The 72,089-nt window shown below is 36.6% G+C and overlaps 4 protein-coding genes across 6 annotated transcripts in view; 1 reads left to right on the forward strand and 3 right to left on the reverse strand.

Annotated features, from left to right (window-relative positions):
* Window positions 1-343, reverse strand: part of nampt1 (nicotinamide phosphoribosyltransferase 1) — a 22,051-nt gene extending 21,708 nt beyond the window's left edge. The window contains exon 1 of the mRNA XM_067391426.1: window positions 204-343. Coding sequence (XP_067247527.1) covers window positions 204-263 — 60 coding nt within the window. The 5' untranslated portion in view covers window positions 264-343. The remainder of the gene's footprint in view (window positions 1-203) is intronic.
* Window positions 344-2,935: 2,592 nt separating this feature from the next.
* Window positions 2,936-13,336, forward strand: pik3cg (phosphatidylinositol-4,5-bisphosphate 3-kinase, catalytic subunit gamma). Of its 2 annotated transcripts, XM_067391428.1 has the most exons (12): window positions 2,936-3,163; window positions 4,658-4,773; window positions 5,381-7,374; window positions 7,562-7,627; window positions 7,710-7,935; window positions 8,023-8,126; window positions 8,657-8,803; window positions 8,884-8,974; window positions 9,065-9,195; window positions 9,540-9,651; window positions 11,684-11,841; window positions 11,973-13,336. In XM_067391428.1, the coding sequence occupies exons 3-12, from the start codon at window positions 5,389-5,391 to the stop codon at window positions 12,252-12,254; spliced, it is 3,303 nt and encodes a 1,100-aa protein (XP_067247529.1). In that variant the 5' UTR covers window positions 2,936-3,163; window positions 4,658-4,773; window positions 5,381-5,388; the 3' UTR covers window positions 12,255-13,336. The 2 variants fall into 2 exon arrangements, with proteins under 2 accessions (XP_067247529.1, XP_067247528.1); XM_067391427.1 differs by lacking the exon at window positions 4,658-4,773 and having other exon boundaries at window positions 2,937-3,163; window positions 11,973-13,333.
* Window positions 13,337-15,193: 1,857 nt separating this feature from the next.
* On the reverse strand, window positions 15,194-35,398 carry fgd4b (FYVE, RhoGEF and PH domain containing 4b). Of its 2 annotated transcripts, none has more exons than XM_067391431.1 (17): window positions 35,297-35,398; window positions 31,455-31,559; window positions 29,416-29,551; window positions 28,719-29,049; window positions 27,152-27,244; window positions 26,859-27,004; window positions 26,627-26,783; window positions 24,936-25,074; window positions 24,690-24,748; window positions 24,170-24,316; window positions 23,673-23,845; window positions 23,554-23,584; window positions 23,375-23,458; window positions 23,121-23,246; window positions 17,459-17,608; window positions 17,238-17,378; window positions 15,194-15,910 (listed from the first exon to the last, which is right to left on the reverse strand). In XM_067391431.1, the coding sequence occupies exons 2-17, from the start codon at window positions 31,468-31,470 to the stop codon at window positions 15,650-15,652; spliced, it is 2,190 nt and encodes a 729-aa protein (XP_067247532.1). In that variant the 5' UTR covers window positions 31,471-31,559; window positions 35,297-35,398; the 3' UTR covers window positions 15,194-15,649. The 2 variants fall into 2 exon arrangements, with proteins under 2 accessions (XP_067247532.1, XP_067247530.1); XM_067391429.1 differs by having other exon boundaries at window positions 31,455-31,556; window positions 35,297-35,368.
* Window positions 35,399-48,540: 13,142 nt separating this feature from the next.
* On the reverse strand, window positions 48,541-69,108 carry LOC137023758 (protein bicaudal D homolog 1-like). Its single transcript, XM_067390814.1, has 7 exons — window positions 68,884-69,108; window positions 57,581-57,793; window positions 57,275-57,427; window positions 55,989-56,462; window positions 52,961-54,079; window positions 50,647-50,798; window positions 48,541-49,252 (listed from the first exon to the last, which is right to left on the reverse strand). The coding sequence occupies exons 1-7, from the start codon at window positions 69,106-69,108 to the stop codon at window positions 48,541-48,543; spliced, it is 3,048 nt and encodes a 1,015-aa protein (XP_067246915.1).
* Window positions 69,109-72,089: the final 2,981 nt, after the last annotated feature.

Genomic DNA, 72,089 nt, shown 5'->3' on the forward strand with positions numbered 1-72,089 from the left:
ATATTCTCCTTGGAGAAATAAAGATGCGGATGTACCTGTCGTCTCTCCTCACACACATTCGGCCTACCGACCTGACTGACACTGACTCAACCGTTAACGGCCTGAAGGATGAAACCACCTTCATTTCCCTCATTTTCCTCTCAGTCACGGGTTCACCGGTGTGTAATACACCGGGCCAGATTCGGTTTGGGAGCTCTGCTCACCTTGTAGGAGTCAGTGGCTAACAAGATGTTGAAGTCCTCGGCGCCTGTGTGCTGCTCCATCTTCCCCTTGACGTGACTGGAGTCGCGCGCTGCTGCCTGTCAGTTCTGTTGTTCCCTCTCCGCCGCGCGGACTCTCAACCAACCCCCGTCGTTGAGGAGGGTGGATGACGGAATCAGAATGGGCGGGGCAGAATAGGGTGGACTGGCCAATCAGTGGATGAGAAGAACGAGACGTCATTGCAGGGGGCGAGGCGTCGTACTTACGGGAAAGTGAATGGATGAAACAGAAAAACGATTTATTAAATTATATTGATCATTTCTTTTAATTAGAAAGCCGTTAACTTTATATTTTGCTTTAATTTTTACTATGATTGTCCTAAAATATTATTTTATATTATATAATTATTAATGAACCCTTTATTTCATTGTTAAAGTTTAAATTTTAATAAAATGATTTATGTATATTATGGAAGTGCTAATCATCATGATTGTATTTGCACAGAATTTTATTGGTGTAAGAATTTATTTTCAATAGACCAAGTGGAAGATTAAAAAAAATACAGACATTTATTTCATTCTTTTAATTTAATTTAATTTTAATTTCTGTTTGAGACACGTCTGTGGGATTATCTATCTAACAAGATATCTATGAAGCTATAAAGATTCGTTATAAACCTTATTATGAACTTTCATGTTATTTTTAGCCAATTTTATTTAGTCAATAAAATGATTTATCAAGGTTTATGTGTTGGCATGGTCTGTCCAATCTCTGGACGAGCTGACAATGACGTCAAGACAGAGCCCACCACCTCAAACTCAGCCAATCACATGGCTGTTAAAGCCGCTGTCTGATTGGCTGAGAGAAAGACTCTGTTCATGACGTCTTTTGACTGCAGTTTTATATAAAGGACAGAGGGGGAACCAGAGGAGTCATTATATAGTGATATTATATTTCTAATATAATTTAAATACCCATTTGCCTCAGAGGGAAATTAGTAAAATCTACATTTTGTTGATTCTTTTTTTAAACAAACATAAAGTAATAATAAATTTAGTAGATAATGTCCTGTTGAGTAACAGTAAGGAAATGCATATGACATGAAGTGTTATGTAATGATTTTGAAATCTTACAATGTCATGCTTATATGGCAAAATAGTTGCTGAGGCAACCAACCAACTTGATATACTTATATATATATATATATATATACAGTACAGTCCAAAAGTTTGGAACCACTAAGATTTTTAATGTTTTTAAAAGAAGTTTCGTCTGCTCACCAAGGCTACATTTATTTAATTAAAAATACAGTAAAAAAAAAAAACAGTAATATTGTGAAATATTATTACAATTTAAAATAACTGTGTACTATTTAAATATATTTGACAGAGTAATTTATTCCTGTGATCAAAGCTGAATTTACTCCAGTCTTCAGTGTCACATGATCCTTCAGAAATCATTCTAATATGCTGATTTGCTGCTCAAGAAACATTTTTTCAATGTTGAAAACAGTTGTGTACTTTTTTTTTCTCAGGATTCCTTGATGAATAGAAAGTTCAAAAGAACAGCATTTATCTGAAATACAAAGCTTCTGTAGCATTATACACTACCGTTCAAAAGTTTGGGGTCAGTAAGAATTTTTATTTTTATTTTTTTTGAAAAGAAATTAAAGAAATGAATACTTTTATTCAGCAAGGATGCATTAAATCAATCAAAAGTGGCAGTAAAGACATTTATAATGTTACAAAAGATTAGATTTCAGATAAACACTGTTCTTTTGAACTTTCTATTCATCAAATAATCCTGAAAATAAATATTGTACACAAATATTTTGTACAATTGTACACATTAAATGTTTCTTGAGAAGCAGATCAGCATATTAGAATGATTTCTGAAGGATCATGTGACACTGAAGACTGGAGTAATGATGATGAAAATTCAGCTTTGATCGCAGAAATAAATTACTTCGTGAAATATATTCAAATAGAAAACAGTTATTTTAAATTGTAATAATATTTCACAATATTACTGTTTTTACTGTATTTTTAATTAAATAAATGTAGCCTTGGTGAGCAGACAAAACTTCTTTTAAAAACATTAAAAATCTTAGTGGTTCCAAACTTTTGGACTGTACTGTATATATATATTATATTATATTATATTATATACACACACACACATAACAATTGATTTAATTGTTTTGAGCATGCATACAAAACATATATAACATATTTATGCTAAATATATGTGTGTATATTTAGCACACACACACACATACATACATGCATGATAAAATAAAATGCTGTATTGAGGGAGGATAGTTACATATGTGTAGATGAGATGTTAAAACACTTACAGTGTCAAATAAATTAAAATTATAAATGTGTTCCTGTCATCTAAAACACCACTAGAGGACACCATTGCACAAGTAATATGGTCAAATGCTGCCATACAGGGTTAATGAAATGTCTAATATGGACAGAAACCTTTACTAGATCTTTAGATTTGCTTGCACCATTTTTTTTTTGTTGAGTTGTTGACATGTAAACAACAAAAATAAATAGTCTAATAAGCAGTGCTTCGATACTTCAGAGATTGAACTCGATTTAAAATGCATTAAAACAACTTTTACATTTTAAATCCTCATCGTTATAAAATCTAAATCCCCTTTTGTCTATGCAAAACATATTTGCATGTTATAAAAAACCCTAGATGTTATTCTAGAGGACAGAATGACCTGAAGTGTCAGTCAGGCCAATGAGAGCAGCAGCTGAAGCCGTGTGATCAGATGGAGAGAGGAGGGGAAACGCGCTTCTGTGACTGATCGAGTTTATTTTGCAGTAATAACTGCTGCAATAAGAGCGGTTGAACTTGTATGTGGTCTGTACTGAGTTTTACTGCATCCATGTATAAGTATTTACTCGACCGCTTTCAGGGTCATCGGCTCTGCGTTTGCTGAACGGTGAGTTTTAATATTTTTCCGCTTTTTTAAGGCAACCTTCCGGCAAAACCGTTACTTCTGAGCTGTCAGTGTTATGATTAGTTTGTCTTAATATTAAGTGTAACAATGATGTTGCACCGTAGACAAAATACTTGTGTTTTTACTCTAAATATTATACTTTTCAGAGTGTTATTAAAGAAACTTCCGCGTTTGAGGTGTGTGTTTCTACAGCATGGAAATTTTCAAAGTTTCCTCTTGCAAATTAGTCAATGTAGGAAACAAATGGTTGATTGCAATGAGTGACATTCGGTTTGCGTTATTCGTGAACTTTTCTGCTTTGTCAACTTTTGTTGTTTGGTTGTTTTTGAAGGGCTTAGCACATTTGTGCTTCCTGCTTTGGTGACTTCCTTTGCATACAGTGAACGATAACTCATATCAGATGGTAGATACTGTAACCCAGTAACAAGAATATGTCTAAAGAAAACAAGGATGTAAATAAAATGAAAACCTGTACTAAAGATTAAAAGCAACATTTGAAGCATGTATTTCACCTGCTATACAGCTGTTTTAAATGCTGTTAAAGGGATAGTTCACCCAAAAATTAAAATTCTGTCATCATTTAACTTACTCACTCTAATGTTGTTTCAAACCTGAATTAATTTATTTCTTCTGTTGAACACAAAAGAAGATATTTTAAAGAATGTTGTTAACCAGACAGTTGATGATAGCCATTGACTTCCATAGTAGGAAAAAAAAAATACTATGGAAGTGGTTACCAACATTCTTTCTTTAAAATATCTTCTTTTGTGTTCAACAAAACTCATACAGGTTTAGAACAGCTTGAGGGCAAGTAAATAATGACAACATTTTCACTTTGGGTGAACTATCCCTTTAAAGGATTAGTTCACTTTCAAATAAAAATCTCCTGATAATTTACTCACCCCCATGTCATCCAAGAAGTTCATGTCTTTCTTTCTTTAGTCGAAAATAAATTAATTTGATGAAAACATTATTCTCCTTAAAGTGGACTTCAATGGGCACCAAACGGTTGAAGGTCAAAATTACAGTTTCAGTGCAGCTTTAAAGGCTTTAAATGATACCAGACGAGGAATAAGGGTCTTATCGAGTGGACATTTTCTTAAAAAATTTAAATGTATATGCGTTATATAAACAAATGTTCACCTTCCAAGTGCTTCCACCAAAACCGCATTTTCGTATTCTTCAAAAAGCTTACGCTGTATGTCCTACGCCTTCCCTATTCTACTTACGGAACAAACGCAGCGCCGGTTCTGTTTTTTTTTTTTTTTTCGTAAGTAGAATAGGGAAGGCTTAGGACATACAGCATGAGATTTTTGAAGAATACGGAAAGCGGAAGCACTTACAAAGGCGATCATTTGTGTTTATAAAGTGTATTTTTTTTCAAAAATGAACGATCGTTTCGCTAGATAAGACTCTTATTCCTCGTCTGGTATCGTTTAAAAGCTGCACTGAAACTGTAATTTTGTCCTTCAACAGTTTGGAGGCCATTGAAGTCCACTATAAGGAGAATAATCCTGGAATGTTTTCATCAAAAACCTTAATTTCTTTTCGACTGAAGAAAGAAACACATGAACATCTTGGATGACATGGGGGTGAGTAAATTATCAGGAAAATTTTATTTGAAAGTGAACTAATCCTTTAATGGAGTCCCATGAGTTTTTGAAGCTCCAATAAGTGCATCCATCCATCATAACAGTAATCCACATGAGTCCAATGCCTTCTGAAGTGAAGCGATGGGATTTTGTAAGAAAAATATCCATATTTATAACGTCTATTCTGACCTAAGCTTACGCTACGCATATGTCATATGTTGGGTCAGAGTTCACCCTTCCACCGAACTCGACTCCTGTGAACGCGCATACGGACGTTGCCGGAAGCCAGTAATTATAGTTTTAAATATGGATATTTTTCACTTTGCTTCAGAAGGCATTTATTAATCATATGTATTACTTTTATGATGGATAGATGCGCTTTTTGGAGCTTCAAAAACTTGGGAACTATTCAATGCCATTACAAAGCTGGGAAGAGCCAGGATATTATTTAACATAACTCTGATTGTGTTTGGCTGAAAGAAGAAAGTCATATACACCTTGGATGGCTTGAGTAAATTATGAGATCATTTAAGTTTTGGCTGAACAATTCCTTTAAGCAGCCCTAGTCCTGTTTGTAAGAATATTGCTCTTTCTTTTACTAATTTAGCATTGGTTATGGAACAGCTAGCCAGTGATGATGAACCGCCAGTAGTTCGTAGAGAGGAAAACAAGAGGAGAAGAAGGAAGATGAAAGCTTTTACGTCTAACTCTGCTGTATCGATGGATCATATACCTGTTGAGTTTATACTTCCTACCACCAACAAAAACACCAAGACCCAAGACACGCTACAACTGGAAGTGACTGGAAATTGGACGGTAGAGCAGGTGAAGGTCCAGCTTTGGCACAGAGCAGTGACCACTAAGGTATGCCCTGAGTTTTACCAAAAATACTCTCCGGACCACTGCATCCTGCTCTACCAGAAGAAGGGCAACTGGTATGAGATCTACGACAAGCAGCAGGTATTCCAAACCCTTGACTGTATCAGATATTGGAAAGCATTGAGAAAAGAGGTTGGGAAGATTCATCTGGTTGTAAGACCACAACCTACTGAGCATTCGCTTCAGTACCAACGGTTTCTGAACCACCTAATCGGATACGATGTTACAGATGTAAGCAACGTCCATGACGATGAACTGGAGTTCACACGAAGAAAGCTACTGACCCCTCGCAAAATCGAACTGTCTGATCGAGATCCCAAACTTTACTCGATGGATCCCTGGATGACTTCGAAGCCTCTCCCTGAGTACTTGCTCAGCAAAATAAGTAACAATCACATTCTGGTGGTGATACACAAGGACACAACAAGCCAGACCATTAAGGTGTCTATAGATGACACACCTGTTGGAGTTCTTCAAAGCTTCTTCACCAAGATCACTAACAAGAGAGCACTTTTAGGCATATCAGAAGACGTCAGTGTATCCGATTTTGTCTTGAGGGTTTGTGGACGAGAGGAATACCTATATGGCAACTGTGCCATCAAAGATTTCCACTGGATCAGACAGTGTCTTAAAAATGGTGAAGAGATCCATCTGGTTTTAGAGCATCCCCCAAACCCAGAGCAAGATGTGGTCCAAAAAGATGACTGGTCTCAGGTTGATGACTGCACCGGTGTCGCTGGTACTCATGAACAACTGACCATCACTGAGAAAGACCACGAGAAGGTGTTCACCATCTCCCTATGGGACTGCAATCGTAAATTCAGGGTGAAGATCTTGGGGATTGACATACCAGTGCTGCCGCGTAATTCCGAGTTGATTGTGTTTGTCGAGGCCAGTATTTTCCACGGACAACAGCTGCTGGCCCAAGAAAGGACAAACTCCAAACCCTTCACAGAGGAGGTGCTTTGGAACACCTGGTTGGAGTTCAACATAAAGATCAAGGACTTACCGAAAGGTGCCCGACTTAGCCTGCAGGTGTCGTGTGGAAAAGCGCAGACTCAAACATCCAAGGAAAACGAGTGCAAAAACAAGAGCCGCTTGCTCTACTATGTCAACCTGTTACTGGTGGACCACCGCTCCCTGCTCAGACAGGGGGAGTTCATCTTGCACATGTGGAAGATGCCCGAGAAGAATGAAGACAACAGCAGCGTTAATGCAGACAAACTTACATCCGCAACCAACCCGGACAAGAACAGCTCCATGGCTGTTGCTATTCTCCTGGACAAGTACTGCTACCCTGTGGCTCTTCCCAAGAGCAAGGATTCTCCGGACTCGGAAATGGAAGGCGAGAGAGGGCAGAGAGAGATGCCCAATCATCTACGCAAACAGTTCGAGCAGATTATTGCTACTGACCCCTTGCATCCACTCACCTCCGAAGATAAAGAATTGCTCTGGCACTTCCGGCAGGAGTGCATGAGGGATCCCAAAGCATATCCGAAGTTTCTTTCCTCCGTAAAGTGGGGCAAACAAGAGGCTGTGGCGATTACACACTGTCTTCTGGAGAGGAGCACCGTATGGGACCGAAGCATCCTTGATGTGGGTTTGGCTTTACAGTTACTGGATTGCCACTTCTCTGATGAAAATGTGCGCAGTATAGCCGTCCGGAAGTTGGAGACTCTGGGAGATGATGATGTCCTGCGGTACCTCCTGCAGCTTGTGCAGGTGAGCCTCGGGTGATGACTTGCAACATGTTATGGTTGGTTTTGCATAACTGCTCAGATATGATAACTCAACATGAACAAAGAAACTTGAGCTGGCTATTAAAATCAGTAAGGACATATTTACATAAAATGAACTACATGATGTTAACAGTATGTTTCATCTTTGTTGTTTATTATTTGTTTCATAGGCTGTAAAATTTGAACCGTACCATGACAGCGCGCTTGCCAGGTTCCTTCTCAAACGTGCACTTAGAGTAAGTCTGAACCTCATCCTTCTGCATTTTTCAAAATGTTTTTTTTTAGTTTAATTTGCCAACCCTTTTCACTCCTTCGCAGAGCAAACGGATCGGCCATTTCTTGTTCTGGTTCCTGCGTAGTGAGATCGCTCAATCCATGCACTATCAGCAGAGGTATGCCGTAATACTGGAAGCTTACCTCCGTGGCTGTGGTGAAGCAATGCTGCAGGACTTCAAGAAGCAGGTGGAGATCACAGAGGCCTTGCAAAAAGTCACTCGCGAGATTAAGCAAATGTCTGCTGAAAAGTATGACGTTTCACCACAAGGTGATGACTACAGCCAGTATTTGTCCCTAGTGTTTTGCAATAGGCCAACTCTGTACATTGATATCTAATGTGGTGGGAACACTGTAGTTGTTATTCAGCTGCGCCAGAAACTGGAAGGTCTGCAGATGTCAGGGTTGCCGGACAGCTTTAAAGTGCCTTACGACCCGGGCCTACGGGCAGGGGCACTTGTGGTACGTAAAACTTTACAGTACTCTTCCATTTTAGTTGCTACTGAGCTAAAGTGCTTCTAGTTTTAAAGGAATATCTCAGGTTCAATACACGTTCAGCTCAATCGACAGAATTTGATCTATTGAGACCTATTTTTGGAGGATGTTTCTGATGTTATTAAAAAACAACATTAGTTCTCTGTTAAAACTTGAGCTGTAAAGCTGTTTTTTTTTACTCTAATATCATGTTAACAGGCATATTCCCTTGTGGGTATACCTTTGAAACAGTGAATATTTTAACATTTACTTTAATTGGCCCCATTGACTTCCATTGTAAGTGTTTATGATGGATGTAAGTATGGATGATTGTAAATTAATTTTTGTGGCGCAAGTGTTGTTTTGGTGCAAATGTTGTCAATTGAGCTTGACTTGTATTGAACATGGAACATTCCATTAATGTCCTGTAAAAGCTGTAATAATGTAGTAAGACCCAGTTTTTAAATGTATAATCTTAGATAATGCACCCATTAAACAATGCACCATATTCATTGTAGATTGAACAATGCAAAGTGATGGCATCCAAGAAGAAACCCTTGTGGCTGCAGTTCAAACGAGCCGACCCCACCACCTTGTCAAGTGACACAATTGGGATCATCTTTAAAGACGGGGATGACCTTCGCCAGGACATGCTGATATTACAGGTACACATGATCATTTAAATGCATGCTAGCAGTCATCACCCACATTACCAATGCTGCCATTTTTTCTTTCTTTCTTTCAGATTTTACTAATAATGGAGTCTATCTGGGAGCTGGAATCCTTGGATCTTTCATTGTTACCATACGGCTGCATTTCCACTGGAAATAAAATTGGTAATGGTGGTTTAAAATTTTTGCGAACACACTGCTTTGAGTCAAAAATCATAACATTCTTGAACAATGTAAGGACTGTTCCTCTTCTAGGAATGATTGAAATAGTGAAGGATGCCACTACTATTGCTAACATTCAACAAAGTACCGTTGGGAACACTGGAGCTTTTAAAGATGAAATCCTCAGCCAATGGCTTCGTGAAAAGTGTGTCAGTGAGGACAAGGTATGTTATTTCCATTCAAACTGTTGTATTTGTTAAAGAGGAAGGAAGCGCCTCACTTCCTGGAGTCTTGGTTTGAAGGCGTTTGCCTTTGTGGAGACTAGACATAGCACCTACACACATCCAGTGTGCTATTTTTAAACAGGCTCTCTTGACTCATATATGAACACCTGCGGGTTTGGTCAAGTTCAGGTTCTGATAAGGAGGTTAGGTCATACGTCAGACCTTTGCCTCGCTTGTTTGCATGTTTGTGCTTGCGTGATGCAAATGTGAAATAGGTCAGGCATTGGTGATATGTCATGTTTGTGCTTTTTTTTTTTTTTCCCATCCCCACACCACCTCTTCAGCACCAGCAGGCTGTAGAACGCTTTGTGTTCTCCTGTGGAGGGTATTGTGTGGCTACTTATGTCCTGGGCATTGGTGATCGTCACAATGATAACATAATGATCACAGAGTCAGGTAATTATTGTCATTACAGTAACCTCTCTACTAAAATACAGCTGTTTAAAAGAATATTCCAGGTTCAGTACAAGTTAAGCTCAATCGACAGCATTTGTGGCATAATGTTGATTACAACTAAAAATTATGTCTACTCGCCCCTTTACAGCTCAAATTATACACAGGTTGTAAAATGCAAAAGCTTTTATAAAATTGTAAGCTCCACATTTTAAAACCTCCAAAAATTGGCCCAATTCGCGTGCATTCTAAGTGCTTCACAGTAACCATGCTTTTTAAAAGAAAACAAGTCTAAAATATAGCTGCAAGCAGCTATTAAAGGGATAGTTCACCCAAAAATGAAAATTTGATGTTTATCTGCTTACCCCCAGTGCATCCAAGATGTAGAGGACTTTTTTTCTTCAGTCGAACACAAATTATGATTTTTAACTGCAACCGCTGCCGTCTGTCAGTCAAATAATAGCAGTAGATGGGAACTTCAACTATAACAGTAAATAAAACTTGCTTAGACAAATCCAAATTAAACCCTGCGGCTCGTGACGGCACATTGATGTCCTAAGACACTAAACGATCGGTTTGTGTGAGAAACCGAACATTATTTATATCATTTTTTACCTCTAATACACCATATGTCCAACTGCGTTCAGCTTCCTGTTAGTGAGGTCTGATCGCGCTCTGACAACGGAAGTGATGTCTCGCGCTCATTGAAGTATATGGGCGAGACATCACTTCCGTCATCACAACGCGTTTTTTTGACCTCACTAACAGGAAGCTGAACGAAGTTGGACATAGTGGTGTATTAGAGGTAAAAATTATATAAATAATGTTCGGTTTCTCGCACAAACCGATCGTTTCGTGTCTTAGGACATCAATGTGCCGTCACGAGCCGCAGGTTTTAATTTGGATTTGTCTAAGCAAGTTTTTTTTACTGTTATAGTTGAAGTTCCCATCTACTGCTATTATTTGACTGACAGACGGCAGCGGTTGAAGTTAAAAATCATAATTTGCGTTCGACTGAAGAAAAAAAGTCACCTACATCTTGGATGCACTGGGTGTAAGCAGATAAACATCAAATTTTCATTTTTGGGTGAACTATCCCTTTAAGGGGCCAAGCAGACACAAAGAAGGCACAATAAGTCATGCCAGCAGGGTTGGGAGAATCAGACCATCTGCAACAATGAGCATTTAAAGACATATTAAGATTTTTTTAGGCAAAATGGCTGAAAAATCATAAATACAATCACTAGTAATATGAATTAATGGTTTATCACTTTCAACCAATAGGTTGTGCTGTGATCAGAGTAAGATGACAATGACATGTGCAAAGTTTGGTGTCAATATGTCAAAGCATTGCAGAGATACAGCTTCAGAGTTGTTTTGGCATCATGCCATTAAATTTGTTGATGTAGTATACAAAAATGGTTTCGTGTATCGACACAAAATCTCCAACTTTTTGCCGTCATGGTCTGAAGATGATCCGACTCGAATTTTGTGAAAATCGGTCAAATGATTTCGGAGGAGTTTGAAAAAGTGGGTTTTAAAAGAAAAACAAAATGGCGGACAGGAAGATCGACCGACTATGGCAAAGTTGCCATTTTCATGATGCAATCGGATTGCCTTAAGCCAAGGAATCAAAGGAAAAAATAATTTTGTTTCTAGCCCTTACGGTTCAAAAGTTAACATAATTGAAAGTGCAAATTTGGACAGTTGGTGGCACTAGAGAGATTGAGTTAGAGACTCCAAAATTGGCGTGGTTAATGTTCAGACTGTCCTCTATCAGTGTGCCAAATTTCATAACTTTCCCGCAAGCGGTTCTATGGGTTGCCATAATCTTCCAGAGTGGAAGAATAATATGAAGAACACTAACGATTACAAAAGGTGCCTACGCACCTAAATACCAATTATATTTTTTGTGCTAATTAAAATAATGCTGCAAACACTTGTGTTTGAGTTTAACTTGTATTGAAGCCTGAATATTCCTTTAGTCAATAATCACTTCAGGGAACAATAACAAAATGCATGTTTTTTCCACTAGGTAACCTCTTTCACATTGACTTCGGACACATACTTGGAAACTACAAGAGTTTCTTGGGGATAAGCAAGGAGCGAGTTCCCTTTGTGCTTACTCCCGATTTCCTCTACTTGATGGGCACAACAGGAAAAAAGAGCAGCCCTCATTTCCTCCAATTTCAGGTAGACACATACACTCTTAATATTTCACCTTTAAAGACAATTGGTTACACTTTATTCAGATGATCCACTTTAGACTAAGTAACTTTGCACTACATGTCAACATGCAAACATAATCTTCCTCATAAATGCAGGACGTTTGCCTGAGGGCCTACCTGGCTCTGAGACACCACACCAACCTGCTGATCATCCTGTTCTCCATGATGCTGATGACCGGCATGCCTCAGCTGACCAGCAAGGAGGACATCGAGTACATACGGGAAGCGCTGACGGTCGGACGCTCGGAGGACGAGGCCAAACAACACTTCTTGGACCAAATCGAGATCTGTCGAGACAAGGGTTGGACGGTGCAGTTCAACTGGTTCCTACATTTGGTGCTAGGCATTAAACAAGGTGTGGAGAAGCGTTCAGCTTGAAGACATACAGTACTGCTACTTCACGAAGTAAATCTGTGTCTTCATTTAAAAAAAAAAAGACTTTTTCAAGTGTTCAATTACTGTATTTTTTTATTTTTCTTTTTATAAACCTAAATTATATTCTTATTTAATGCATGCACATCGTGCATTGCTTTGTTTTTAATGGTTCTTGCAGTCTTGATTTTATCTTGCAATTTTTTTTTTGTTTTGTTTTAGAGATTTGGTCATTTTGGATGCCAATAATAAGGCTTTAAATCAGAGAAGCGCTGGCATTCTGTTAGTCTTGCATATGTTATCTGCATACATTTCAAGATGGCTTTTTTTTACCACTGGTCAATATGAAAATGGTATATTGACATCATACAAAAGTTTATTTATTTTTGTTATTTTTTAAATCAACATCATGGTTGAAATGCCCTAATCACATTATTTGTCTCCCTCGATTAATTTATTCTGGCTGAGTACTTGTCTGGTCATGTGATGTCAAATATTAAAAAGGCAGTGTAAACTATATTGATGATAATCATTGTTATTAACTGTAATCTTTAGTTTAAAATCTAACCCACTATGTATGGACTACCAACATGTCAACATTAATTTTTTTAAACATATATTTAACTTTATAATAAAATGCTTTGTAAATAAACAATGTCATTATAATTCTACATCTTAATTGATGCTTCTTTATGCAGTGGAGCACAAAAGAAGATATTTTGACAAAATATCTCCTTTTTCCCCCTCCATATGATTAAAGTCAATGGGATTCAAAAATTTCGATCCCATGGACTTTTAATATCTAAAACAGGTAAAATGTTTTTCAAAAACTATTCTTTTGTGTTTCAAAGAACAAAGGAAGTAATAGAAGTTGGGAATCACACAAGAGTGAGTAAATAATCATCAACTATTACTTTGTCGCGTTGCCAATTACTTCTATATCACTGACCATGGACAACTGTTGACAGAGGCGAGGTTATTCTTTGTTCCTTGTTGTAATTCCAGTTTTTCTCCATTCATTCCTAAGAGGAAGAATTTACTTTCTACTTGTATTTTCCTACCAGAGAGAGCTGGAAGTTTCTATCTGCCCAAGAGGACTATTTGAAAATATCAAGTGTTTAGAATTAAATTCTTACATTAATGTATAAACCTCTACATCCTCCTCATGTTGTCAACCTTGAAGTGAACAGCTTTCCTGTTTGTCTGTTGATAAGGATCACGTGATGGTCCCAGTATGGAAATCATGAAGAGGAACATCTCCAACGACGAACAGACCTTATTCAGAGACTTGTTTAATGGCATCCGCTGTAAAAAGTTGTTCAGCTCAGTTTTTTTGTCTATTGAAATTTCTTGGAAACATATTTTTTGGAGAAAAATCCAAAAACACATTACATAAATAGTACATTTACAACCCACGGAAGAGATGTATGTCTAGCCCAATGTTGCCAAGTCTGTGGTTTTCCCGCGGAATTGGGCTACTTTTACACTGTTGCCGCGGGGTTTTTTTTTCATGTCAGCGGGTTGAATCGACCCAAATTAACATGACATTTAGACCCTGGAATGTGATTTTACCAGGGGATTTTACCGACATTTGATAGAAAACACTTATTTAAAAATAAAAAAGACAATAATTACCACTTTAACCAGCAGGTGGCGGCAAAGTAGCATTTTTTTTTCGCATATATCAGCCATTTCCTCTAATCGTTTTTCATTTAGTTTTCGACTAAATATTAAACATGATAAAATAAATAGGTTTTAAAATACATTTTGTCAATATGAAGTACTCACAATCTCATGAAAAACAAAAACTTTTCCTGTGAAGTGAATGAATTAAATCAATGATTTCAGCACATTTGTAAAAACACACATTTTATTAAATTAACTAAAGTGCGTAATAAATATTACATTTTTGAAGCTTTTTTTCACAAGTGTGAAAACTGATGGTCGAATTGAATTTAGCTGAGGAGGAACACTGAGGTACATCTTTATTGATTTATTTTTACACTGTCTTACGTTTGAATAACTAAATTAATGCTATGCCTGTCTATTCAAGTGTCTATATTCTGATTATTACACTACTGATGCTCAACACACCAGCAGATGACTCTCACCGGAAGTTTTCGAGCTGACTTATATCTATGCAGAAGTTCTAAAGAAAACGCTCTGCATAGGCTATAGTCTGCTGGGCGGGTTTTGTTGTGAAAACCTGGCAACCCTGGTCTAGCCCTCTCAGCCTCGCTTTCATTCCCGTTAATCAATCAAAGATGCCGCTGCTGTGAATAAGGTCTACAGGGAACGTTCTGGCAAAGGTGTCTAAACACGACAAAACGTTAGCACAAAAAAATTATCTCATGGAACTTTTTTGTCGTGAAACGTTTGTCAAACATTTTTAAATGTTATTAGTTTCAAAATGTTCAGGGAACATTCAAAAGTATAAATCCCGAAGTTTTTGCAAAATGGAATGTTCTCTTAATGTTCACATAACCAAGAAAAAAACATTAAGAAATAACATTTTCAAAGAATGTTAGCAACATGTTCTTAAAACAAATTTTTGTTAGCTAGGAAGAGTCTTATAATGACAGATTCTTTGCAGTGTTTTTGTGAGGTTATTGTCTTCTCTGTTTCCGTCAACTCTGGACTTCCTGTGTTTGTTGGTTTCACACATGTCTTCACACCTTGATTACAAAAAAGCCAAGTCAAAGTGGGCCACTTCCCCTAATTAGTACAGTCTTAATATTATTATTAGATTGGAAATTGTGTAGTTATTTTTACCATTGTTCATTTGACTAAACAATAGTGTTCTGTTGCCTGGTGTTGAATGAGCGTCAAGTCTTCCTTGACTTGTGTGTGAATGTGAAGCAACTGTTAAATCACATTTCACGCCAAAAGTGAATTCAAAATAACAAAAATATTAATTTGTATAAATGAAAAGCATAGTTTTTTTATTGTATTTAGAAGATCCACAACTGACAGGTCTAAGGATCAAGGCGATGGAGCTTTTATTCATTTTAATGTCAACATCCTGGTTTACAAAAAGCAATAAAGTGCATAAATCTTAAGGACAGTGACAATGACAAACAGCACATTAACATTAAAAAATAAAAATATACATAAAAGATGTTGGCACAAAGAGACTAATAAATCTTGGCAGTGATTGGTCTGCAAACAAATACAAAGACAGTAAAATCATTTAAATAATCACTGAATGCTTTACCACTATGATTGAGGTCGACATTATAGTGCATTAAAATATCTGATATTGATTTGCCATCTATTTATACACTCCCAAACAAATCCAATCTGTTCCCTAAGTGTTTTTTTACCAACACATATTCTAATCTGCTGGGATTTTAAGGGTTGCACACCTAACAGTGCAAAAGGTGGAAAACCATCTGTCTTTTTCAGGTACCATCAGGCACTCCTTCATGGCAACCGTTGGCAAGGTCGACAACATCTGGCGTCTGGCATTCCGGCATCTCCCCGATCACGGCTTTGCGTATCACCCTCAGCCAGCGCAGTTTCACTTCCTCTGTGTCGGCAGTGAAGCAGTGGACCGATTTAGACTGGCACAGACGGAAGCTGGTGGGAGGATGATCCACAGATCGTTGGACATCCTCAACCTGGTAACCCAGGAGCGGGATTGTACACTGGGCTTTGACATCCTGGGGAAAGAAATCCCAGAGAAACTGGACTGATTCGAGGTCTATATTAACATTTAAATCTAGAAAAGATAAGTTACTAAAGCTAAAGGATTGTTAAGGTTTACCGAGTGGTTACTAAGGCGTTGCTAAGGTGGTTTTAAGGATTTCTGGTAATAGCAATGACATTGCTGAGTCGCTACTAGGGAATTGACAAGTAGCTGCTAAGTTGTATAGAGAGAGATGTTACTTGGGCATTGAAAAGTGGTTGCTAAGGTGTTCTGAGTGGTTGCCAAGGTTTCAAATGGTAGCTAGAATGCTGCTAAGGTATTCTTAGTTGTCCCTAGGGTTTCTAGTGGTTGCTAGGATGTTACTAATGCTTTCAGAGTAGTTGCTAGGGTTTCAGATTGTAGCTAGGATGTTGCTAAGTGGTTGCTAAGGTGTTCTAAATGGTTGCCAAGGTTACAGATGTTTAGCTAGGATGTTGCTAAGCAGTTGCTAATGCTTTCAGAGTAGTTGCTAGGGTTTCAGATGGTAGCTAGGATGTTGCTAAGGTGTTTTGAGTGGTTGCTATGGTGTTGCTAGGTGTTTAGAGTAGTATATGGGGTTTCAGAGGGTAGCTAGGACGTTGCTAAGATATTTTGAGTGGTTTCCAAAGTTTCAGATGTAGTTGTTAGAGTTTCAGATGGTAGCTATAATGTTCTGAGTTGTTGCTAGGGTTTCTAGTGGTTGCTAGGATGATGCTAAGCAGTTGCTAATGCTTTCAGAGTAGTTGCTAGGGTTTCAGATTGTAGCTAGGATGTTGCTAAGCAGTTGCTAATGCTTTCAGAGTAGTCTCTAGGGTTTTAGAAGGTAGCTAGGATGTTACCAAGTGATTGCTAAGTGATTTTAGTTGATTTCCATTGTTTAAGATGGTAGCTTGGATGTTGCTAAGTGGATGATAAGGTATTCTGAGCAGTTCAGAGTAGTTGCTAGGGTTTCAGATGATAGCTAGGATGTTGCAGAGTGGTTGCTAGGGTGTTGCTAGGTGTTCAGAGTAGTCTCAGGGGTTTCAGAAGGTAGCTAGGATGTTGCCAAGTGGTTGCTAAGGAATTCTGAGTAGTTACCAAGTGGTTGCTAAAGTGTTTTGAGTGGTTGCTAGGGTGTTGCTGAGGTGTTCAGAGTAGTTTCTGGGGTTGTAGATGGTAGCAAGGATGTTGCTAAGTGGTTGCTAAGGTGTTTAAAGTGGTTCCTCAAAAGTTGGTACTAGAGTTTCTAGTGGTTGCTAGGGTGTTGCTAAGCAGATCCTAATGTGGCTGCTTTGTCAATTTTTCAATGATGTCTTCAGCCCGTTACTGTGAGCGTTTCTCACCTGTGGAGCGCCGTACAGGTAAAGCACCAGTGCGTCATGCTGTGGAATCACACACCAGACCCTCTGACACGGTTTAGTTCTGTCACTGTACTGCAGGAAGCCGCATAAGACACTGTTTCCTGAGACCTGAGCTGCTTCAATCTGGTAAAGGTCAGGAGGAGAATAATCAAAAATGGTTCACACAGACAGAAAAAAAACAAAACAACATCAATAACAAGTACCTCAAGAATTCCTCTTTTCTTTCCGGCAACTGGATCCTCTGTGTCGGCTCTGCCGGTGAGAGTTAAGTAACAGTCTTTACAGACCTTATTTAATCTGTTACTGTCGTACCTCAGTGGCGCCTTGTGGTCCGAACATTTATAGCACACAACCTAAAACACATCTCAAAACATTAGCTCATCATTTAAAGCACAAAAAGGTGTACATATGTGTTATGTTTTGTATCATATTTGATAGAAAGTATTTGATCACATACTATGATATAGTGAGAATATGGAGCTCAACATCGATATTATTCAGAGGCCCAAACTGAGCAAAATATTCTTATACTGGTGCAGATGCTGATATTTATAAGTAAATATAAGTTGCTTCAGTCCAGTAAGTGTTCACCTTGAAATATTACTTTTCTTACTTTCACTTTATAAAAAGATTTCACAGCAAAAAGACCGCAAGCTGAAGCGGGGCGTTTGTACAATTATACTAAAAGACTTTATACTTACTAAAAAGTGTAAACTATCAGACAACAGAAGGCATGTAGTAGCTTCTGTACAACAGTTTTTTCAGCAAAGTCTTGATCATGCTGAAAATTTAGAGGCTGTATCAAATATGATACATTAGACATTATAAGGTAAAGGTAGAGTTTGAGTTAAGGCTGGTCTATAATTATACATTGCTAGAAATCAACAGGAAGCCCTCATTTGAATATTTAGTTAAATTTATCTCTGTCATGACAACTCTCTGTGGACCTGTTTCCACCTGGTATTAAGATGCGTTTTGGTCAACTTTCAAACACTTGTGTACTGATTTCTTTGAGGGGAGGGTCCATGGGTGGGTAAATGTATTGTTAGTTTGTTAGTTTTTTTTTTGTTTTTTTCGACCTAATGGTGCATTTTTCGTCTTCAAACCACCTTGGGTCTTCAGCTTTATTGCTTTATCTGTTGATTTTATTGCTGCTGCTGTTGATTAAAACTGTTACTGCTGCTGATTTTATTTCTGCTGCTTTGGATTATAACTGCTGCTGTTTGTATTGTTTCATCTGTTGATTATATCTGCTGCTGCTGCTTTTATTGCTGCTGCTGATTAAAACAGTTACTGCTGCTGATTTTATTTCTGCTGCTTTGGATTATAACTGCTGCTGCTGTTGCTTTTATTGCTGCTGCTGCTGCTGATTAAAACAGTTACTGCTGCTGATTTTATTTCTGCTGCTTTGGATTATAACTGCTGCTGCTTTTATTGCTTCATCTGTTTATTTTATTGCTGCTGCTGTTGATTATAACTGCTGCTGCTGCTGCTGCTTTTATTGCTGCTGCTGCTGTTGATTATAACTGTTGCTGCTGCTGTTGATTATAACTGCTGCTGCTGCTTTTATTGCTGCTGCTGCTGTTGATTATAACTGCTGCTGCTGCTGTTGATTATAACTGCTGCTGCTGCTGTTGATTATAACTGCTGCTGCTGCTTTTATTGCTGCTGCTGCTGTTGATTATAACTGCTGCTGCTGCTGTTGATTATAACTGCTGCTGCTGCTTTTATTGCTGCTGCTGCTGTTGATTATAACTGCTGCTGCTGCTGTTGATTATAACTGCTGTTGCTGCTGTTGATTATAACTGCTGCTGCTGCTGTTGATTATAACTGCTGCTGCTGCTTTTATTGCTGCTGCTGCTGTTGATTATAACTGCTGCTGCTGCTGTTGATTATAACTGCTGCTGCTGCTGTTGATTATAACTGCTGCTGCTGCTGTTGATTATAACTGCTGCTGCTGATTTTATTGCTGCTGCTGTTGATTATAACTGCTGCTGCTGCTGTTGATTATAACTGCTGCTGCTGCTGTTGATTATAACGGCTGCTGCTGCTGTTGATTATAACTGCTGCTGCTGATTTTATTGCTGCTGCTGTTGATTATAACTGCTGCTGCTGATTTTATTGCTGCTGCTGTTGATTATAACTGCTGCTGCTGCTGTTGATTATAACTGCTGCTGCTGCTGTTGATTATAACTGCTGCTGCTGCTGTTGATTATAACTGCTGCTGCTGCTGTTGATTATAACTGCTGCTGCTGCTGTTGATTATAACTGCTGCTGCTGCTGTTGATTATAACTGCTGCTGCTGCTGTTGATTATAACTGCTGCTGCTGCTTTTATTGCTGCTGCTGTTGATTATAACTGCTGCTGCTGGTTTTATTGCTGCTGCTGTTGATTATAACTGCTGCTGCTGCTGTTGATTATAACTGCTGCTGCTGCTGTTGATTATAACTGCTGCTGCTGCTGTTGATTATAACTGCTGCTGCTGCTGTTGATTATAACTGCTGCTGCTGGTTTTATTGCTGCTGCTGCTGTTGATTATAACTGCTGCTGCTGCTGTTGATTATAACTGCTGCTGCTGCTGTTGATTATAACTGCTGCTGCTGCTGTTGATTATAACTGTTGCTGCTGCTGTTGATTATAACTGCTGCTGCTGCTTTTATTGCTGCTGCTGTTGATTATAACTGCTGCTGCTGCTTTTATTGCTGCTGCTGCTGCTGTTGATTATAACTGCTGCTGCTGCTGTTGATTATAACTGCTGCTGCTGCTGTTGATTATAACTGCTGCTGCTGCTGTTGATTATAACTGCTGCTGCTGCTTTTATTGCTGCTGCTGCTGTTGATTATAACTGCTGCTGCTGATTTTATTGCTGCTGCTGTTGATTATAACTGCTGCTGCTGCTGTTGATTATAACTGCTGCTGCTGCTGTTGATTATAACTGCTGCTGCTGCTGTTGATTATAACTGCTGCTGCTGCTGCTGCTTTTATTGCTGCTGCTGCTGTTGATTATAACTGTTGCTGCTGCTGTTGATTATAACTGCTGCTGCTGCTTTTATTGCTGCTGCTGCTGTTGATTATAACTGCTGCTGCTGTTGATTATAACTGCTGCTGCTGCTTTTATTGCTGCTGCTGCTGTTGATTATAACTGCTGCTGCTGCTGTTGATTATAACTGCTGCTGCTGCTGTTGATTATAACTGCTGCTGCTGCTTTTATTGCTGCTGCTGCTGTTGATTATAACTGCTGCTGCTGCTTTTATTGCTGCTGCTGTTGATTATAACTGCTGCTGCTGCTGTTGATTATAACTGCTGCTGCTGCTGTTGATTATAACTGCTGCTGCTGGTTTTATTGCTGCTGCTGTTGATTATAACTGCTGCTGCTGCTGTTGATTATAACTGCTGCTGCTGCTGTTGATTATAACGGCTGCTGCTGCTGTTGATTATAACTGCTGCTGCTGATTTTATTGCTGCTGCTGTTGATTATAACTGCTGCTGCTGCTGTTGATTATAACTGCTGCTGCTGCTGTTGATTATAACTGCTGCTGCTGCTGTTGATTATAACTGTTGCTGCTGCTGTTGATTATAACTGCTGCTGCTGCTTTTATTGCTGCTGCTGTTGATTATAACTGCTGCTGCTGTTGATTATAACTGCTGCTGCTGCTGTTGATTATAACTGCTGCTGCTGCTGTTGATTATAACTGCTGCTGCTGCTGTTGATTATAACTGCTGCTGCTGCTGTTGATTATAACTGCTGCTGCTGCTGTTGATTATAACTGCTGCTGCTGCTGTTGATTATAACTGCTGCTGCTGCTGTTGATTATAACTGCTGCTGCTGCTGTTGATTATAACTGCTGCTGCTGGTTTTATTGCTGCTGCTGCTGTTGATTATAACTGCTGCTGCTGCTGTTGAATATAACTGCTGCTGCTGCTGTTGATTATAACTGCTGCTGCTGCTTTTATTGCTGCTGCTGTTGATTATAACTGCTGCTGCTGCTTTTATTGCTGCTGCTGCTGCTGCTGTTGATTATAACTGCTGCTGCTGCTGTTGATTATAACTGCTGCTGCTGCTGTTGATTATAACTGCTGCTGCTGCTGTTGATTATAACTGCTGCTGCTGCTGTTGATTATAACTGCTGCTGCTGCTGTTGATTATAACTGCTGCTGCTGCTTTTATTGCTGCTGCTGTTGATTATAACTGCTGCTGCTGATTTTATTGCTGCTGCTGCTGTTGATTATAACTGCTGCTGCTGCTGTTGATTATAACTGCTGCTGCTGCTGTTGATTATAACTGCTGCTGCTGCTGTTGATTATAACTGCTGCTGCTGCTTTTATTGCTGCTGCTGCTGTTGATTATAACTGCTGCTGCTGCTGTTGATTATAACTGCTGCTGCTTTTATTGCTGCTGCTGCTGTTGATTATAACTGCTGCTGCTGCTTTTATTGCTGCTGCTGTTGATTATAACTGCTGCTGCTGCTTTTATTGCTGCTGCTGCTGTTGATTATAACTTTTGCTGCTTTTATTGCTGCTGCTGTTGATTATAACTGCTGCTGCTGATTTTATTGCTGCTGCTGTTGATTATAACTGCTGCTGCTGTTGCTTTTATTGCTGCTGCTGTTGATTATAACTGCTGCTGCTGTTGCTTTTATTGCTGCTGCTGATTAAAACTGTTACTGCTGCTGATTTTATTTCTGCTGCTTTGGATTATAACTGCTGCTGCTTTTATTGCTTCATCTGTTTATTTTATTGCTGCTGCTGTTGATTATAACTGCTGCTGCTGCTTTTATTGCTGCTGCTGCTGTTGATTATAACTGTTGCTGCTTTTATTGCTGCTGCTGCTGTTGATTATAACTGTTGCTGCTTTTATTGCTGCTGCTGCTGCTGTTGATTATAACTGCTGCTGCTGCTTTTATTGCTGCTGCTGCTTTTATTGCTGCTGCTGCTTTTATTGCTGCTGCTGCTGTTGATTATAACTGTTGCTGCTGCTTATAACTGTTGCTGCTGCTTTTATTGCTGCTGCTGCTTTTATTGCTGCTGCTGCTGTTGATTATAACTGTTACTGCTTTTATTGCTGCTGCTGCTGTTGATTATAACTGTTGCTGCTGCTTTTATTGCTGCTGCTGCTTTTATTGCTGCTGCTGCTGTTGATTATAACTGTTACTGCTTTTATTGCTGCTGCTGCTGTTGATTATAACTGTTGCTGCTTTTATTGCTGCTGCTGTTGATTATAACTGCTGCTGCTGCTTTTATTGCTGCTGCTGTTGATTATAACTGCTGCTGCTGTTGCTTTTATTGCTGCTGCTGATTAAAACTGTTACTGCTGCTGATTTTATTTCCGCTGCTTTGGATTATAACTGCTGCTGCTTTTATTGCTTCATCTGTTTATTTTATTGCTGCTGCTGTTGATTATAACTGCTGCTGCTGCTTTTATTGCTGCTGCTCTGGATTATAACAGTTTCTGCTGCTGCTTTTCTTTTTGCTGCTTTGGTTTATAACTACTGCTACTCCTTTTACTGTTTCTTCTGTTGATTATAGCTGCTGCTGCTTCAGAGTAAGCACGTAACTTGCCACTGCCAATGCACACAACATGCTGCTATGAGCAAGCAAAGCATGCTGCTGCTGTACAAGCATACATGAATCACCCCCATAGCAGATCTATACAGGTGGAGCTGGGGAAGGTGGAGGCTTTCTGAAAGTATGCTGCAAACTGCTACAGCAAGCAACAGGCAAGAATTTGAATGGCTACCAATACAATGGGAACCAATCAGCTGTGCCCTATAGAGAATTATGTAATTGCAAGCAGATTGGGTTAAGGACTTATGAGCCTGCGCCATCTAGAGTTTCATGACAGAATTTGTATGCATGCAAACTCACATATCCACATGCCCTGCAATGGTGTCTCCTGCGGGTCAGAGCGTTGAAGGGCTCCTTGCATTTCATGCACATGGTCACTTCATTGTCCCGAATCCAGCGCGGGGCTCTCTTCCCCAACTCTTCTTTCTGAAAATCACATGAGGTCAGATAAAGGAAGTGTTTTCAATGAAGAAAAAACAGTAATAGTCTAGGGATATACCCTTGACCTCTGTCAAAGTCACCTTTAGCACACTGTTTTGCACTTTCGTACTTACAGACACCTCATCCGCCACTTCTTTAGAGGCTGACTTGAAAGTTTCATTCTTCTGTTGAAAGATTTCAATGGTCTCCTTGAACGCCTGGAACACAAATGACCCACATTGAAACTTTCATATGGAAGCTTGTTTCCGCCACAGAATATAAAAATTAAAAAGCAACTGAACGACATGGATACCTTAATCCAGTCCTCTTTGTCTTGCTCTGAGCTGTGAACAACAAAAAGCTATAGTCATTATGAGCTAAAAACAGATGCTATTCTTTACATACACATCAAATGAGTGGATTCTGCCTCACCTGGCCTGCAGCTCCAGCGTTCGCTCTTTACCCGATACCTGGAAAGTGTGAGGATAGTCATCATTGGAGGTTTCAAGCACCTTCATGCCCGCAACTCCGACCCGCGTGCGCACGGTGAACCGCTGACCCACAAGACTGAACTTGGGCACGCAGTACAGCAACATGTTGTTAAACTGTAAAGAGACGGATGCCATGGTTTCAACTCTCAAAATGACAGCACTTGCTGAAAAAAAACATTATTAAATCAAGATACATTTACTTGAGATGCAAAATTACATGATATAACGTCTTCATCTTTGATGAATAAAATGATGAATAATAGTGAACAATAGGCTTTAAAATGACTTAAAATGCATATATAATAACAAAGAGGCAATAATAATTGATTCAAATAAAATATTAAAAGCAAGTAATCATTTGGTTTTATTGAAACAAGTCAAAAATACTTAGTAAGAAAATAATTTTTTGCATGCTTGACCGTCTTTGATTCAACTAACCAGGAAGAGATATCTCTCCATGGACGAGGTGTTTCTGGCGGCCAGCTTTAGGATCTGTCCTTCTTTAATGAGCTCGTTGGACGGATTAACGATGTCCTCCTCGCATCCCAGCATCTCATAGATCTCCATGAGCTTCTTCAGGTTCTCCTGGAAAACATGCAGAGAACTTTTGGTATAAAACAAATTAAGGCTTTATATAGAGCATAACATGAACAGCTTATCAGACACTTGTTGTAAAGTGTTACTAAAGTTTTCAAAGTTTGCTTTGAATAAAAACTCTAAAATGGATTAATATTTAATGCTGTAAAAAATTCTTCAAAAGTGCTAGACTATTTGTCTAAATTAAAAATAATTATAATAAATAAAATAAAAATATGTAATATATTTAATAATATTAATATATATATAGGGTCGTATTTACAACTATAATCACATATAACCATCAGAATCAGAGTCAGGAAAAGGCCATTTTATTGTGACTAATCCAGGTAACTAGCAGGTTAGTGAAAGTGCGTCTCACCATCTTGCGGATGGCCGTGTTGGAGTGTGCGGCAGCCATTGAGATGATGTTCAGAGACTCTGGAAAACGAGAAGGAGAAGTGATATCTGAGCTGACTCATCCAGTCATGGAACTGAAAGTAGCTGGGAGCTAAACAACACTTTCACTTTTTCCTGCATGTTCACGTTCAGTTGCTCATGGAAACAGGCAATTTATGCGCCCTGTAGGACACACATGCTGTGCTTAAAAAACAAAAATATCTCTCACTCTCTGCCTGGCTGCGGTCGTTGTCGTTCTCCGGGAGTTTCTTCAGATAGTCTCTGAGCAGCATCTCGTAGCGAGGAACCCGCTGCACCGGCTCCAGCATGTGATGCTGCAGAGTCAGATTCCCACACACGTCCTGACTCTACAAAACATACATCACAACAATTTTCAGTTTTTTTAGGGCATGTCACTTTGTAAAGTCTCTGGTAATCAAACACGTTTGTGCTGCATACTGTGCCAGATGTACTGTGTTGCCTACCGTTTTTAAACTAGCATGTGTGCATTAATAACCATTTCAAACAGTTGAATTAATCCAATCAAAAAATTTGTCAAAAAATGTTGATATAATAGATTAAATTTTATTAAAGTGAAGTGTTGCTTCTCAAATAAATTGGTGTGAAAGAATACACATTTTTGTATTTTATATTATTTAATTTGATATTTTTTTAGACATTTAACTTGAAAATCAAACCAAATTATTTCTTTATTTCTATATTTTTATTTTTATTTATAGCTATTTAACTGGAAAATCATACCCATTCATTTTATTTTATTTTATTTTATTTTATTTTATTTTATTTTATTTTACTGGAAAATCAGACCAAATTATTTTATATTATTTTTATGTACATTTTAGATATTTAACTGGAAAATCTAAACAAATTATTTTATATCATTTTATTTTAGATATTTAACTGGAAAATCAGGCTAAATTATTTTATATTATTTTATTTTATTATTTTATTTTACACATTTTATATATTTGACTGGAAAATCTGACCAAATGATTTTATATTATTTAATATATATTTTAGCTATTTAACCCAGAAAATCCGACCAAATTATTTCATATTATTTTTATATATATTTTATATATTTAACTGGAAAATCTGACCAAATTATTTTTTATTTATATATATATATATATATATATATATATATATATATATATATATATATATATATATATATATATATATATATATATATATATATATATAAATAAATATATATTTTATATTATATATTTATTAGCTATTTAACCGGAAAATCAGACTAAATTATTTTATATTATTTTATTTTATAGATTTTAGATATTTAACTGGAAAATCAAACCAAATTATTTTATATCATATTTTTAAATATATATTTGAGCTATTTAACCAAAAAATCGGACCAAATTATTTCATATTATTTTTATATATATTTTATATATTTAACTGGAAAATCTGACCAAATTATTTTTTATTTTATATATATATATATATATATATATATATATATATATATATATATATATATATATATATATATATATATATATATATATATATATATATATATATATATATATAAATAAATATATATTTTATATTATATATTTATTAGCTATTTAACCGGAAAATCAGACTAAATTATTTTATATTATTTTATTTTATAGATTTTAGATATTTAACTGGAAAATCAAACCAAATTATTTTATATCATATTTTTAAATATATATTTGAGCTATTTAACCAAAAAATCGGACCAAATTATTTCATATTATTTTTAAATATCTTTTTAGATACTTAACTGGAAAATCAAACCAAATTATTGAACTTATTTTATTTTATATATATTTTATCTATTTAACTGCAGAATCAGAGCAACTTGTATCATATATATCTAAATAATTATTCAGGTAAAAGCACCTGTATGTCCTGAATGATGGCACTAAACTGTGCCGATCGCTCCGTCCACTGTTTGAGCAGATCCATGGCGCTGTCAAAGTTTATCACATACTCGGCGTACATCCTCAGAAAGGGCGCGAGCTGTGCCAAGATGTCCCCGATGCGGGGCGTGGAGTCCCTGCAGGAGGACAGACATGTGAGCAGGTGTGAGATCTGGGAAGAAGAAGAAGTGTGAAGATGAATCGCCACTCACCACTGGCTCATCCGCGTCTCCAGATCCGGCAGGAGGAACTTGCTGTGGAAGGTGTAAATGGATCCCACATTCGAGAAGATGCTCTTCACCACCTCGACGGGAAACGCCCCCTTCCCAGCCTCCTCTGTGAGTTTGGCACAGAACACCTGCAGAAACAGTGCAGACTTGGTTGCAGCGATGCCATAGAAGAACCATTTTCGGTTCCCCAAAGAACCTTTCAGCTCTTTAAAGAACCTTTATTTTGTACGGGATGATTTGAAACGGTTTAAAGTGAGTGAAGAACCTCGACTGACCTGGTCCAGCAGATGCAGACGGGTCACATACGCCCTCTCCGTCTGCAGGAGCTCATTGGCGATCTTATACAGTTTGAGCTCTTTGATCTGCTCCTGTTGAAAACAGCCTGTTATTTCCTCTCTGTTATTAAATCTGAAAGTATGACATCTCATTGCAGTATCTCAATAAGGTAATGTGTAATGCTGAAAAGCCACTAAAACTGCACTCTCAGAGTGGAAAAACACAGCGTCGTGTGGTTGGGTAGATGGGCCACTTCTGATGATAACAAAAATATCTGATTCCAGTCACACAAAGACTGTTTTGCAGCTTTAATTTGACATGCGGTGGATTATAATGACACAAATTAACATTTTAGCAAGTATTTAAGTAGTTTTTTGTAGAAAATGATGTGTAAAACTTGATGCTAGGTTGTTGTAATTGGTTGCCAGGGCGTTGTTTTGTGGTTCCCAAGATGTTGCTTGGGTGTTTTCAGTCAAAAGAGTCTCTAGGATATTTTGGTAGCTTGATATTTTTACATTGCATTTACATTCATTCATTTGGCAGATGCTTTTATCCAAAGCCTTTAGATTTTTTTTTTAAATAATTTTTAAAAGTATTAATTAAAAATGTATAATTTATTATATTTTAAAATTAAATAATTTATATAAATTTACTCATTTAAAAAAAATAATATTTTTTTAAAAATTATTTTGATATCTTTTTTAAAAAGTAATAATTTAAATACTGTTTTTAAATTAAAATTAAAATAATGTATTAAAAATATTTAAAAAAACAATAATACAAATATTTTTAAATAATTTAAGATTTTTAACAAGTAATAATTAAAATATATATTTTTTTGAATAATTTTAACACAAGTCATTTAAATAATTGACTGTTTAAATAGTCATTTTTTAATAATGAAAAATAATAATTTGATCATTTTAATTGCTTGAACAACATTCAAATTAATTATTTAAATAATTTACAAATTTAAAACAAATTGATAATTTTGATAACTTTAAAAAGTAATCATTTAAATACTGTATTTAAATTAAAATTACAATAAATATATATATATATATATATATATATATATATATATATATATATATATATATATATATATATATATATATATATATAATACAAATAGTAATTTTAAAATAATTACAAATTTGTAATAAGTAATAATTATAAATATTTTTAAATATTTAAATTTAATAATTATAATAATAAATAATTTCTTTTTTAAATTATTTTAATTAATAATGATAAATAAATAAATAAATAATTTGATCATTTTAATCACTTGAACAAAATTAATAATTTATATATTGTATGAAATAAAAAAATACAAATAAAAAAATTTGTTTTATTTAAAATAATAATAATAATAATAATAATAACAACAATAACAATTATTATTATTGTTATTATTCATCCATTTTATCGTCCAACAAGTGAACCATTGATTTCCGTACCACAGTTTAAAAATTAGTGTCTGGCATTTATTCAAATTACCAATGAGGACTAGTAATAGTGATGCAAGTCTTTGACGTCCTAAAATGCAGCATAGCAACTCACTTGTTTGTCTTCATCTTTCTCCATGTTCTGCGTCTCTTCATTTAGGACGCTCTCCTGCCATTGAGTCTCGTCCTCGTGGTCCTGTAAAGCACTTTCTCTCCTGCTGGTTTCTGAGAGTGGCAGGAGATGTTCTGCGTTTGTCCCTTGCTCTTCAAACACACCTTCACCTTTGACCTCTTCGGACCACCAACCCGACCAAACGTGCCAGCCGGACTCCTGCGAGGACACCTGAGTGAAGACGCCGTCTCCCTGCGGGACCTCTGAGTCTGAGCGTTCGGGGTTCACAGGAGCTTCGATGAGCGTTGAACAGTCTGATGTAGTTTTGGTGACACTAGAAGAGAGTATTAGATGACAAATACTGTGTCTAGTGCAGCACTGCAACAGGAAGTGAAAGTCTGAAAGGCGGAGCAGAGTTCTACAGAGAGAAATGAGGGGGTGAGTTTCCCTTCACTGTCCTATTTATGATGCATGAACGTATATGTGGTACCGTACTAGTCAACAGGTTGAATTTATGTTTCTCATCATCTCAAACATTGCTTAAGTTCTCCAAAATACACTGGAAAAGTGTAGGATTTAGAGTAGGAAGGGCGCATGTATATAAACCTTACAATTTTTTTGAGCAATTTCATGAGATGTGTATATATGTGTATATATATATATATATATTAGTATATGTTTCCGATGCACACAAACATACCCCTTGTCCAAGTGTCGGTAATACTTCGAGACGGCTGACGTTCTCCCTCGGGTTATATTTGTCATGGTGTCTTCCCCGTCCATGATGTTTCCTCTTGAAATGTTCCCTGAACACTGGAATTTGGGCTTCGGAAGCACTAGAGCCGAAAATAAAGAGATGAAAGATGCTTTTTGTGAGCACCTGTGACTAGGAAGTATGTTCCAATCAGGCAGCAGGGGTCAGTGTAATCAAACCCACATAAGCCAAAGTACATTATATGTATGATAATAATAACATATCTATAATATTTATTTCTGTCCTTCCTGTTCAAATGTAAGATAGTAGGTTAAATATGGAGAAAAACTTGCATACAAATTTATCACCTATTATACAAACATTTTTAATCAACTTTTAGACTTTTTTGATTTTAATTTTTAAAAGTAATCATCTTCCACTTTAACTCTAAAATAAAAAAAGGGATCATAAAAACAGCAGTGATAATATTTACACAAGGATTAAGTGAAAAATATGAAAGTCCTTTTCTGCCACATAAGGGAAAAAATTAATTAGTAAATCGTAATTATGACATACTAAGTCAGAATCAGACACTCTCGAAATTATGAGATAATTTCAACTTTTAATGAAGAAGAAACTCATAATTATGGCATGCTACATAAAGACGCTGTTGAAATTATGAGATAAAAAGTTGAAAATATGATGTAGAAAGTCATAATTATGACATACTAAGTCAAAGTTATGACATAGAGCTTATGACATGTCATAATTAAGATACTGCTGAAATCATGCAACAATTTCAACTTTGAATAATGTAGAAAGTCATAATTACGGCATATTACATAAAGAAGCTGTTGAAATTATGAGATAAAAAGTTGAAAATATGATGTAGAAAGTCATAATTATGACATACTAAGCTGAAATTATGACATACTAAGTCATAATTATGACTGTCAAAATTGTAATGTAGAAAGTCATAATAATGACATACTGATTAAAAATTGACATATTAAGAATGACTGTCAAAATTACGAGACAAAAAGTTGAAATTGTGATGTAGAAAGTCGAAATTATGACATTCTAAGTTATAATTATGACACTGTCGAAACTGTGATATAAAAAGTTGAAATTATGACGTAGAAAGAAGAAATTATGACATACTATGGCGAAGTTATTAATACCAAGTCAAAATTATGACACTCTCGAAATTATGAGAAAAATTGTGACGTAAGAAGTCATAATTATGACATACTGAGTCAAAATTGACATGCTAAATATGAAAGTTTAAAATGATGACACAGAAAGTCATAATTGGTTGGAATTATGAAAGAAAGTCATAATTATGACTGAAATTATGAGATAAAAGGTTGAAATTATGACGTAGAAAGAATAAATTATGACATACTATGTCGAAGTTATTAAGACCAATTTGAAATTATGACAGGCAAAATTATGAGAAAAAGTTGAAATTATGACATAGAAAGTCATAATTGTGACCATCTCATAATCTTGACCTTCAATCTTAGCATGTCATAATTTCGATCTGTCAATTTTGACTTTATTTTCGACTTTTTGACAGTCAGAATTATGACTTAGTATCAGAATTATGACTTAGTGAATCATAATTTCGACTTTTTATCTCATATTATGTCAGAATTAAGTTTTTTGTTGTGTCAGAATTTGGCTTCCATAGAAAAAAAACTCAAAACTGTTTTAAATGTAAAGCAGGTCACACCTCTCTCGTCATTTGGCATTTGACCTATTACTACCCATAAACACAACAAAAATTACAATTAGTATTTTCGTACAGGAGGTTCAGTTTGTGGGTAATGCCCACGCGCTACCTACATCACCTCAAACATCACTTCCTGTGCTCCTACAGTACTTTAGAAAAGCTTTTCTTAAGAGTGGTAAACACCCCGCCATTTTGGCAAGGTGTGGTTTTAAGCATGTTACAATGTGGTTTCAGGCTGGTCTAAGTGGGAGGAGTCTCTAGATATGACTGCTGGTGGTTTACAGTGAAGGGAGCTGAGATGCGGACGGACCTGGTGGAGGAGGCATTGGTGAGACGGTGTACACCGCTGTCTTCCTCAACACTGAGCTCCTGTCTCTCAGCAAACTCTTGTCCGTATCGTCACATCCAACATCTCCTGAAGACACACAGACACACTCAAACCCACACACAACACATCTTCAAAAACATTTTAAGCAAAAGAAATGTTCATTAGATTTCATTTTTTTTTGCAGTAAGCCTTTTCTTATTATTTTTTCCAATTCATAAACCACCTGAATGAAAATCCAAACTGAAAGCGACATCTGAAGACTCTCACTATTCGTGCATTTAGTGAAAATTGCTGCTTCCTCTATTGTGCGCTTGAACATCCTCTTGGACACAATTGAGCGATTATAGACATTATATGAAACACTTGGGCGTGCATATTCATATATACCATAACAGTTTTTAATGGTGGTTTCAAATATCTAGCACATTGTTAAATGAGGATTTGGGTGAGTTTTGGGTCAGGGCATTTGTTACAATAATTATCAGCCAAAATAATGGTTTATTATTTTTATTGTGTCATAAATAGTTCCGTTTTACAGCTTGCATTTTCATGAAAAACAATTAAATAGCCTCAAATATATTAAATACATGTATGCTGTGAAAGATGACTTGTTTTGTTTTAGGTAGCATTAATATTATAGTATTTATTCATGTTATATATGAATGAAAAATTTAAAGTATAGATATATATATATATATATATATATATATATATATATGCTGTTATTGATATACTTTAAATTTTTCATTTTAATTTTAATTTAAGTTGATTCATGTAATGATTTTGTCATTTTTATTTGTTTTTTAAAATATTATAGTATTTATTAATATTATGCATTAGCATTTAATTATATATATTTCATTTCATTTCCATAGTTTAATTAAAACTTTTATGTGCTTTTTGTTTGTAATATATATATATATATATATATATTAAAAAAAGAAAAAAAAATTATATATATATATATATATATATAATATTTTTTTTTCTTTTTTTAATATATATATATATATATATATATATATATATATATATATATATATATATATATATATATATATATATATATATATATATACACACAGGGAGTGCAGAATTATTAGGCAAGTTGATTTTCTGATCATATTTTTTTTCCAAGCACTTAATAACTACTATTAATATTGTTTTTAATCATTTATAAGTGATATATAATTGTTCATGAAGGCTGTAAATGAAAAATGCCTTATATTCAGGTGTGCAGAATTATTAGGCAGGTTTTCTTTTACAGGCAAAATGAGCCAAAAAAGAGATTTAACTCAGACTGAAAAGTCAGAAATTATTAAATACTCATGAGAAGGACGCAATACTAATTCAATACTAGAAATTGCAAAGTTAAAGCATGACTAATGGACAGAAAAATGCTCATTGGGTCAGCGGGGTCATACAAAAACAGGTGGAAAAGAAAAGACACGTTAACTGCAAAATAATTCAGAATTAAGGTGAAGAATAAAGTGTGAAACAATCAGGAACCCTTTAGTCTCCAGCAACACCATTTTCCAGAACTGTAATCTACCTGGAGTCTTCAGAAGTGTGAGGTGTCAGGATCTCAGAGACTTAGGTTAGCTAAAGAATCCTAAAAAATGACCCGCTCTTAATAAGAATCTCAAGCTGAAGTGTTATAAAATACATGAAAACTGGGTTTTTATAGGCCTTATAGACAGACAGCTTGAGAGTGACTCCTGAAGGACCAGCACCACATCCTCTTGTACCACTGTTTGAAGAATTTATCTTCCAGAATCTGGCAGTAAGTTTTGGAAGATCAGTTTTAGTCCATCTCTGCAAGACGGACATTTCAGGATAAGAGATGGACTAAAAGTGAACTCCCACACCTTACTGCCAGATTCTGGAAGATAAATTCTTCAAACAGTGGTACAAGAGGATGTGGTGCTGGTCCTTCAAGAGTCACTCTCAAGCTGTCTGTCTATAAGGCCTATAAAAACCCAGTTTTCATGTATTTTATAACACTTCAGCTTGTGATTCTTATTAAGAGCGGGTCATTTTTTAGGATTCTTTAGCTAACCTAAGTCTCTGAGATCCTGACACCTCACACTTCTGAAGACTCCAGGTAGATTACAGTTCTGGAAAATGGTGTTGCTGGAGACTAAAGGGTTCCTGATTGTTTCACACTTAATTCTTCACCTTAATTCTTAATTATTTTGCAGTTAACGTGTCTTTTCTTTTCCACCTGTTTTTGTTTGACCCCGCTGACCCAATGAGCATTTTTCTGTCCATTAGTCATGCTTTAACTTTGCCATTTCTAGTATTACATTAGTATTGCGTCCTTCTCATAAGTATTTAATAACTTTTGACTTTTCAGTCTGAGTTAGATCTCTTTTTTGGCTCATTTTGCCTGTAAAAGAAAACCTGCCTAATAATTCTGCACACCTGAATATAAGGCATTTTTCATTTACAGCCTTCATGAACAATTATATATCACTTATAAATGATTAAAAACAATATTAATAGTAGTTATTAAGATTGATGTGGATTGAAATTGGTAAAATGTGCTTGGAAAAAAAATATGATCAGAAAATCAACTTGCCTAATAATTCTGCACTCCCTGTATATATATATATATATATATATATATATATATATATATATATATATATATATATATATATATATATATATATATATATATATATATATATATGCAATATTTATTAGTTTAAATAATTTGTTTAAATTACAAATATATATACATGATTTTTATATATTATAGTATTTATTATTAGCATTTATTATATATTTTTCATTTTCATCATTTCATTAAAAATGTTGTGATTTTTTGTAATTTTTATTGTTTGTAATATATTATTTTTTCTAACATTTTGAACATACACATGTGATTTTTGTAATTTTTATTAGTTTAAATATTTCTATTCAGCTTAAATTTTTTATTTAAGCTGACAATTTTCACCTAATATTTATATTTTATTTCAATAAACAAAAATGCTTTTCAATAGTTTTAGTTAACAATAACAACATAAACAGCAAAATCCACATACAGTGTGACAACATGCCCCGCTATGAGTGTGCATTAAATCATCTGTATTCTTTTTCCTGCAAAATAATCGTAGAAAAGTTTTTATATCATAGCCAAGACTTTTGGAAACTTCTCCTAGTCTTCTAAAAAATATCCAAGGTCTTTATTGGCTCTTTTATCATCACCAGTTTACTCCATTTCCCTTGGTACATAAAAACAGCCGAATTATACAGAAACAAAGGCACGTTTGACTGTTTTGAGGAGGCCTCTGCTGCCGAGCTTCCTCAGTCGAGTTTCTCAGTTCCTCACGCTCTGAATCCATGACAAAGGTTCTCTCACTATGACTCTTTAAATGACAGACCTTCATAAGGAGAAGTCCTGGATCCACAAGCTCTCAGTGTCAAAAGAGAAACCTAAAAACAGCTTGCATATATATAATTTTACAGAGATTTCAATATTGTATAGCATTTTAGAGATAAGCAAAGCCAGAAAGTGTCTATAATGAATATAATTGTCATGACTATGCTTTTCTCTGTAAATAACAGTTTTAAAATGGCCTCATGTTTTTGGGTTTTGCACAAGAGTGGGAATCCTGCGTTATGCCATTTAATCTGCCTGTCAACACTATAGCAAATGTTTCAAGCAACAGTCATTAATAAACAGCGACCAACACAAAATTCCCCATTTTAAAAGCAGGTTTAAAAAAAAAAAAAAAAAAAAAAAAGCAGTGAAGTGAAAAGTATAAATGATAAATTCATATAGAGACACAAACAAACAGAAATGCATAAACACTGACCTGATCTCCGGTCACACACTGCACTCCTAAATCAAGCACATTCACATGACTCCTCAGATCACTGCATATCCTCTCTATCAGCTCACTGCATTTCCCTTTTTTTTCCACATGAATGCATGCGTGTTATTTATTGTGCAAAAAAACCTGCTGACATTCAGAGTCCATCAAGCCTCGTTCAATTAGTTAAAGTTTACTATCTAAGAGTTTACTGTGATTTACCCTTTTAATCATCTTGTGAAATCACATGCTTTTTATGCGACAAATAATAAATATTAAGTTTATTTGCTTGCAGAAGTCTAATATATGTATATACAAGTGTTTATACTGACCTCTACTGGCAAAACGCGGTACTTAAATTATCAAGACTGTCAAATATGATAAAAACCAAATTAAATGTAGGCCTATCTTGCCTTTATCCTGGTTAAATATGATTTTTATGACACAGTTGTACTACAAAATTTAGAAAAGCTGTCATATTAAAAGTAAAAATAAAACTACACCAGATAGAAACAACATAATTAAAGATTAAATCTTCGCTGTATTCGATTATCGGCATAAAAATGCCATTATATCTTGTAAACATGCTTGCATTGGAGAGATGGAGATACATTAACAATGATAAACCAAATGAGGTATTTGATCAAATTTGAGGACAGATTTTAGAACATCTTAAGGTAACTGATGTAGTGCATTCATAGCCAATGACCCCAGTTAATGTCAAAGTTATTAGTAATGGAGTGTAATCTCTTTGTATTTATTGATAATCTGTTTAATGTAGTGCCTAAAGTTTTATTAGACAACTGACAATAATCAGGACTTTATATTTCTTGTTGTATCGTACACATTAATCATAAGGGTAGTAGATATTTTATTTTAATATATTTTAATAGGATTAAGTGACTCTACAACATTTACGAATTTGTATGCAGCTGCATTACCGGTCTATAAAGATAATTTGTCTTTGTATGCATCTGTCCCTCAAATATTCTGTTTGTTTTGTTATAGGTTCTTTTTTCCCTCATTGTTGTCTTTGTTCTGTTTGTTCTGTGAAAAAGAAAAAACAATAAAATAAATGTATAAAAAAAAAAAAACTGTATAAAGACAAACCATAAATCGATTAAAAACAGCACCATTTAAAAAAAACAAACAAAACAAAACAAAAAAAAACATGTATATAACATAAAATATATGTATATATACTAGTTATTCTACTTTGAAATGTGCATTCCGTGTCGGAATGTCTGTTTTTGTTTTGGTCCGTGTGATCCCGCCCACTGCTGATTTACCCAATAGTATTTCGACACCCCTGGGTTGCCAGTTGGCGGTAAACTCAGCTTACTGTTGCCATGGACGCAAGCAAATGAACTGGGTCATAGATTCTAGATTGCAGATTCTAACCAACCTAAAATCCCTCAGCATCATCTGTCCAGTGACATTAAAGGCGGATAAATAAACTCGACCGACCTTTTTCACATTTCCGGGTTTCTCAGAAGCGGAAGTTGCCATAGTTGGGTAAATATATATATATATATTTCCCATTTGCGCAAAGAAAAAAAGGAAAACTCAACAAACAGTGTTTTCACAACTTTCAAAAAGAGGAAAAAATAGAGAGAGATAAGAGAGAAAGATGTCAATTTTACCGTCACTCCCACAGCCGCTTTTTTTTTTTTTTTGGTAATTTGATGCAAAGGTAATATAATACTAAATAAAGTCTTATAAATTTACATACATAAAAAAAAGGAAAATATTAAAAACGTTGCAAGATTTACGATGCTGATGACCGTTAAAACCATGGTTAAAACGCGTCATCACGGTCAACCCGCGAGAGCGTCGAATAGACTGCAGTACCCATTTCAACCACTAGCTGTCAATATTAGGCTACATACTGCATATGTAATCAAACAGCAGTGAAGCCGATTATTTTTTATTCGTCTTTAGACAATAAAAACACTTACGACGCTAATTTTGAAGGAAAATTTGATCTGATACATGTGATGAAAACGACGGCTCACCAGGAACTGATCCACGTCTGACCTTCATCTCTTGATTGTGTCCAGATCTTCTCCTGAAAGCAGTGCGTCTGAACTCCTCCACATCATACGCGCTTCTGACGCTCCTCCTCACCTTCTCAAACATCTCACATCTAAATTATCACTCTTGCAAACTCAATTAAAGATGGGCAGTGGTTCAAAATCCTCGTGTTGTGTTTGCAGCACTTCAAATCTTCAACCAACCCACACCAGACAGAGTTCGGCTATCACTACAACTCCACGCCTCCAAACCCGAAGCAGACATGAAGACGGCACGTAAGTGGACGTAAAAAAGCACAATATAGATTGATTAAATTGCTATTTAATATATTTATGGAACACGTAGCCCGAACAAACGTTTCATATAACATTTAAAAAAAGTAACTACATCGAAGTCACACTTAAACAAGGTCGAAATGCCATCGCATTAAGCCAATTTCTTTTTAAATTCCGTTCTACTTCACTTTTCTCCATTATTTTGCTCAATTTCCTAATGAACTGGCTTTAATTTAAGGTGTAGTAAGCGATTTCTGAGAAACGCTGTTGAAAGTGGATCGGACCGAGCAGTGCAACACACTTGTAGCCAATCAGCAGTAAGGGGCGTGTCCACTCATTAGAGTGGAGGCAAAGAATATACACTAATAAGAAGCGACACTCAATAGTAGGGCTGGGTAAAAAATATAAATTTTTCGATTTTAATCGATTCTCATTTTTACGAACCAATATCGATTCTTAAATCCCAAGAATCGATTAGTCTAGTCTGTTTTCACTTGATGAATAAGCAGAACATGCAGAGCGCCTCCCATCCAATAAATCGCACTAATCTTTGTGCTTTGTTACTTTTGATATGAAGCAAAGTCTCAGATTTCAAATGACGTACATCTTATTGTAAGATTCAAAAAATAAATACCGTTTTGGTGCTGTTTAATGTGGTGTGACAGATCACTTCAGCGCCTCAGTTAATGAGAAGCATGTGATCATCCTTTCCTCCTCTTTAATACCAGTTACAGCGCAAAATAAACATGAATAAACATCTGAAGGTATGTTAAAATATACAGTACAACTTACCGAAATCCGTATCATGTCTCGTGTAATAACTCAATCAGTGTTTCAACCTCAGAAAGACGTCAATAAAATAAAACAGCTTATAAACAATGTCACGTAACGTCACATTTACCTCAGAAAAACATATTCAGTGACCATAAACTCATTAGTCAGCTAGAAAAGTGAACTCTAGAAAGCATTCTGATAAATATAGCTATGCACCGTTACATATTCATTATATTTTTTATTTGTTCATCAATATTTAATGCATGTTTGAATAAATCCGTTATGACAGCCGCAATTTAAATGTTTATATTTAAAAAAAAACAATTGGAGTAGAAATGATTATGTAATTCTGTTGTAATTTAAGTGTTTGTATATAAATAAGTTAATTTAACCTTCAATATTATTATTATAGTAGTACCAACTGACTTACATGTGTGGTTTACAGCATTAGTTGAGAGATTGTTTTCCTCTAGAAAATTTGCCATGTACTATAACTGATATACAACATCCAAAATAATCAATATCGAATCAAATCGAAATTGGGTTCAAATTCTTTAAAAGATCTAGTATTAGCATTATAAACACTGAATTAATACCAACACATGAAATTAAATTAAGGACATGCATCAGAAAAATTGGGAATGTTGGACAATAAATATATGAATATAGCAGATTGATTTAGTCTATTGTCCGTTAAAAGTGTGAATTATGCGATAACGGACACAGCAATGCATCATGTATTATAAGATCATTATGTTTGTAGCGTGATCCGTTAAAACATACAATATTTTTCAATTCAGACCTATTACTATTAGCCTACTCCATTAGGTCTGAAATATATTGTTAGCTGCAAACATGATGATCTTAAATGTATTCATTATTAATTTACTAATAATATATGTGTAAAGTTGCATAAAATGGAAATACTCAATAAAGTAGGCTAACTTACATTACCTCAGATGGATAAATGGTTGCAATTCTGCAACTGGTAAAATAAACATATATAAGACAATACAACATTTACCGTAGGATCATACAATTACTGGTGACTTAATTTAAAAAAAACTGTTCTATTGTGCTCCTGATTTGGCAGTGAAATTCGCCGATTTTAGGTGCGTAAGAAGTGAAGGATTCAATGATCCAGTTAGTATTTTCACCCCATAATGGCGGCCGCGCTACCGGAGCGCCATCTAGTGGCTGTTACCCAAAAAATATCAGAGCGTCGCCTCTTGGGTTCTAAGCTCTTTGGTGGAGGTGTTGCATAGCATGTTCGTGAATTTGCGGGCGGAGCTATATAGATAAGGGTGCGATCCTTTTGGGTCGGGACATGTTTGTTTTTGTGATTTCAAATATCAACAATTTTCCAACAAGAAGGATTTTTTAAAAATATTTTTATGTTACATTTTATTTGCGAAAAAAATAACTGTTTAAATAAAATTATATAAAAACCTACATCCATTACAAAAAGATGTAGGCCTACATTAAAAAAGAAGCTTATTATGTTCTTGTTGCAGAAGAACTGATTCATTGAAACGAACCGTCCGAAAGAACCAATTCGCTAAAATGAATCGTCTTCATGCGAATAGCTTTTCATTGAAGCATCAGATTAGTGAAAACATTGGAAATAAAATATCTTCTAACAGATATTTGACTTGGTTATTTATTCACATGAACATAACTTGTAATAAAGCGCATCCCAGACTTTTGGTTTTATTAAATAAATTTATTTGGATATTCATTAGACAGGAAAATGTTGCACCAGATAATATCGTGTAGTAATAGAGAATTGCAGTAAAGCTGTATTGCTGTTTGCCAGGAAGACTCTAATCGGCTACTTCGGTTGATTATATGAATCTTTTTTTGTTTGTATTTTGTCTTTTATTATTAGGCTATTTATTTAGGCAAACACATGAGATTGAGACTACTGTGCCATAAACAAATGGTTAAGATTGCATTTCAATTAAAATAAAAACTACACCCCAGGGTTAATATTTCAGAGGGTTTTATAGCTGATCAAGTGGGAAGTTCGTCAGTCCACATGAGCAGGATGGGATTGTCTACATCTTTGGATAATCCGTCAGAACATCCAGTGTGAGTGAAACAGCAGGTTAAATGATTCAGTGATCCATCTGTGCAGCATTAGTCGTGGTTAACAGTCATACTGACAGGCTGGAATGCTCTGGTGTGTGTGTATGTGTGCATTTGCATTTGCATGTATGTGTGTTGGTGTGTGTGTGCGTGCCTGAGTGTAAGTGAGTGTGTATGCCTGCGTGTTTGTCTGTGCATGCGTGTTTGTGTGTGTGCGTGTGTCTGTGTGTGCATGTGTGTGTGTGTGTGTGTTTGTGCTTGCAGCTCAGATGGCCGCTGGGTTGCAGAACACTGTAGAAGAACAGATTATACACAGTGCAAATAGAAAGTCGATTAAACAGTGATACCTCAAGAACAAAATCACGCATGCAACATTCACATCAGATGAACTAGTTGATCTGAAACTAATGTACAGAGAGGTAGTTTATGGCATTGAATGAATATGTTTTCGAAGAGTAAGGCTTAATACAGGATACATTTAAGCTTACTGCATCTTCCAGCTCCAGGCTTCAGTAATATTCCCTCTGTTTCAGAGACTTTTAAAAGCTTTGGTAAAATTAGCCAGAATGATCCAGTTTCAATACAAGTCGAACTCTGTCAGCAACATCTGCTGCTGATTATCACAGAAAATCATTTCAACTCGACCCAAAATTGCATTTATAGAAATGCACTTACAGTCATTACATATCTGAAATTAGTATACATAAGAATGAATATAAAATATGATCTGAACATTTCTGAACAAATTTTAATTTACATATATTATCAAAATACAAAATAATTTAAGAATTAATTAGTTATTTTATTATTATTTATATACAATTATTTATTTATTAATATTGTGAATTTTAGCCTTTATTTTAATGTGCTTTTGTATTTATTTTTAATAAAACAATTTATACATATATATATATATATATTATATATATTTGTGTTTAATTTTACAGTTTTAGTACTTCAATTTAAACTTTAAAAAAATAGTTTTTTTGTCTAATATTTATATTTTTTGATATTTTAATATTACACAAATAAAAAAAAACAAAATACTAAATATTACAAAAGCACATGAGAAAATTACTAAAACATACTAAAATAAAATAAAAGATAATTTATATTATTAAATAATATAACAGTATATAAATAATAAAATACTCATTAATTTGTTAATCAATGTTAATTAAAATTTTTAATTAAAGTGTTTTTAAATTTGATATTGATATGTTAATCAAAAATAATTAATTTTAATCATATATATTAAATTAAAAGGTCAGATCATATTTTATATTCTTATAGAACAGTGTTTATTCTAAGGATATCTTGCCTCACAATCATATATATATATATATATATATATATATATATATATATATATATATATATATATATATATATATATATATATATATATATATATATATATATATATAGTTGGAATTATCTCTGTTTTAAGTGGCAGCATGATGTTTTCTATAAATCTTAATTTGTTTTAAACCCTGAACATTCATATTTGGTCTGTCAAACATCATCAAACATCATCAAACATCATAACTTGCCACAAACTACTAGAGCATTTTCAGTGATTATTCCATTTTAATAGTGCTAGTATCAGTGTTAGTATCGGTGACATTTGTAAAAACATTTGCATTCTCTTTTCAGTGATCGTACAACATCCCGTTCAGTCGACAAAACTGTGAAACATGAACTCTTTCAAGTCGGTGTGTGAAAAAAAAAAAAAAAGGGGTCACTGGCAAAAAGCTGCTGGACAAGGATACAAATATACACCCGTGATCACATGACCCATAATGGTGATGTCAGAGCATTGTGTAGGGTGTCTTTAGGTGTGTTTGACTTGAAGCGGCGCTGCAGAACGATCAAAAGCACAAGTATTGCTCTCGCGGTACTCTGATGTCTCCGCTTCAAGTCCAACACATCACTGGGGTTGGTGTGGTAAGGTCGCGGGCGTGAGGCACTCCTGTGGTGTTTAAGCTCCAAGCAGCACCTCGGATCTACACTACGAGAGGCAGGAATCAGGGGGAAAAGCTTCAGGGTCCAGAGACCTGGGCAGTTGAGAGGGAAACGTGATTTGACTCTTTCTGCTGTTGTTGAATCCTGGAGAATCGCCACTACTGTCCATCTGCTGCCAGACACAGATCAGAAGATGATTAATAAAACACACATCCGAGGAAGAGCAAAGATAACTAAAAAAAAAAAATAAAAAATATTTAAAGTTTTAAGAAAAGATAAAAATTAAATGCAACCATTCGTAGTTCTAAAATAGCAACAAACAAAAAAATCGGTAAGGGGTCGGTAAGATTTTTAATGTTTTTGTTCACCAAGACTGCATTTATTTGAGCAAAAATACAGTAAAAACAGTGAAATATTAGAATTTAAAGTAACTATTTTCTATTGTAATATATTGTAAAATATAATTTATTCCAGTGATCAAAGCTGAATTTTCAGCATCATTACTCCAGTCTTCAGTGTCACATGATCCTTCAGAAATCATTGTAAAATGCTGATTTGCTGCTCAAGAAACTTTTCTGATTATCATCAGTGTTGAAAACAGCTGCTTCATATAATAAAGAACAGCGTATATTTGAAATAGAAATCTTTTGTTACATTATAAATGTCTTTAGTGTCACTTTTGATCAATTTAATGCATCCGTGCTTAATAAAAGTATTAATTTATTCAAAAAAATCTTACTGACCACAAATTAATGCATTTAGTTTTAATTCATTTTTAATTAAATTTAATGAATTAAGTCACTCATAAACATACTTTATCACTTGAAAAAAATGTAAATAATCCATTAAACATGAAAATATTATGCAATTATAAGACATGTTTCCTTATATAAAACCTTTTTGGCATTAAAGGTTCTTTAAAAATGTGTCAAGAACAAATAAGACAAGTCATTTCACTCGGCGGCCATCTTTGAAATGCTATTTCAGTCATGGAAGTGCAGCTCCTATCTCTTTGAATAGGGAAACATCAAATTCTCCAAAGCTTTAAATTTCATATTTGAAATCAACAATAAAATCCAACAACAACTGTCTCATAAAAGCCTTTTTTAATGCTCAAATAGCATTAAAAAAGCCTATTTTTCAGGCTGGAGCAGTCAATATGCATGCACAGGCAGTTGCAGTGACGCAATGACTTTACCAATCAGCGACTGGCACTTTTATTTAGAAGGTGGAACTTATTCCACAATGTTGTGCATTGCACATTCTCCCTTTCATAGTAATATGAGTTCACCATCTTTCTATATATAAAGTCTTAAAACCCTAGAGTTTTATAAAGAAGCCCACTGAATCTTTGTTTCTAAGAGTGACTTGTTTACCTGTAGGTCGAGCGTCCCCGGTGTGTTTAGTTCTTTGTAGAGCTGTGGCACTGAGGCAGGAGGAGGCTGCTGACTATCTACAAGAGACTGACAGGTTAGTCCTTCCACAGCTAGAGGGCAGAGTGGAGCAGCGGGACAAGAGTAGCACAGACAATAAACATAAGCCATGTGCCAATTTGTGCATACTTTTGAATATGTAAAAGGACAGTATGGCAGTACTGGGGCATATAATTGTACAAACTGGGATGTAGCCTTTACTTACCTCTTTATTGCAACATAATAGCTTTAGCAGCATCAATGTCAAACAGGTTTCTGAAATAATAGCTGGTTTATAATTGGATGGTCTAACAATCCCTTACTCCTCCACCTAAACCAGCTAGAATCTACCTTAAGCTAGTTTTTAGGTGCATTTTCCAATATCAAAATATAATGTTGCTTGTTAACATTTACAAAAACAGTCCCAACTGTAATAAGGACGAAGACTCAATCGATGCATTTATACCTGTTATTTACAGTATATACGAAGAATATACAACATTACGGTCCAGGTAACAACAGACATATACAGTGTTTTGCCGTATACACATGCATATGACAGCAGACGGGGACATTCAGTGACATGAATAACAGTCTGCTCTCAAAAAGTGTTGCATTTGCACAAAGTGGCTGTTAGTTTTCAGTAACACACAATAGAAAACACATTCATCTAGTACACTCCAGTAGTGCAGATGGTCACAGATGGATGTCATGAATGTGAGAAAACCAAAGAGAAAGTGATGAAGCAGGAAGCATTTGACAGGTTTCAGTCAGAATAAGATGGCGAAACATTGGACTTTTTGATTTTGGAGATGTGCAGCGATGATGTCATGATCATATGATCATGTGCATACGTGTTTGTGCGATTCAGGCCTCAGGTGCGCGGGTGCAACAGAGAGGAGGTCTCACAAGGTTTCTGTCCTGATTTGGAAGACACGCTCCTAAAACTGCTTCATCTGATCACAGATAATTACATAAAGCCCTCGGTACGAACCAAAACAAATGCCAATCAATTTCACCCAATTATCAGTCTCAGATTTGACTTCTTAAATGCAGGAAAATCAGCATAAAACTGCACATTAAAATAAACAAGGATGGAGAAAAAGATACTTTTTAAAGATCGCCCCCTACTTATAGTTCCACTGTTCGATCTACAAAACACAAACAGAGAGCGAAACTAAAATTTACACTCAATTTCATGCAATACTGAGGCCTGTGTGAGCATTTATAAATTAAAAACTGAATTGGATCATTCTACAATCACAGTGACATTTTCATTAAAATAATTACATTTAATTTATTTGTAATTTTTTTTCTCCCAAAAATCAAACTCATGATTTACTAATGCAATGGTGCTGTCAAATCGATTAATCGACTTATGCATTTACAAACTTTTATGTTCGATGTGATTAATCGCGATTAATCAATTTGACAGCACTAATATATATTACTGTTAGACGTTTTATAATATATATATATATATATATATATATATATATATATATATATATATATATATATATATATATGTATATATAAAATTATATTTTTTTACTAATGCAATAGTGCTCAAATCAATTAATTGCGATTAATTGCATCTAACATAAGTTTACGATTAATCGGTTTGACAGCACTATTGCATTAGTTAAAATAAAATTTTTATATATGCACATTTTTTTACAAACTTATGTTAGATGCAATTAATCGATTTGACAGCACATATATATATATATATATATAAATATATATATATATATATATATATATATAAAAGATTTCTTATATACATAAAAATATATTTTTACTAATGCAATAGTGCTGTCAAATATATTAATCACATCTAACAAAAGTTTGTATGTATATGTCTGTGTGTATGTATGTATACAGATATGTATATGTATATATATACATATATATACACACACTCACACACATATTATATTTACAAACTTTTGTTAGATGCGATTAATCAAGATTAATCGATTTGACAGCACTCTATATATATATTATACTAGAAACTGGAATTATATTTTTATATATATTATATAGGAATAATTAAAACGATTGTAGAATGAACCACTTATTTGAAAAAAACAAAAAAAAAAAAAAACTGAAAATGTATTTAGCAGAAACATGCAGTTAAAATGGCATGCAGGGAAATCATGGCAGGGTCGGGTTGAGGGTTCGATACCTGTCAAATGCTTCGAGCGCTGTGTGATGTTTTGTAGGGATGTTTGGGTCTGATTTTGGCTCTAGAAGGCCAGTGCATGGCCCATCAAGTGACTAGATGTGCAGATGTGTAATGGTGGGACACAGGCACCTCTCATTAAATACAGCAATATTTGAACAGAAAATACGTTTAACAGATGTTTGGGCCCATGCATGTCCCTCTCTAAGTGCTTTTTGACACTTCCTGCTCAATTTGGCAGCATCTCATTTGGCTCTAAATTCTGGAGAATGAGGTTTTGCCAAAAATGTGAATGTGTAAGGGGAAAAACAACAGGCAGAGTGTTTAAAAACATCAATGCAACTGCTGTAAATAAACTGTACAATGTTAATGGCCACCTTTAGACAGCTGACAATGAATGAAATTCCCTGAGAATTTAGTCATCTGGACATTTGCATCACTTCATCATTAACATACATTCAATGCAGTGTCACTATTGGTTCCTGTAAGCACTCACAACATTAATGAGTTCATTATCTGGAGCAACTTCACATCTGACCCAGACTGATGCTGACTGTAAATTAAAATGGTGTCTTGTATTTTTATAAACGTGACTCAACAATTTTTGCACATTCACCATTACATGGGCTGGGCTACTTTTATACTGTTTATCCACTGGATGGCACTGTGGCAACATCAACTATGGCTATGTTTGGAATAGCATGCTGCAGTATGCATACTGTGCACAGTATGTAACTAACATAGAAAACCCAGATGAGAAATACTGTATCCCATAATGCACTGCACCCGACTTAACCTTCCAATGTCGGATTAACTGATATGATCCTTAATATGAAAGCATTTTTACACAAACCTGAATAAAAAATGCAGGAAAAAAAAAAAAAAAAAAAAAAAATATATATATATATATATATATATATATATATATATATATATATATATATATATATATATATATATATATATATTTGACATTGAATTAAACACAACCTACTGAGGTCATGTGACAACACTGCAATATTTCTTTTTTGTCAATGCAACATACAACCATTTAAAATATTTCCCGTTGCATTATTTCATAAAAATATTAAGTCAAACAGAATGCATTATGCAACAGGAAATCATTTAAATAGTTGTATATAGTATAGAGTGAATACTGCGCAGTATGCAGTAAGTACAGTAGTACGCTAGTATTCCATTTGGAACACAGCCAGAATTTTTAAAGTAGTTAAGACATTGAAGTGAAATAAGATGAAACAAAATTGGATGCAAACTAACTAAGCTTAAGATAATTAAAAGACTTTTGCTGAAATAAAAGCAACTTAGTGAGAATAACTGATAATGTAGAAGCAGGTTAACTGAAATGTGCATGCATACTATTTTTTTAAAAACAGTAGGCAGCGTACATTATATACTAGGGGTATGACGAGACGGTTAGCTCACGAGACAAGATTGAGTTCACAAAAACAAGATGAGATTTTTACACAGTAATCCTCAATGACAAAAGGTCTCTTCAGACCTTAGAACTGTACATGAATTATGAGCTTCTACAACTTTTGACCTCCTAACTGAACTCCTTTCCACAAATTGATCATAGAAATAAAAACAGTATAAATAAAATTGTATACTCTGCGTATAATTAGTACTCTGTGAATAGGGAGCGACGGTGCTGAGCGTGCATTCTACAAGATAAGACATTTGTCAGATGCTCAGGCTCTGTTGAGCAACGAATCCTCCGCCATGGTCTTGTCAGTCATCTCGTCACTTTCTTCATGTGATTAGTAAACTCCGATTCCTGCTGCTGTACGTACGATGAATGGGATTAAAGTGACCGTTATCCAACTGAATTAAATGTTTTTTATTTCTATAAAAATCAAAACGACAGTGGAGGCATAATGTAAACGTAGCGGTGGTAACTAATTTCACCCTCACACTCCGTCATAGCAATATCACGAGACAGCTTTTCATCTCGACGAAAAATCTTGTCATATTTTAATCTCATGGCACGAGATCTCGTCACAACCCTATTATATACTGCACTAGATGCAGTATGCAGTACACTAGTGTTCCATTCCGAACATAGCCAGTTTTCTCAGATTATACACAACCTTAACTGAAATTGGCATTTCATATAAAATCTTGTTGCTTAATTGACTCTCCGTACAAACAAATAATGACAGACACGCAGCGAAGGTTTTAGTGTTCAGAAACCATCTATCATGTGACAATTACACATTCACCCTGATACACGCTAACAACCCCAAACAAAATCTGATTCTTTCAATGTAATGTCCTGTTGAGTCTGATTTAAAGTCTCTCGGACGTGTACTTGAACAGTCCACGTGCACTCAGATTGGGACAGAACACAGTGTCCTGAGAACTGATCAACAGTCTCTTTTGAAGAAGGCCGGGCCACTTGTGCTCCATTAAATCCCTGAGGTAAAAAAAAAAAAAACGAAAACCGAAACATTCAAAACAGAAACCAGTGTGTCCTCCTCTCTGCGGCACCCGTCAATAGCGGGGATGCTGGGAACTGTAGTTTCTGGGATACAAAGGGGTGTAGGTAGACGAGGGGGGCGTGTAGCGAGACGTGGAGCGCTGGAAGTGGCTGGGAAGGGGGCGAGATTGGGACGAGCTCCACATGGAGCGGCGACTGGCCAAAAGGGGGGAGCGGTAGGGCGAGGAAGGGGCGGAGCCTGGGGAATAGTGCGACTCGCTTGCATAGCGACGGGCCAGGATGGAAGTATGAGTCGGTAGATGGGTGTAAGAGTGCGGCTCGACGACATACGCCCGGACGCCCATGGTCCAGTGGCTGTATGGCGTGGTTGACGGTGTCCAGGAGGACGATGCGGGTGACGACGGGGCCTCCAGCGAGGGCGGGCTGCTTGGGGCAGAAGGCTGGGTGGGCATAAAGGTGGGTGTGGTGGGCGAGGTGATGGCGGCTGCTGCCGTAAGGACCTCGGTAATTGTCAAAGGAGTGTCGGGAAGGGGCGGGACTGGCGTTCCACTTACTTTGGGTGTGCCGCTCCTCAGCCGGGATGGTTTTCCCACACGGGTCCGGTGCGTCTGCTCTTGGTCGAACTCCAGGTCCTCCAGTTTCTGCGTGAGGGCGAGTTTTTGCTGGATGGCCATGCGGAGGAGGGAGTTTAACGTCTTTTTCTCGTCCTCTGCCGCCGCGAGTTGTCTCTGCATCTCGTCCAGCTGAGACACATACTCATCACACCTAATCAGAGAGAAGGGAGAAATTAGTATTTGGGCTGCACGTTAAATAAAGGTACTGTAAAGTATGATTCATTTTGGTGAATCGGTTTGCTCGGATGGTTAATTTAAAGGGGAACTATTTTGCAAAATTCACTTTTATGTTGTTGCAGTTTGTGAACACAACCACCCTATTGTGGTAAAAAAATCCATCCACCTCCATTTGTTATTTTCCCCATAAATCTGAAACAGTGTTTCAAAATGAGCTGTTCAGGAAATGTGCTCCAATGTGACGTCACATTGCACAGGCCCCGCCCATGACCGGTGATTGAATCTGCCCTAGTAGCTTAGCTCCTCCCCTGAGTGAGCTGTACCCAGTCCGCTATGTTTATCTCCATGCCAGAGAAGAGTAAGAAATGTATTCTTATTAAAGCTACTAAAGTTATTCAGTGAAGAGCAGTGAGTGACTTTCTGTTTTTCTTTTGTTGTTTGGTTCATATTAACAGCATATACAGCAGTAGGTGCTGTATATTATGCTGCTGTCACTTTAATACACATGTGATTTCTTTCCCTGCTGTTTATGTTCACAGACCAACTGTGTTTATGTGAACTTTGTGTGTGTTATGTATAACCTTGTATTTATTTGACAGTTTAAGTGCAATAAGACTAGAAAGAGAACTTAGTTCAATACTCACACGACGCACCATCTGACAGACAGCTTTCTGTGTGCGTGCTTCAGATGTGTGCAATCAGAAAACAATATATTTGAAGTTTAGACTGATAAAGCTTTAAAACTTTATGATAATGAAGAACTGCAATGTCACATGAGCATGACCACAATAGAGATGATAATCAAAACCAAACAGATATTTTAGTTTTTGGCAGAGTATCCATTGCACGAGCTGTAAAGGCTCCGTCCTCTTCTGGAAGTGGGGGCGGTGAGCAGCAGCTCATTTGCATTTAAAGACACATGCACGAAAACAGCGTGTTTTTCCTTCCATGCAAAAATGGGCATTTACAACATGATCTTTGGGTATTTTGAGCTGAAACTTCAGACACATTCTGGGAACAACAGAGACTTGTATTAAATCTTGTAAAAAGGGGCATAATAGGTCCCCTTTAAATGAACTGTTTGCGAACAAATGATTCAGTTGAGTTCTTGAAATAATCTCTACATACAGTATGTCCTTTTTGTAGTAAATATTTAGCTTCTACTGTTTATCATTGCATTTTCTATTTTTATAGGCTGTATTTAGTGCAAATCTTACTGTTCAAATGCCGTTTAATGTTCTCATCTTAACTGAGATGATCTGACTGCAAAAAATGATATTATTTAATAGTTATAGTGATATTTCTGCTCACTGTTTAGTAGCTTCATTGTAGTCAGCTTGATTATAGTGTTATGGTGCATTTGCTCACCGTGTGGCGAACATGGCTCTGAGGGAAGAGAAGGTGGCTGCATCCTCTTTTAGCGCCTTCAGCTCGTTCCTCAGCTTCATCATGGTCTCCGTCACCATGGTCTTCTCGTTCTCGTATTTACTCTTCAGGTTGGCCAGGGCCCCCTCAGCCGTCTGTGAAATACCAGCCATACAACCAACTTTGTGTCTAAAAAACTGGTTCTGCCAACAATACGTTAACAAACCACTACTGATAGACAATATAAGAAAGCACTGTTACCATTATAAAATCCTAATATCATGTTAATTTTGATATATGGGATATATTTAACAAGTAATTCCTTTGATAATTGCCCAATTTAAGAATAGTGAGTTCATATTTTCTTGAATTCATAATCTAACTCTACTGAATGTCATTTAACATGAACTGTTCATTCATGTGAATGCTTGTCATTGCAGTAACTAAGAACTCCTGTTTTGCACATAATAATGGTTGTAGTAATTACATTGCTGGCCCATATAGCACAGCACTTTCCCTCTGGTGTGGGATCTATAAATCGTAATGTCCATTAATCATCTCTGGCCTGGAAGGGTCATACAACATGCTTTTATATCACACAGTAGCCAAGAAGGAGAAAGAAATGATTTGTCGGATAGAACAGTCCCTTTTCATCAACATTTTATATTACTAGCTATTAATCAAACAGCTCAGTCGGGGTGCACCGTTCTGCCTGAAACGTCACATTTACAAGGTACTGGAGCTTTTGAGAAAGAACTAATCGCTATATTTGCCGACATTTGCCAGATTAGCAAATTAAATTTTTGAAAGGTATTCAGTTTGGTTTGTGTAAGTGGGAATGAATCAAACCGCAAAGGGTGAGATGGTTGAGTTCGGCTCATTTGTGGGTCCTTTAAGATCATTTGGGGTTTTTGGGGCGAAATTGGACGAACTCCAGATTGAGCGGCAACTGGATAAAAGGGGGGAGCAGTGGGGCGAGGACGGTGCGGAGCATGAGGAATAGCGCGACTTGCTTCATTTGTGTTTGGTTCATTTGTGGGTCCTTTTAGATCATTTGGGGTTTTCACTCATTATATCAGCCCAAGACCGCACTTAGACTTACTTAGACTTAGGCGTGTAGCAAGACGTGGAGTGCAGGAAATGGCTGGGAAGGGGGTGAGATTGGGTTGAGCTCCACATGGAGCGGTGATTGGCCAAAAAGGGGAGTGGTAGGGCAGGGAAGGGGTGGAGCCTGGGGAATAGTGCGACTCACTTCATTTTTGTTCAGTTCATTTGTAGGTCCTTTTAGATCATTTGGGGTTTTTGGGGTAAAATTGGGACGAACTCCAGATGGAGCGGCAACTGGCTAAAGGGGGGAGCAGTAGGGTGAGGAAGGTGCAGAGCATGAGGAATAGCGCAACTTGCTTCATTTGTGCTTGGTTCATTTGTGGGTCCTTTTAGATCATTTGGGGTTTTCACTCGTTATATCAGCCCAAGACCGCACTTAGACTTACTTAGACTTAGGCTTGTAGCAAGACGTGGAGTGCAGGAAATGGCTGGGAAGGGGGTGAGATTGGGTTGAGCTCCACATGGAGCGGTGATTGGCCAAAAAGTGGTATCATTTGTAGTTTTACCCATTATATCAACACAAGACCGTGATTAGACTACTCAAATGCACTAAATTTAAAAAGTGCCCTTAAAAACAAACTCTGATTGGTCATTTAACAATCCACTCAGATGGTCTGTTCCTGTCCAAGTGGACATTTCTTGGCTGGAGTAAGTTGCGAAGTGGACTAGACTGTCGATAGTTTAAAATCTTGGTATACAAGACTAGGCAAAAAAATGGTTACCCATGAGGTAACAGTTGTTACAGAGCAGTGTTAAGAAGCGCAGAAGCTAAAAGCAACATTAATAAGCCGTCAGAATAGGTTGGCTGGTGTAATTTGCTGAGTGGACCAGATTTTATGCCAATAATTACAAATCTTGGTATGCAAGTCTACTGCAGCTGAAGGACAGTGACCCATGTGGAAATATAGCAGTTTAACAAAGAAGCGTAGAACCTACACAGCAACATTGAGACGCTGGCTAGAATAATTTGCTAAATGGACTAGAATTTATGTCAATAATTACAAATCTTGGTATGCAAGACTACTGCGGCCGAAAGACAGCGACCCATGTGGAAATGTAGCAGTTTCACCAAGAAACATGGAAGCTACAGAGCAACGTTAATGAGAAGTCTGAAAATCTCAGTCAATGTAAGGACTCCCATGGTTCAATACTCTCAGGCCTCATGGCAATCAATAGGATGCAGGGTAATAAATAGAGCTGATTAGCCTACCTGCTTGTTGGCTTTTAACACAAGGCGCAAGGTTGCAATCTGCTCCCTCTTTGTGCTCAGGAGGGACTTGAGCTTGAGAATCTCCTCCATGCAGGCCTCTTTGTCCTTGTCCATCAGCGGGGCGAGCTCGCTGGCAGCTGCTCTCTGGCGGGACAGCTGGAGCGAGCGGTCCACCGCCTTCTGCAAGTGCTTGATCTGGTCGCGGATGATGGCATTGAGATGGTGTATGTTGGTGGGTTCGCGGCGGAGTTCTGAACCCGTGGCTGACTCGGGCGCTGGGGATGACGATGATGACGAGGAAGAGGCACTAACGATGGGCGAACCCAGTGGCGTCCTGACCGGGCTCTGCTCAGCAGTGAGAGGTTCTTTGGATGGTGAGTCAGACGGGCTACGCGACTCGGCGGATGTTGCAGCATTAATCGCCGCCAAGCGGCGTGCGAGCCGCGGGGTCAGAAGCACACGGTGGTCATCCTGCCCCTTGAGGCCAGCGGTGGAAATGCGCGTCGGGGTCCTGCCCTGCCGGTAGTAGTCCAGCGTAACGCGGTTCGGTGTCTCATTGTTGCACAGGCAGACATGGTGGTAAAGTTGCGCTAACTCCTCGCTGAATATCGCCAGCTCATCTTGGGCGGTTCCCAGAATTCCATGCGTCTCGAAGGCCGTGTTATTGGCTGCCTGCAGCTCGCGTTCCAGATTTACCGCCTTCTCCCGGCCTTCCCTGCAGCTGCGCTCCAGCTTTACCACTTGCATCTCCAGCGCCTGCAGTTGCGCCTTGCCCTGCTCATCCGCCCGTGCTCTTGCCTCCACGCACTCATTATATCTATCCTTCACCTCCTTCAGCTCCGCCTTCAGTCCAACTACCTCCGTCACGGCCACCCTGTACTTGCACTGCAGCAACTCCAGACTCGGCCCCTCCTGGCCGCCAGGGATGCACGTTGTCTCTTCTTCATCGCCCTCTTCTTCCTCCTTGTTTTCCTTGCTGCGCTGGCGGCGGAGTTTTCTGAACCGCTCGCCCAAGCGACTGGCCCTCTCATGCTGCTCCGTCAGCGCCCCCTGCGTGTGACGGAGCAAAGCCTGTGATTCTTGCAAACTGATGAGCAAAGATGCTTTTTCCCGTTCCACCTGCGACACATAAACAAGCCAAATATTGAATTTACCTGCCGGTTTAAACTGGTTAGTCCTGATGCCGGTCTAAATCAGTGCTTCTCAAACCTGTCCCCCCACCACTGCACATTTGGTCTCCCTTATCTAACACACCTGATTCAACTCACCAGCAGCTCATATTGCTTATTAAAGGGATAGTTCACCCAAAAATGAAAATTTTGTCATCATTTACTCACCCTTATGTTGTTCCAAACCTGTATGAGTTTATTTCTTCTGTTGAACACAAACCAAACAGTTGATGGCACCCATTGACATTCATATCTAAGGATGTTAATGGGTGCCAATGTTACCAACATTCTTTAAAATATCATCTTCTTGATTTTTGTTCAACAGAAGAAAGAAACTCATACAGGTTTGGAACCACTTGAGGATGAGTAAGTAAGGACACAATTTTCATTTTTGGGTGAACTATCCCTTTAAGGCAAGATACTACAGACGAATAGAGTAAAAAATAAATAAATAATAGATATCACCAGACTCCCCAGTTGATTAATCACAGTACATTAAGGCAATTATTTAAGTTTTCTGAAAAGTTATGGTTAAATGTGCAAATAAGGCATTATCTAATTAAATATGCACTAAATTACAGCCATTTCCAGAACAGAAATCTGAACACTGGATAAAGCCAGGTTCAAAATTCTTATTTTAAATTAACCTTTTATTGCTCAAAGACTGATCTTTCTAAGGGGATTTAATGGAGACATTCTTAAAGTAGTCTTTGTCTCGTATGCATTCAATGATATGGCGCATTCAAGTAATTTCGGAAAGATCGTATTTACGAGTTGGGATTTTCTTTGAGCCTCGTTTTTCCAAGTTGGGGTCGCTTAAGTGAGAAAACATGGCGGATGCAGCTTCTGCAGTTGATGGTAAATTTGATGAAATGTAAAACTTTTGCATGCCAATTGCATGTACAAAATATGATAACATTGAACAATTATGATAGAATATATTATAATTGAATAAAAACACACCTGACGCACATTATTTATTCATCATTTCGTAGAATTAGACTTAAAAAAAAACTGTATTTTTTTGTAGAAAGGGTACGTTGCCATCTTGCTGTGATTGAAGTGATTTGAACGCACCTGACGTCCTAATTACAACTTCCCGACTCGTAAATACGAACTTCCCACATGAACGCACCAACAGTTTTGGAAAAAACTGCTTTTGAATGAGAATTACCAGGACAAATCTGAGCACATACTGAGAACTCTTTTGAAATTTGAAGGGAGGCAAGTATAAAATTACTGGGGTCTTTGTCTCATGAAAAAACATTTGAGAAGCAGCAAAGTCTCCATCTGCTCTCCATTTAATCTCACAGCTATCTAGGAGAAACAATGGAGGTATTAGAGTGATTTCATTTGTGACCTTTATTTGCTATTATCTACTGGAACAATGATATTTACACCATAAAGTGTTCTCTATGGCCATTTGTAGCATTGAATTTAAGTGTACAGTTAACACATATTCAATGTTTAACATGGATGCAAAGTTCATATGTATATGACTCAACTGAACTTGCACTTTAGGAACAGTGATCTCTTGTGACGGGAAGGATATAAATAAGCCAGTAGCATGGCACATTAGTGCGTATGGTGGTCTCATATTTCATCCCACCACACTGCAGCATCCCGTTGTAAACAGAACAACGCCTAAACCAATGCAGCAGACATTTCTCACTATTTAGGAACATGAGCATGAAAGATGAATTTAAGAGGTAAATTGAAGAGAATTAAAGAGGTAAATTGGCAACATAAAGCTTTGCTGTATAAAAAATAAATGTATGCTAATGGAAAGTTATGCTTATACTGTTTATATATTCATTACATGGGCGTGGCCGAGACATGCCCCACCCCTTCACACTGACCTGCTGAATCTGCTGTCTGAGTTTCAGGATCTCAGGGCCATTGAGCTCACTGAAGAGGTCAGGGGTCAAAATTTCACTCTTCCTCAAACTCGAAGACCTGAAATCTCCGTTCAGTCGGTTTAGCACCGAACCCGCCGCGCCCTGGAGCAGATGCCCGTTGCATTTGCCACCATCCTCACTGCTGGGCGAGGTGGCGGCTGTCGGGGTTGCACTGCCGCTAGGTGGCGCTGAGCTCAAGGCGATCAGATGGGCACAGCCTGAGCTGAAAGCCCCGTCGCACACGGTTAGATGTTGTGCTAATTCCTTGCGCAAAGTGTTCTTCATTTCTCGCTCACTTTTCAGAGCATCCAAAGCCTCTTCCAATTGGCTCTCGGAGATGTCCTTCAGGCGTAGCGCATCTTCTAATTGGCTGTTGAGCAGGGCTGTCTCCTCCTCCAGAACTTTGATTTCATGCTTCAGGCCTTCATACTCCACCTGAAAGAATGAAGAATAACCATTTTTTGCTTTGATTCTGGAAATATCTGAGACTGTTTCTACATAATCTGCCACAAACAGTCATGATGCATAAAGGTCTTGGATTTACTCCTAGTTTTGAGAATATTTTTTTAAAGGGGTTCTTGATTATGATTTCACTTTTTTATCTTTAGTTAGTGCGTAATGTTGCTGTTTGAGCATAAACAACATCTGCAAAGTTACGACGCTTAAAGTTCAGTGCAAACTGAGATATTTTCTTTAAAAGAAAACACTTTTTAAGGACTACAAAAAAGGCTGGTAGGGACTACAATGAGCTTCTTCCCGGGTTGGTGACATCACAAACCCCACAATTTACATAAACTCCGCCCCCGAGAACATGCAACAAAGGGGTGTGGCCATGTTGGGCTGCTTTAGAGAAGAGGAAGAGTTGTTGTAGTAGAGTGTTGTTGACATGCCGTCATTTTACGCCGGACTGCTTCACAAACGAGGGTCAATTCAACACAAAAGATTAACATGACGGCACATGCTAGTTGATGAGATGAATCAACTCCACAGCAACAAAAATAGTAACATTAAGCCTGTCGACTGAATGCATGTTGCATTGTTGCATAAAATGGAAGCAAGTTTTGTATTGTTGTTTTGAAAACTCTGTTTGGTGACGACATTATCAACTTACATTATTGCTTTTTCATTCCTAAAACATAAGGTCCAGTGCAAAGACAATTTTTTATTTTTTCTTCAGTGGAAATGCACGCAATGGATTTGGTGCCAGAACCGTGTCGGTGTAAAGGGGGTAATTGTGTGCGCTTTACCTGGTTCTGCTTAAGCGTGGATACCAGTTTCTGCAGCGAGATGTTCTCCTCCTCCAGTTCGGTGTAGTCTTGCAGTAATCTGGCCTCTCTGAATTTATACTCTCTGATCTCCTCTCTCATCCGGCTTCTCTGCAGCTCTAACATCTCATTACTCTGAGAGACAAAGAGAGGGAAACAGAGAAAGAGAGACAGTTTAAAAAATGCAGACCTATCAAAACTACAGAGATACATCTGCAATGTCAAGACCATAACCGATTAATGCAGGTTATTAAAAAACTCTTCACACTCAATGAGTATGTTTCTCACCTCTCTCAGTTCCTGTAAGATAGAGCCAAGTCTCTCGTTCTCGGCTTGCGTGCAAGATGCCTGCGATCTGCTGCTCTTCAGCTCAGCTTGCTGCTCCATCAGGCGGCCCATGTAGTACGCTTCCTTAGTGGCCGACTCCTGCAGTAATGTCTCCTCGTTGGTCTCCCCATCTTCAGCCACCTTCCTTTGGGTGGTGTACGCCTGGCTGAAGGCCTGATAAAGAGAGAGAAGAACAAATGGTAAATTAAAGTGCCCCTATTATGCTATTTTAAGGCTTCTAATTTTGTTTGGAGTCTCCTACAATGGGTTTACATGCCTTAAAAGTAAAAAAACACTGTAATTGTTCTGATAATATACATTGCAGCATCACCTATTTTCTCACAATGTCTGAAACGGTTTGATGAAAGATTCAGTCTCTCTAAACCCCGCCTTTCTGAGAGCCTCCTCTGCTCTGATTGGTCAGATGGCCCAGTCTGTTGTGATTGGTCTACTCTGTTCTGATTGGTCAGATTTTACGTTTTTCCATGTAATATTTACATTTTATTTTATTTCAGCTTCATTTAGGAACAAAAAACATTTGAATGGTAGTATTAGCTCTGATTAAAGATATTATCCCTATCTAAAAACAGACAATTGGGACAAAGATCCTATAAAGGAGATGCTGTATACTGCAGGAGACACATATTCAGTGTCCTCGTAATGTGAGGTGAAGTTCAGGCAATATTGGCTATAATCCGGAAGGCGTGAGTGGAATAGATGACAATGGTGATCTCGCATAAGACATTGAGAAAATCAATGCAGCGCTCAGCCAAGAGAAGCAGAAACTCAGAGCGTAAAAAATCAATTGGGAGGTGTATTGGAGCTCAACGCTCCAGGTATGAGGGATAAGAGAAGAAATAACAGACTTATGGAGCAGTGCATTATGGGACTGATAGCAAACATTTAATTGCATGCATGATAGGAGGCAGAATGACTGTAGTATTTGCTGCATGTCTCCAGCTATCAGGGAATGTTCTGGTAAGGTTCTCTCAAAATTATGAACAAACGTTCTTCTAGTAATGTTTATAGAACCTTTGTTCAAAGTTGATCTTTGGTCTTTAATAACGTTCTCGAAATGTTATTTACACATCGTTGAAGGGGCGTTTTTTTCTGTTCATGTAACATTTTTCAAATGTTTCAAGTTGTTTCGGAATGTTTAGAGAACATTCAAATGTAACGTTCACATAATGTTTGCAGAATGATAAAATGGAATGTTTCCTTAACGTTCAAATATGTTTTGAAAACGTTTAAAAAAACTGAACATTCAGAGAACATTAAAAAAAATTATTTTCATAAAATGGGAATGTTAGCCAAATCTTCTTATAACATATTTTGGTTAGCTGGGACTCTTTTACTGTGTTTCCTCCTTCGTAAGAGCGAGAGTGTCATAGTGGCTCACTGTAATGGAGAGAAAGCCAAATGAGTCTTGTGCGCTCAGAGGGAAGTGTGTTTTCCCTGCATGGATGGAGACCGATGGACCCCTTCAAACAGACGCCACTGGGCTTTTCCATTAAGCTGGAAGTTCAATCAAACTCTCTCTCATGGGCAGTCAGTCCTGCTGTGCTGGGAAAACTCAGTGTTTTTTACACTAGGGTGAGAATTGTGCTTGAACTTTTGAAGTAGTTAGTGGTGTTCGTTAAGTCAAGCATACTATTGCTCAAACCATTTGAATGAATCTCTAATCCTAGACATTATACTTTGGGACCAGATTTTGCCCTGGGAGGCTCAATGAAAACAATCATTACAGACATGTAAATCTTGAATTATTGGAGAATGTAGTGTAACGATGAGTCCAGGACATGAAAGATGGTTAAAGTTAGGCTAGTTATTTAGGAAACTAGGTCAAAATTAGAATAACACAAGGCAATAATAAAAATAATGAAAATATTATTTTTTTAAAGGGGTCCTTGATTATTATTTAACTTTTTTTACTTTAGTTAGTGTGTAATGTTGCTTTTTGAGAATAAACAACATCTGCAAAGTTATGACGCTCAAAGTTCAATGCAAAGAGAGATATTTTGTTTTACAGAAATCACTTTTTAAGGACTACAACAAGCTTCTTCCTGGGTTGGTGACATCACAAACCCCTAAATTTACATAAACCCCGCCCCCAAGAACACACATCAAAGGGGGTGAGGCCATGTTGGGCTGCTTTAGAGAAGAGGAAGAGTTGTTGTAGTAGAGTGTTTTACGTCATTTTACACCGGACTGCTTCACAAACGAGGGTCAATTCAACACAAAAGATTAACATGACGGCACATGCTAGTGGATGAGTTGAATCAACTCCACAGCAACTACATAAATTTAGAATTCAGATAAAAATAAAATTCAGAAAATTCAGAAACGTCCAGTTTCATTCTAAAAGTTGTAACTTCTTCCTGAGTTTCTCCATCAGTGTCGACTCCGGTTTGAACAATGTAAGGCTGAACACCGTTACTGACAATCCTCATTTTGGCTGCGTGAGATTCTCCAGCTTTGTTGTTGTTGAGCTGCTAAAGCTCCGCCCTCTTCTGGAAAGGGGGCGGGGAGCAGCAGCTCATTTGCATTTAAAGGGACACACACAAAAACTGCGTGTTTTTCCTCACACCGAAATAGGGGCAAATTTGACAAGCTATAATAAATGATCTGTGGGGGATTTTGAGCTGAAACTTCACAGACACATTCTGGGGACACCAGAGACTTATATTACATCATGTGAAAAGGGGCATAATAGGTCCCCTATAAAGCAATTATTACTCCTTGTTAGTTTTTAATAATAATAAAAATACTTATGCAAATGTTTTATGCGAATTTGTAATTTTGCACACAAGTTAAATTCGCAACTCTGGATGGAAACACAGCTGTAGATCAGAAAATGCATGCTGTATCACCCATCATGACTAATGAAATAGAAGATCATATTCTTTCTCCTGATAAAATCTGAGAAGAAATGAATGTCAAACTGATGTAAGAATCTTTTAAGGGGATGGGTGATGCTTCTCCTTATGCTGTTATTAGATGATAACCAATGACATCATTCACGCCGCGTAACAATGAGTCAGCAGTGGCAATATTGTTTAAATGTAAGCATAGGAATAGAGAGATATACATTGTTTTTCTTTAATGTGTGGGAGACAACTATTTGCCAACAATAGTTTTTCTATTTGCCAACAACAGTTTGTGGATAATATTTCTATGTGCAATAATATTTCATTCAGCACTGGAATCATGATGATCACAATCTGAGCTCTTTTGACTGGGTTTCTTTAATAAGCTTTCTCAATGTTTGGAATAAAGACAACTGAAAGTGAAGACACGCAGTACCAGTATTTTTCAAATAAATTACTAAAACTAAAACTGAAATAAAAATAAATTAATGCAATATTTGAAACTAATAAAAATGGCAAAAGCATTTAAGAAAATTATTCAAACTAAAAATAAAAGTTAATATAAATAATATTAAAATAACACTGTGCAGTACACACTCAATTAAAGGGAGTATTGGATGCAAACAGACAGCATTTATACTTCAGCTTAAAAAACACATGCATAATATAAATTATATTAGTCATTTACTTTTACATGTAACATCACTACAGTTATTTATCACTAAATTAGTGTGAAATATGATGAATTATACATATTTATAATATTTATATAAAAACATGTGGATGTATTATATATATGTATATGATTTATATATTAATCATATTCAAATCATATTTGTTTTCACGATGATGTCATAATACTCCCCCTAAAATTTGTGTGATGATGATGTTTCCGGACATTCCAAATGAATGGATTGTGTCAAGTGAAGTGAACTTCTACAGATCTATCCTGCTCACTGCATAAGGACACACACACACACACACACACACGCACATAAAATACACACATGGACTGTGGAGATCACCCAGGAGATTCTCTTTCTTCACAAAGACAAAGCTGACTCTCACATCAGCCCTCCCTCCCTCCCTCCCTCTTTCTCCTTCTGTTCAGACACACCCCAGACAGTTCTCACTCCCACAGCGCAGTGTACATGTGTGAGTGTTAGTGAGGCACAAATCTATCTATCTATCTATCTATCTATCTATCTATCTATCTATCTATCTATCTATCTATCTATCTATCTATCTATCTATCTATCTATCTATCTATCTATCTATCTATCTATCTATCTATCTATCTATCTATCTATCTATCTATCTATCTATCTATCTATCTATCTATCTATCTATCTATCTATCTATCTATCTATCTGGTTTTAAATAGATAGATAGATAGATAGATAGATAGATAATCTATCTACAGTATCAATCAGTGAAAACAGTCAGTTTAACAGATGTCTGCTGGCGCTGTACAGCAGCTCATGTGAGAGGCGGTAAGCTGAGCCTGATAATTTTCTGGAGAGAGGTCCACACAGACACATGGATCGATATGAAGGCCCGCGGGCCGCAATGAACCTTTATATGTGACCCGCTCTGCAGCAGAGCTCAAAACCACCTCAGAGTCAGTTTATTTCTGTACAGGAATCCGATCAGATGGTCCTGAAATGGTGTGCGTCTGATAGTTTCATGTTGCACGGTGTTTGTGAGAGACGGAGCTGGTGAAAGTGACGCCTCCATGTCTGACATGGTGTTTTTTGTTGCATAATACAAAATAATCATCATTAAACTGTTTCGTCCTCGTCCATCTCATTTGTGAAAGTGTGCATGGAAGTTTGTCTTGATATATCTAGATTGATGCTAGATTATAAAAGAGATGAATATAATAAAACATTTCACATGCATGTCATTGCATGACAGTAGAATTTGCAAAAACACTTATATGTAAAATCCCTGGATGCATTTAGAGGGTGTAAATGTGAATAAATGTCATGAAAATAGTCACAATGCAAAAAGATAAAATAAAATAAAATCCTATGCAAGTTAATTTAACATTTTTTCATATGATTTTTTTGTTAAATATGACCTGGGCGTGTGAGATTCAACCAGGGAGTGTTTTAATGAAGCCACTCGCCATGTGAATTATGCAGCGAATGTTTCTCTCAGTTTCTCTCATGGTTCCCTTCTAAGTGCCCGAATCTCTCCGATCCATAATTCATAACTAGGAGCAGACATGTCTCCAAGCTCCGGCCAGAGCGCTTCAGGAACTCAGCATGAACTCCAGAGAGATCTGTCACTGGATTATTTCAAAAGATAAAGCAGAAGTCTTTGCTGTAAAGAACACTTTTTGTCTTCATTTTTAACACTATGTCATAGTCAATCATATGATGTCCCACTCCCATACAAGGTGGTTTGCGCAGGTTATTTAGGGTACATATTCTGAAATCTCGTCCCCATGAGGAAAATCTGCACACACATATTCGTTAAAGCGACGATGCAGCAGATGCTTTTAGCTCTGAGCTGCGCCAACTAATGCACCTCTGCATTTTTCATCTTCAGTCCAGCGCTGACGTACATTACCAGCCACACATCCACTAACCACAGTCAGAAATGATCCGGAAAACCCCTTCAGCATGTTCTTAAAGCATATTACCACCAATTATGCCCAAGCATCTCATCAAAAATTATCTTAATAATAAGCCTTTAAAGCAATCCAACTTATTAAATAATCATCCAAAGAGCATGACAAGAAAACAATGTTTAGCTCATCCTAATATTTCTCATGGAAATAAATGTGAAAAACATACTGTAGATGTGCAACCACTGCTTTTTCCCTCCAGAACAAGAAACAGCCTCAAATATCCCTAAGCGTTATCGCTCTGAGACAAACTCAATCCTCAAAGACTACACTCTCAGTCGGAGTTAAAAACGCTCTCACAAGTCATACTGAAGGTTGGTTATATATCAGAGACACTGTAGACGACACCAGACTGTCTAAAATAAAGAGTCAATGACATCTGAGTCTGTTTTGCTTGTATTTATGATATTAAAGGAACAAATGTTGTGCTTTGATTGGCAAGCCACAACAGAAACGGATATATTCTGCCAATATTTCAAACTGGAATCAGCCAATGAACGGTCAGTTCTGCTTGTTTATTAAGAAAGAGTGTGGGAATCGTGATTGGGAGATTCACTCTGAATGATTCATATGGGCAGTGGAATCCAAGTAAACAACTATAAAACAGCTTTTGAAAGAACTGTTGCTCACTATGAAGGGAAATGCTGTGCACTAATAATAGTGATTGTAATGAATGGCTGATTGTAATGGGAATTCCTGGGAAGGTCACATTAGGCTCCTGGAAGCTTCTCAGCTCACAGGTTTGTGGGTTTGCAGAGGAAACACAAACAAAGACTCTGTTTGTTGCAAAACAAAAAGCCAAACTGTATATAATTTTAAATTTCATTTTTATCATACATATATTTATCACAAATAGTTTTGTTTATTACTGCTCTTTCTTTTCCAGTTTCATGATATGGTAGCATCCCAGGGCGATGGGGAGTCGTGAATGTCAGAAATAGACATTTATGAATAATATATCAGCAGATGCCTTCATCGTCTGGTATTTCTCAGATTACCATTATTATTTCATACTCCGGGAAAGACAGATAATTACCAATAAAATGCATATTACAAGAAATTATATCAAGATTAATCAATATTTACAATAAAAAATCAAAACATGAGCTGCCACAAATATATATATATATATATATATATATATGTGTGTGTTTTATTTATATATATATATATATATATATAAATGTGTTATCAGCATTATTTTCTTCCTTTATCCTGTTGCTTTATCTGCAAGGAATATATATATATATATATATATATATATATATATATATATATATATATATATATATATATATATATATAAAACATATATACGGTACGAGTCTGGAACCAAAATCAAATGCTTAAACAAATGCGAAAAACTGTATGCCAACAGAGTAGCATGTCCGAATATGTAGTATTCGAAAAACAGTAGGCGAAAAGTACCCGGAAAAACTACTAGTTACGGCAAGATTCTGAAATGTGCATATGATGGACATTATTTACTATCCCATGAGGCCACAGGAGAGGATTTATGAATGGCAGTGAAGCAACGCAACCGACGCTGGTAGGTCACATGACAATAACAACATCTCCTCAAACTGTCAGTTAATGATTATCCTAAGTATATACGAATTATATTGATTTAAAATATGCCTAGCTTACTATATAATGTGTACAAAAACACATTAGTGCATAATAAAACCAATTGAGCGTAATTTTTTACATTTGATTAACTGTTGCCTAATATTAAGCATATTAAGTGAATAATTCAATCATTCATTTGTTTTATTTATAACTTCAATATATAGACATTTAACACTTAATTTAACTCATAATTACATAAAGGATGATTGTGAATATATGTAGGGTACAGTCTGCTTAGACTGTATGTGGTTTCAGACCAAGCGGCAACCTCCCCCAGTCTCTCTTGAAGCCAATACGGAAGTGACTTAAACTGCGATTCATCGACTGGCCGCTAGGGGCAGGCTCCAAAAGAGAGCAGAATCTCATTGAGTTCCATGTTAAATTGGACAAATTTACAGCAGAAAAAAACATGTTTACAAGTTGGTTCAAATTGTGGTTTTGGTCTATACTGCTAATTTTGCCCTTCATCACAACTGTGAGGGGGATGAACTCATTCTTTTAAATTATATTAAGCCTTAAAGTTCTGCATAATTAAGGGTGTGGTCACTTGAGTGACAGGTAGATGCCGCTGCCGTCTGTGAGCCGTCACTTTACCTCAGCTAATTCCAGCCGCTGAATTTGGCATCTTAGCCGTATTTGTGCTCGATTATTTTATACAATTATAAAATATGGCTTGCTGGATAATATTCGAGACTGATGTGTCTGTGTAGATGTGCATGCATGGGGAAGAAACAGAACACACGTTGTTGGATCGTGACATTGGCTGAAAGTTTTGTTTGTGAGATTTACTACAATGACAATGGCGGGAGGATATACAACTCTGACAGCACTGCTTGGATATAATAACTAAAACTGCTGCACTATTTTGAAAAAAAATATACTTTGGACACTGGCTCATTTGTTTGTTAGATACGATCGTATACAGTTTTACAACATAAACGCTGCTCAGATTGCATCCTTTCTTGAAGAACGATGACAGAGAGCAGATCATTCAGAAGAAATGTTATGCAAACAATGGATAATATATCAATATTTCATGGACAAAAAAGCACTGTTTTTGTTTTGCAATGGACATTATATTTTACCCAAGTGCCACAGATTGGATCACATCAGGTCAAACCACCTCCCCGCCTTTTTGCCCATTTTCAGTTATCCGGGAGTGACGTTCGGTGACGTGCAGCTAAGATGGCCGCGGCCTCATTTACGCGTCAAAACTGCTGTTCAGAACTCTATGACATCACGGACACTACATCCATATTTTTTTACAGTCTATGTTTCAGACACACTGATTGTTCTTAATTTAAAAAAATATATATTTTACCCCATAGTTGTGTGCTATGCATATTTTCATGCATATACACGCTTTTGGGATCGGACCACATTTCCACCACATAAAATATCGATGACTTTCTTCCCAGTCCTCACAACACTGGCACATTATCATATAGATGACACAGAAAAATATCACTTAATGCCAAATTTGTGTGACCGGTTTTCCAGTGCAGACCTCTGATCTGTTAAACCACAATCAATACAGTTCATTGAGATTTAATGCCAATTCAGAAGTAAAGCATGCAATTCTCATTTTCAGTTACTGTTTTCAACTCGAAAACACAAAGAATCCTAAGAATGTAATACAATTCTTAAAAAAATAATCATAAATCCATCACTCTATTGTTTTGTTCCATTTTCTGTTAGCTTTGTATTTTTGGCAATCTCACTGACAGTCTTTGTGTTCAAGTGCATATGGAGGACTCCTGAAGCAGACATGCTCTTCAACCGTCTCAATCTTATTATCCACGAGCATGTTTGCTGGCAGCCGTCGCCCTGTGCTAACCTTCAGCGCAGTCCACTGCAGTCAGCAAGAGTACGCTAGATCCACTAATAAACTCAGGCTGTGAGAATATAGACGAGGAAGCAATATGGGATGAAGATTAATGTCCTTATGCATCAGTCGAAAACATAATTTAGCTTGCGACTCGTCATCAGCAAATCTGAAACATCCAGGGACACTCATGTTTACATCTGCTGTAAAACTATGATGTGAAATCTCTTGCTTATGAGGCGGTCCCTGCACTTTTCATTCCATTGACTTCCATTCAAATGCATGCGAATGCATTAGACCGGTGTGGTGAGAAATCGAGTCTCCCCCCCCCCCAGGAATCGGGTCTCCTTTAGGACCCAGGCGGTAATGCCTGATCAAAAGTTATCATGATGACTTGACTAATTATAACCTATTTCACTATTGTATGATGTGTATTACATAAAATGCACAAACAACATGCTTGAAATATAAAATAAATGCATTTGTACTGTATAATAAAAACTGGAAACACAACCATGCCTAAAAACTGACCCGATTCCACACCGGAAATGCAAGCTCATACAAAAAGTTTTGCATTTCTCTGCGGTCCAAAGTTCAAGTTTAGTGAACTCTGACCTGCGAATTCGCATCACGTGAAGCCGTGTGACCAGTAGAAGATTGATATGTCACGGCGTAACCTCTTGGCTGAATTAAAAGAACGATATTACTCGCAGTAAAGTCGAGAAGATTGTATATTTTTTTCATTTTAATGTATTACTTTTTGTTATATGTTGAATTCATGTTTATAAAAAACATGTCACATATCATATCACGACCGTTGCAGCGTCCGAAGAAATTTTGCATGCTCAAAGTCAAGTGTGACCGCGACTTTACTCAAATATTCTTAATAGCTGATGAGAATTCAAAAGGGAAAAGTAGATCATTAGAACTACGTTGCAAACAAATACTCTTGAAACTCATGCAGCACATCATTACTTCTTAATCCACATATATATATTAGTACAATCAAATTGATTAATCGCATGTAACAAAAGTTTGTATATATATATATATATATATATATATATATATGTGTGTGTGTGTGTGTGTATACATATATTTACAAACTTTTATGTTACATGCGATTAATCGGCTTGAATAAAATAAAGTATGTCCTGTGTGTATGGTAGATCATACTCAACAGCACTAATATTAGTGCTGTCAAATCGATTAATCGGGATTAATCGCATGTAACACAATAGTTAGTGTGTGTGTGTACATATATTTACAAACATTTGTTACATGCGATTAATCCCGATTAATCAATTTGACAGTGCTGATTAACCAAATCTAACATACACACATATAAACATTGCTGGATCCAAAATGGTCAATATTCATATTCATGCATTTTATGTTAATCTTTTATTGCTTGTGATTTTTAATGTTACTTATGATTTCAAGTATTCATATTATCTTACTCAATTACAAGCATATAGTGGTAACATTTGTGGTTAAGTTGGGCTCCTGCCAAAATCATACCAGAACGTCGATGTTCTCAGAATCGATCACACTTTGTACTTTTCCTACAATAATATTTTGTATCTCTGTATTCAAATGAAAGGGGATTTTTTAAAAGGTGTTAACCCACCCTTTTGAGGGGCTATTTTTTACTGTTTTTATCTGATAATGTCAACCGTCACAAGACCATAACATCACCCAATGACTGTTTATATTCTGATCTTCATCTGTTAGATACAATACTCTGAATTTTATTATTAACTATTAATTGCTTAATGAGTTTGTTTGTCTCTATAATTTCTAATGAATAAATTTGTTATTACTTATTCATATTTAATCTCTGACATAATCATTGTTGTACTGTCTGGATCTCATTCTCTCAAGTTTTTGCATCAAACATTTTCATGTTTCATGTAGTTAAAATGGTAGACATGGGAAATACATATATATATATATATATATATATATATATATATATATATATATATATATATATATATATATATATATATATATATATATATAGTATTTTCTGTTATTCCTGTTCTTAGCGATTTTTGGAAACATTCTATTCTTTTAAACTCTTTTTATCATAACCAGATTATTTGCCAGTATTCTTTTCTATTCTTTTCCATGACATATTTCTTGGCAACGTTCTATTCCATAACATGACATGACCAGAGTTTTGGCAATATTCTATTCTACTTTGTTGTTCTCAGATGTAGCCTATTCTATTCAATTCTGTTCTATAACGTAAAACACAACACGCCTGTTGTTTAACAAGGAGCCACGGTGAATAAGTCTGTACCTCCTGCAGTTGCTCCAGCTCCTGTCTGAGGGTCTCCTGCTCGGCCTCCAGCTCCGCATACTGTTGTTTGAGGGTCTGGTTCTCCTCCAGCACCACGAGCCCGCACTCCGCCGCCCGGACCTTCTCGCGGTTGGCCTCGGCGAGCTCGCGGCTCAGCCGCTCCACCTCCGCCCGGTAATGATCCACCGACTCCCCGCATCCTCCTCCGCCTCCCCCAGCAGCCATCGGCCCGGCCCGTGCCCTCCACTGCGCTGGATGGATGGATAGATGAACGGATGGATGGAGGCACCTGCACCTTACCCGAACCGCCAGTACAAAGTCAATGATCCAGACATTATCAACTAAAGAATGAATTTAATCCGAGTGAAAAATAAACATCGCGATCCTTTCAGGAGCCTCGCTTTCTTTCTCTCTTTCTTTCTCTTCTTTTTCTGCTTGATCATGGGTGTTGGGACGCCATCATCGCTAGGATGGAGAAAAGTGGCCCAACTCACTTCGGCTCTCCTCCTGCTGTGACGTCAGCCCATCTTGCTGCAGCCCTTCCCGAAGCCTGAGCTCATGCATATGAATTGAGGCTCGCCGACGTTGCTTGGTAACCGAAGTTCTAAGAGCGCCCAGTCCCGTGACGTAATGCATATTCATAAGCAGCTGAGATCATTTGCCTTCCGTAGTGGAGGACGTCACATTACGTCATTAATATTCATGATTTCAGCGTTTGCAGTATTGTTTTTTATTATTATTATTATTAAAGAAAGGGTTAATATAAAAAAATAAAAATTCTGTCATTCATTACTTACCCTCATGCCGTTCCACACCCGTAAGACCTTCGTTAATCTTCGGAACACTGCATAGGGAGCAATGACACTTCCTCTCTCAAGATCCATAAAAACATATATAAATCAGTTCATGTGAGTACAGTGGTTCAATATTAATATTATAAAGCAAAGATAATATTTTTTGCGCCAAAAAACGTAATGACGACTTATATAGTGATGGCCGATTTCAAAACACTGCTTCAGGAAGCTTAAGAGCGTTATGAATCAGCGTGTCGAATCTGCTGTTCGGAGCGCCAAAGTCACGTGATTTCAGGCGTTGGCAGTTTGACATGCGATCTGAATCATGATTCGACACACTGATTCATAACGCTCCGAAGCTTCCTGAAGAAGTGTTTTGAAATCGGCCATCACTAAATATGTCGTTATTTTGTTTTTTTTTTGGCGCACCAATAATATTCTCGTCACTTTATAATATTAATATTGAACAACTGTACTCACATGAACCGATTTAAATGTTTTTAGTACATTAATGGATCTTGAGAGAGGAAATGTCATTGCTCAGGCCTCACTGAGCCATCGGATTTCAACTAAATATCGTAATTTGTGTTCCGAAGATTAACGAAGGTCTTACAGGTGTGGAACGACATGAGGGTGAGTAATAAATGAGAGAATTTTCATTTTTGGGTGAACTAACCTTTTAAGTCATTCCAAATAACAACCCGGCATTAACATATTATCAATGATAGACATTAACAATTAGACCAAGCAGCATACTGTAAACAAGATGATAGTAACATAAACAAAAACAACAACAACAAAAAAAACGAACAAACATGAAAAGCAAATTATAACAGAGTAAATTAGATTTCAGGGGGTTAATTAATATATATATATTGCTAGTAAGAGAGCTTTAGGGCACTCCTCATTTTTAGTTGTTTTAAGGATTTAAATACAATTTTAAAATCATTTTTAAATACCTCAAAACATGGAGAAACTTTAACAAATCTGTATTTGTGTAGGTAAAATATGGCTACAATCAACACATTATTACACAAAAATTCAAATGTCTTTGTTGTCCAAAAAGTCACCAAATTTAACAATGTGATAGTCAAAGGCAGGTATTACATTTTTTGTCTCTAACCACTCATACTGACAATCTGTCCCAAAAGGAGTTAACAATCGTACAATTATAAAAAAGATGTTCCTGAGATTTTTTTGACAAAATGTACACACAATGCAATCCAAATCAAACCTTATTCTTAGAAATTCGTTACATGGATAAATGTCGTTAATTGTTTTGAAATGTACTTCTTTCATTTTAGGTAAGGACATGACAAGTATCTGGTTCTAACTTTGATAGTGTCAATTTTGGAAAACCTTGGAGATAGTTTTTTTTTTCTTTTAACAGGAAGAGGAAATATTCTTTTGTAATAAGTGATCTCAAAACCTTATTTTCATCCAAGAAATTATACTCGTCAATAAACAAATCCAGAGGTGTGGGTATTACAGAAGAATATTGTAATATACTTTTAATTAGATTTCTCAAAGCTAGGGATAGCTTTGACAACTAAAGAATATTGTCTATATGAATAATCCGAATTAAACTTTATTTTAAGATTATCATAACTTAACATATTACCATCTTCATCCATTAAATGTATTACAGCCCAAACTCCTTTTTCCATCCAGTCTTTATAAAATAAAGATTTCCTCTTATGTAAAATACATCTGTTATTCCAAATTATAGCCTTATGAGCATGGAGTAAAATTATGCTTGTACAGCATTTTCAATATAGTAACACCTTGCAGGATTGTTTTTGATTTATCTGAGGAGTAAGTCTCTAAAAATGCCACAAGAGGGCAGGCGTCTCCTAAACATTGATAATCAAGCCTGTAGTTCATAAATAAAAATCTAAAAATTCACATATATGCTATGTACTCAATCACTAATCACCATGTTAACGTTTTTTTTCTTTGCTCCACAGAAATATCTGATCCAACATCTGCATATCTGTCAGGAAATATTGATTAATCCCGACCAATTAAACACCGGGTTTTCTGCTGTTGTCAGAAGAGTGCGCTGATAAGATCGAGATTTCACTTCAGTGCTATAGGCTGTAAACACAGATAAACACGAAGGTGAAAAGTTGAACATTTGGAAGAGTGATGATGTCAAGGTAAGGCCACACGCAGCAGTAAAATAAACGAGTGTGTGAAGGTGCAGTGCCTTAAAGAACACTAACAATGAATCCGTAGTCATTTTTGGGCCAGTATTTTCCGTTGTTCACTTGAGTATTGTATTATAACACATTAAAAAACAATGGGTGTGTCTCAATCAGCTCACTAGTTCACTAGTCAGGGCAGTGATCAGGAGTCGGCCATTTAAGGGCTGTCTCAATCGCAAAATTCTTCCAGTGCAGTGGGACATTC

The sequence above is a fragment of the Chanodichthys erythropterus genome, chromosome 8, assembly GCF_024489055.1.
Source record: "Chanodichthys erythropterus isolate Z2021 chromosome 8, ASM2448905v1, whole genome shotgun sequence".
In the NCBI taxonomy this organism is placed as follows: Eukaryota; Metazoa; Chordata; class Actinopteri; order Cypriniformes; family Xenocyprididae; genus Chanodichthys; species Chanodichthys erythropterus.

What these genes read in the sequence shown, in the direction of transcription:
- pik3cg (XM_067391428.1), top strand. Translation starts at nt 5,389, where the DNA reads ATGGAACAGCTAGCCAGTGATGATGAACCGCCAGTAGTTCGTAGAGAG. An exon ending in GTATGACGTTTCACCACAAG is followed by an intron (nt 7,936 to 8,022) that starts GTGATGACTACA and finishes GGAACACTGTAG; the next exon opens with TTGTTATTCAGCTGCGCCAG. An exon ending in TTCCACTGGAAATAAAATTG is followed by an intron (nt 8,975 to 9,064) that starts GTAATGGTGGTT and finishes TTCCTCTTCTAG; the next exon opens with GAATGATTGAAATAGTGAAG.
- LOC137023758 (XM_067390814.1), bottom strand. Translation starts at nt 69,108, where the DNA reads ATGGCTGCTGGGGGAGGCGGAGGAGGATGCGGGGAGTCGGTGGATCAT. An exon ending in TGTTAAAAGCCAACAAGCAG is followed by an intron (nt 50,799 to 52,960) that starts GTAGGCTAATCA and finishes GGTATTTCACAG; the next exon opens with ACGGCTGAGGGGGCCCTGGC. An exon ending in AGAGCCATGTTCGCCACACG is followed by an intron (nt 49,253 to 50,646) that starts GTGAGCAAATGC and finishes CTCTCTGATTAG; the next exon opens with GTGTGATGAGTATGTGTCTC.
- fgd4b (XM_067391431.1), bottom strand. An exon ending in AGAAAGATGAAGACAAACAA is followed by an intron (nt 27,245 to 28,718) that starts GTGAGTTGCTAT and finishes TGTTTTCAACAG; the next exon opens with GAGCAGATCAAAGAGCTCAA. An exon ending in GAGACGCGGATGAGCCAGTG is followed by an intron (nt 26,784 to 26,858) that starts GTGAGTGGCGAT and finishes GTCCTCCTGCAG; the next exon opens with GGACTCCACGCCCCGCATCG.